The sequence below is a fragment of the Neodiprion virginianus genome, chromosome 4 (assembly GCF_021901495.1).
Source record: "Neodiprion virginianus isolate iyNeoVirg1 chromosome 4, iyNeoVirg1.1, whole genome shotgun sequence".
Lineage (NCBI taxonomy): Eukaryota > Metazoa > Arthropoda > Insecta > Hymenoptera > Diprionidae > Neodiprion > Neodiprion virginianus.
This window is the reverse complement of record NC_060880.1, coordinates 24,003,271-24,064,218: the sequence shown is the minus strand read 5'-3', so window position 1 is coordinate 24,064,218 and position 60,948 is coordinate 24,003,271. Positions and strand designations below refer to the sequence as shown.

General features: G+C 38.7%; 2 protein-coding genes across 5 annotated transcripts; one reads left to right on the top strand and one right to left on the bottom strand.

Moving 5' to 3' along the window:
* Nucleotides 1-13,607: 13,607 nt before the first annotated feature.
* Nucleotides 13,608-23,347, top strand: LOC124302861 (uncharacterized). The gene is made up of 12 exons (XM_046759430.1): nucleotides 13,608-13,688; nucleotides 13,732-13,819; nucleotides 14,561-14,620; nucleotides 17,086-17,221; nucleotides 17,554-17,699; nucleotides 18,827-18,953; nucleotides 20,655-20,766; nucleotides 21,628-21,674; nucleotides 21,906-22,016; nucleotides 22,239-22,382; nucleotides 22,483-22,569; nucleotides 23,149-23,347. The coding sequence occupies exons 1-12, from the start codon at nucleotides 13,608-13,610 to the stop codon at nucleotides 23,345-23,347; spliced, it is 1,338 nt and encodes a 445-aa protein (XP_046615386.1).
* Nucleotides 23,348-23,813: 466 nt separating this feature from the next.
* LOC124302494 (cuticlin-4) lies at nucleotides 23,814-47,856 on the bottom strand. Of its 4 annotated transcripts, none has more exons than XM_046758726.1 (6): nucleotides 47,634-47,856; nucleotides 37,015-37,095; nucleotides 27,367-28,148; nucleotides 26,701-27,027; nucleotides 26,254-26,575; nucleotides 23,814-25,384 (listed from the first exon to the last, which is right to left on the bottom strand). In XM_046758726.1, exons 2-6 carry the CDS (start codon nucleotides 37,078-37,080, stop codon nucleotides 24,989-24,991), a joined length of 1,893 nt encoding a protein of 630 aa, XP_046614682.1. In that variant the 5' UTR covers nucleotides 37,081-37,095; nucleotides 47,634-47,856; the 3' UTR covers nucleotides 23,814-24,988. The 4 variants fall into 4 exon arrangements, with proteins under 4 accessions (XP_046614682.1, XP_046614683.1, XP_046614684.1 ...); XM_046758727.1 differs by lacking the exon at nucleotides 47,634-47,856 and adding an exon at nucleotides 37,830-37,958; XM_046758728.1 differs by lacking the exon at nucleotides 47,634-47,856 and adding an exon at nucleotides 37,458-37,643.
* Between the last annotated feature and the right edge of the window lie 13,092 nt (nucleotides 47,857-60,948).

Here is a 60,948-nt window from a genome sequence, read left to right as displayed (position 1 = left end):
GTCCTTCGGCTTTAGAATGATGATAAGGATTATCCAGCCTCCGATCGATATCGATTAATCCTCAACTATTCCCAGTTGGTGAAGCTTCTGAGAGAAGAAACGGCGGAAAGCTCATTTTCCCAGAGTGCTCTGAGCCGGCGATTTGCAAGGCTGGAAAAAGGGAGGCAGGTAGTTTGATTTTATGTTTATTTTTACGGTTGCGTAAGTCTCGCCCGATTTTTCCGTAGTTAGCCAATTGCCTCGAGACGAGTATGGCCGAAGTTAGAAACGAAAATCCGAAAATGATATCTGTAAGGTGGGGGAGGGGGAAATAACGTCGGGCGAAAGTAGAAAAGCAGGGAAAATGAGCCCGCGCGGAACCGCAATGCCGCATATAACTTTATGGACTTTATTATTGACTCCATAGAATTTCTTTACGGTTCAATTTTTACAACCTCTTCGTCGCCTAGAATCACCCTGCTGCACTTACGTATCTTGACGATTCGATTCGTTTTTTTCTTTCTTTTCTTTTCTTTTTTTTCTTCTTTTTTTTATCATTCTGTGTATACTGGGTGGTCCGTTTTAATCGCCCCAGGCGAATATCTCGGAAACGGAAAGAGATACGAAACAGAGTATTACACAAGACTCGAAGGGTTTCAAGGAGGGATAAGACGATGTTGATATGGGGCGAGTTGTGAATTGTGCCGTTTTTGAGATATTTCTAAGAGAATGGTTAAGAGCTGATAAAGTTGGTTTAGTTCTGTGAATAATAATTATTTACCGAGAAAAATAATGCACGGTTAAATTTGCATCACGTAAATCATTACATGAATTTTTCGAAAGTTGAAAACTCATTCAGTGAAAAAATGCGACTCTTCGAGAGTCGCAGGCATTGAAAATCTAAAAAGTGTAAAACACTATCTTATAGAGTAAACACGATTGATTTCAAAATGATCACGCGTCTCCCTTTCGTACGCGAATTCTAGTATCTCATTTTTCCCGTCTTCGGTAAATTAAAACCTGCGAATGGGATCTTCGATTATTTCTGCTTACTACTTCACGCGACAAACTATATTATAATTAAGTCAACCGCGTACGAAATTTCCTCGTACACCGTTATTAATTGAAGGCAAATACGAGAAGAGAGATCCTTCCCAGGTTATCAGCGTTACGTTACGCTGTGCCGATGTCTGTGCAAATACATGTGCGATATTTCTGCTTACGTGTACACTCGGAGCTGTTACGCGTAAACGTGAATGCTATAGAGAGAGGGTGAGTTATCCGAGGGTTCCCTCCTTAGGGATAAAACGCCATCAATTACAGGATCAAAGGAGTCGAGATAGCCACTTTCCCTCAGAGATCAAAAGCTTTTATACATATAACGCAATGTAGGTATAAGCATTTTCGTCTTTTTTTTTTTTTTTACAATTCCTAAAAAGCACACAACGTTTCATCTTGCGAATTATGAGAATTCACGCGCCACGATTCGTAACGCTCAAACCAAAGCCACGGATTTTCTCAAGAATTTTGAGAACTGTGAATCACACTGTTGCATAACATATCTGTTAGTGTGTCAACCGCATTGAAATTTTCCACAATTTACCTTTTGACAGATTTCAGAGAACAGGCATCGATGTGTACGAAATGCAAGAGTGATCACGAAAATATTGCAATTTGATGGCAGACATTTTATCCTTGAAAATATTCAATACCCTCATGAATTACACAGGTCTGTGTTTTTTTTTCCTGTAAGTTCTTTTACCGGAGTGTTCATATTCGTGAAATCAGTCCTGAATGTTATATAAAACGGCATTGGAAAATAGGTGAAAACTATAGGTTGAACGAAATAAAACTACTTACATCTAAAGTTTTGATTACACTGGTCAACAGTGGTTTTTTTGTCTTTGATATTTGAATAGTCTTATTGTTGGTAAGATGTCAACGACCCTAGGCGTGAGCGTTATTTTTCAAAATTGGCTATAGTTATTTATTTTATCGACATTTTTATACATGACTTGAAAAAACAATATATAGATGAAACATTCAATTGTTTTTTTAATATCTAAAGTTTGTCAGAAAAATATTACACACAATTTTTTTTTTTTTTTTTTTGACACAGCACATCGATTTACAGTAGGTTATGCTTTGAAACTTTCATGAAGTGTGGAAAAAATTTTAATTTCAAACTCTCGATCAATCTTGAATCTTATATCCGTATTAGCCATTCATCCGTTAGACGCTATACGTAGGAACGGTTAGCGTCTTACGTTGTCTGAAAGTCTATAAATCCAGCCAATGATCGTGAGTCGCATTCCAATATTCTCGCAAAGTTAGAATCGAAGGATACTTAAGGTTTCTTAGCTCTCCACATTCCAAAATCTACGACAGATTTTCGTGAAACTTTCCTTTTTTGTCATTTATGCTTTACGTACGTATTATGTGGAGCATTTTACATGGACTGAGCCACTTTTGAGTCAAAAGTATCGTGTAGTATTGCAGTGAGATGTAGTTTTTTTATGGTAACTTTTTTCGCCTAGAAACATCTCGAAATTAATGAAATGGGGTAAAAAATTTTTACTTCTTAACGCCAGTGAATTTTATTAAAAGAACATTTATAAATAAATCGCCTCTACCATTTCACTGTAAGAAAATAGTTTTCCACGTTCAAAGTTAATTTTTCTATTAAATTACTGGACTATGAAAAATTTCGGATCTTCATTTTTTTTTTTTTTTTTTTTAACGTACTACTTTTATTTGTAGATAGAAATATTCTGTACTTATGAATAAATGAATTTCAAAATAAAATTTTTTTTAATAGTCGTCGGATCGATTTTGAATCATGGAAGCTCTGGAAGAATGAAATTTCAAATCCATCAAAATTAAATGAAAGTTTCATTTCTCAGTTCCGTGTTTTCAGATTACATTCATTACATGTAATATTTTCTCCTTAGAAATTCGGTCAGGAGATTGAGAATTCCAAATGTTCTTCAAGTCAATTTATTCTAATTTTAAATTTCAACAAAAATTGAATATGTGAAACTTCAAGGTGCTAAAAAATTAGATTCAATAGGTCGTTTCTCTCTTTTCGTTCGGTTCGTCAACTCGGTGATAAATGACCCAAAAACAAAATACAGTAGCAAAGAACAATAACGGATTAGTTACTTGTAAATCTTTCTACGAAGAGAAAAAATGTCTGCGGCAAAAATGACAAAATTATTCTAATTTTCAAGTGATCCCTAATAACGGTGGCAGGATTCAAAATGGAAGTCAGCAATGCTTGGCATATATTACAACCCGTACCCCGAACATATCACGGCACGTAATAATTATCATACGAAAGACTTTGTGCATGGAAAATTCTTCCGCGTTCCTCTCCTATAGAAGCAATATTAATAATCCGGGCTGTGAAATTCCTTGCCGCAAAACAGCGGCCCACAAATCCGCGTCGAAAATTTAGCGCAAGAATTTCACCCGAATATTGGAGTGAATAAAATTGATATCGTTTTGCGCAAAGTATAACCTGAAGAATAAAAATCTAACGTAAAGTAATTGAAAGGAATAAGTAAACAAATAAATTAAATAAGGATCGAAACAAGGAGAAAGATGCCAAGGAGGGCAGAAAAAAGCTCGTAATTTGGGCAAAGTAAGAAAAATTGAGAGAGCCAGGAGAATCTCTGCGGCGGGAAGTTTTGGCCGCGTGAATACCGTGTGCACATGATGGATTTTGGCCATCAGTTATCATATCTCGGTGACGTGCCGTCAGGGCATCTTGCAGGTCGGTTTTTTCTCCTTTGAGACCCCTTGGAGTATCTCTCGAGTGTCTTTTCGTCCTTAATGCCTAATTTACTTTGAATCTTGAAGTGGATGAACCGTTGGGACTTTTATCAGTGAAACAAAAGTCAAATAAACGGATAAAAAAAGAGGATCGCCTTTATTGCACTTGTCATAGACCTAAAGAAGATTTCAAAACATCGTAGCGAAATAAAATTCAAAAAGCTTTCCGTGGAACATCGTACTTTGGTGTAAAGCTAAAAGCATGGGAAAAATGGGGACGAAAATTGAAAAGGGTTGGGCCGAAATGGCGGGGAACGCCCCATACATGCATATGTATGTTTTCTAAACTATAATACCTATGAGTTTCCCGGTGAAATTGGATGGTGGTCTGGCAGTTTCTGCATACAAGGCGAGTGCGAGACGCGAGATGGGAGAAGTTTTTTTCCGACGATTTACGTGGCTGTATATGCTGATTTTCCTATTTTCGACTTACTACTCCCCCTTTTACGAGCGGCGGTCCCCCGCGATATTCAAATGAATATTGCAGTTATAGAGGGAAGAGTCGTATAAAGTGGAAGGAACTGGTAAGAAGTTGGATGAATTATATCTTATTGAGGCGAGGAACGCTGCAAATAAATCCAGTCGTACGCGTTGCTAATACTATTTTCTCTATTTTCATTTGTGGTTCAATTCGCTATTCCTCAACACAACTGAAGTTTTTACTTATAACCTTTGAAGGAGGTTGGTTCGCCAAACGTGAATACTTTTTATAAAGTTAATAAACTTTATTACGAGATTGTCGTAAATTGAATGTTCATCGAGTTATTGTATTCCTAACTCACGAATCAACTATGTAAAGAATAAAAAATACTGAAATTATAAACAGACATTTAGATTTTGATGCGTTATTTCAAATCGCATTAAAATTTCTTAAAATCTTGTATATTCATTCGATTTCATCCTGAACTGGCTCATTGTCAGTATGTTCAGAATACTATTTCTACTAATTCAGCAAAGCACTTCTTTTTAATCATGTTGACACTACTAAATATTCATTTCTAGATTCAAAAATATCTGTTTCACCAACTTTGTAGAAAATAGGATTCTGAATAAAATTACTCATTGTTAAATGAAATCAAATGGACCTTATGGATACTTTAAGATTATAAAACTATTTAAAACGAATTATCGATATTGCAAGTTTTGATAATTCCTGTATGTTCTATTTTCGTATTTTCTACAAGATTTTCGTGACTCATGGATATAATAATTGATAAATACTCAACGTGTGACTATCTCGTAAAACAAATGAATAAACGGTATTGATTTTAGCCAACCAATCTTCTTAATGCGATTTGTTGTCAACAACACATCTGCTGGTTATTGCGACGTGGTTTACGAATATAATAATATCATTCTTGCCTCAGATTTCTTTCAATCCAGAAAATAGAGGATCGGTACTTTCAAAATGGATGCGTTTACTGTAATCCTTGATTACGAAAATGTGCGCAGAATTTACACATTCGATTTTTCCTCAAGTATTTGGAAATTCAAAAAAGCGAATCATAGATAATTGTATTAATTTATCGCTCAGAATTTTGAAATTTTCGTGCTAGAATCGTTTTCTGAAAATTCAAAACAAACTAACCGATACTCACATCATTTTTCAAAATATCGATCTGCCATATTAAACCCACTGTACTAAATTTTAGTCGTATTAGTTGATGATTAATTAATCCAATGAGCAGCAGATTCTCAAAAAAAAAATACCGTGTCGTTTCCAATTGCAATGAAACAAATTGCAAACAAGCCTGTCAGAACTTCGGCGATAAATGAAGCGGACATTTTTTTTCTACAATAATTATTACTCAGAGAACGTCGTGTAAAACAAATTTCTATTATCTTATGCTACTTGGACTAGACAGCGGAGTGATTTTCTCTCAAGTGGAAAAACCATCATGTCATGCAAACCAGGTGGGCAAAATCTGCTTGCGGACTCTGATTCACGAGTCTAACCAACGTCTCGTCTATGCAGATTTGAACACCCTCATAGAGGAGATAGAATGGCTGGTCAAGGATCACAGTTGGCATGGTGCACAGTGTGCGGAACGCCTGAGGTCCTGTCCGAACCCGATAACGATGTGCAAGGACGATTCTTACACGATGAAAATCACCCTCGACATATTCGTTAAGCTGCAGCAAATGCTTCACAACTATATTGGCCTGATGAAGTGAGTAGATTTTCTGAAACTGGTCGACTTTGTTCGCCTTGTACAATATGTGAAGAAGGTTGAAAAACTCGACTTGCAGTATCCAACACTACCTAATACTATGAAAAAGATTAGAGCATTTTTTTTCCTTGATCAATTTTCATACCTAAGATGACGAAGAACTTCCGCTAAAATATCTAGGGAAAATTTTGACTCCGAGAATATATTTAGAAATATATTTTTGCCGCTGGAAGAAAGGTGATCAATCCTTCTCGATTTTCTAAAGTTACTCACTGCCAAAAAAGTGGAAACTCTCATCATCTGGCGTTTAGCAATAAATTTGAATTTTACTGAGCTTATCTGACATTTGCATGAAACATTTGCATATTAGGAGAAATCTTTCGAAATATTCGAGTATTACGCATCGTTAAAACCAATGAATAGTTTCAGATTAATTGATGATTTCCTATCATCTCAAATCTCTCAGCAGTTAGTGGGAATTTTGTTTGATTTTGGTACTGCCGTGATTTCTCTTACAATTTTTCTATCCGTCAATTGTATTGCCACTTAGTGGTTCCCTGTATAAATTCTTTCCAAGTCCTCATTTTTTATTTCCTCTTGAGCATTTAGTTTTCGTGGTCCTCGACCTCGCGATTACGATGACGTAAAAATACCGCTTAACGAAGCCCTCGACGTCGCGATGAGAGCCATGATCTCTGCGATGCATTCGTCCATTCCTAAGCAACCACCTTCGACGCCGGTCTGCCTCAACTGTGCTCGTACATCCGGATGCACCGGACGTCAATTTGTCAACAGAGCCAGCAAATGCGAATACGAAAAGCTCCTAGAGATAGAAGAGGTAGAATATCCGGTCAGAGTTGCAATTTTGAGCTTATTCGTTCAGCCGCGTCTTTGATCAGAGATCTGATTCGTTTTTACAGAAACCTCTTCTACAAAGTACAATTTCTGTAGAGAATATCGTAAAATTTATTCTACATATATAAATGGCGCCTTTATAGAATTAAAATCCTGCACAGAGTGTCTCTGTGCAAAACGTTGTTGAAATTGATGACGTAATATTAAATGTGATTTCTTCTACAGAAATATTCTTCTACGTGCTCATACAGTTATACAAAACATAGATTCAATTAATAACACGTGGCTGCAAAATGATACCCTATGTAACACATTTCTACAAAATGTCATTTTTATGATAATTTTCGAGCTTTTATCTAAAAATAAATACATGTAATGATAGTTGAGAATGTTTACGGTTGCATCGATTCAGTCAAACCTCTAAACTTAAGTTCTGAACTCCATTACGGTATTATATAAGATAATTTTCTGTAGAAAAGATCTTGCACTGTATTCTCCGCAGGACTTTTACTTCGTAATACTAACTTCTACAGAACCGGTCCATTCTCATTTTATTAGCAAGAAATTAGATTCCTTAATGATGTGTCAAAGGTACAGTCCAGTCTAAATGTTGTAAAGACAGAAATATTGTATAACGAAGGTTCGAAAGTGCAACTGAAGTTAATCAAATTGAATTTAGTGGAAGCAGAATTCCCTTAAAGCAGAAAAAAATTAAGAAATCATAAATTTCAGTTATTAGAGGACAATTGTTGATGACTTTGATGAGACCTCATTACCGAACCATTTCTACAATTAAAAAATCGCATTGTTTGAGCGATTTTAATGAACTAGGGCTCATTTCGTTCGTGAATAATTTATTTCTAAAACGCAGCATCAGATTTTGCATAGCGATCGAATATTTTTTATTACTGCATTAGTTTACTATTCATCGCTTATAATAATTTCACTAACAATGTTTTTTTTTTTGATTAACGGGAAGCTAAATCGAAAATATGACTAAGTTTATTTCTAGAGAATTTATTTACGTTCGAAATGAGCCATAATTCATTAAAATTGTTTAAACGATGCGATTTCATCATTGTTTCAACTAAATTTAATTCGACGAACTTTAGTTACACTTTTAAAAACCTTCGTTGTATGATATTTTGGGAAGCTTTTTTCACAGCTCTTTGGCTGAACTGTACGTTAAGTACATCTTTAAGTGGGTCAGTGGCGGGGTAAAAATCAGGAGCCTGATCAAACTCCAGCCCAAATATCAGCACGCCTATTCCAGGTCGACAATAAACTGCAAGGGTTGAAGGAAATTACGATGGGAAGCTTCGGGGACTTGGAAATCTGCATCAAAGGGATCCTCCGTGCGATCGTGAGGCTGCCATGCACCGCTGTTGCCAGCAGACTAGAAATATTGTCGTCGGTGGTCAGAAACATGAAAAATAAATTGATGTCATGCGGTCAGCCTGGCGCAGGTTTGCGCTGTGATATAATTATTGCATAATTTCAATTGCGAATCGTGTGGTGACGGAATTCCATTTATGCACAATTCACGCTTGAGCATGGTTGCGTATTTCTTTCTGTAAATTTGGCAGCGTCTCTGATGGGTCAGCAAGTCAATCCAATTTCCCAAATCATCAGCGAGTTCATTGTCGAGTATGGACAAATTAAGTCGCAAATATTTCCCTGTCGGAAGGTCTGCAGATTTTGCGACAGTCTTGTTTGCCCCATGGATCGTCAAAGGGTGAGGAAAAGGACTAGAAACTTGAGGGTGTGCGGGACGCGCAGTTAACTCAAAATTTTGTCGAAGCAAAAACATGACTACGTAATGGTTTCAAAAGTCTGAGCAAATCTAATCGAGTTGCGTGTAACTGAAAAATTCTCTGTGATTCAGACTAGTATGAATATTGTATTGTAAGTGTTACGGTGCGAAAAGTAGGCGGTTTCCGGCCAGTGTGAAGTCTGCAGTGTGAACTTGACTCAGGTAATTCACGCTCAAAGTGCGTGAAATTGAGTTATTCGAAAGTGCGCATTCCCCAAAAAAATCCGTAGTGTGTAAAATACAGCATTTCAGTTGTGCGCGTTGCTCCAACGTTCTTTGTCCGCATTGTTCGGAAATGGACTACTTTATGTAGATTCCACAGTCTTAGAAACCTAAACTTTTCAAACATGTGCCGCAAAACATATCGTGTGTGACACTGAAGTGGCACGTGCCAACTCGTTGTAAAATTTACTATTACATGCGTCACAGAGGTGTTTTTAGTTATATAGGTATAAAAGTACTAATGCAGATAAGCTTCAGTGACGCTTTGTAAGTCTTTGTAATATTGCTGCTTTGTTTCAACGCTATGTCCCACACATCCTTAGACGGATTGCAGTTAATTTCGACTGACCATAGCGATGAACAGTTCATTGGACACGCCTTTCTCTTTATGTGCAATTAATCGAGCAGGATGTTTTCTGCTGCGAAAAAGCCAAGCAGTTGAACTTTTTGTGGAAACAGTGGATGAGGCAGAATACAGTGAAGGGTGTTGCCAAATGGGTGAGTCTGTGGTTACCTGCTAAAAACACTTGAACCATCAGCGCAGTCAAAATGATTGGTTGTACAATTTCATTTTTAAATTTTTTCTTCATGTTACATTTTTTCCCGTAATGATGTAAGGACCTTTCCAACGATAACTGACGGATTAATATAATGAATCTAATTTTTGTTTCCTTAGACTGGTTTTATAATTTTAGTTTACAATTACTACTTCATGTTATTTTACTTCGGTATTTCTAGCGTTACTAAAATACGTATAGGCAATTTCAAAATCTTGGCTAATTTTCCCCTTTCAAAACACTTGACTTACAGATCAAAAGTATGGTATTCCTTTCAAAAAATTTCACAATCAATCCGTAATCATGCACGAATGACAAGATAACCTTGACTTCATTATTTTGAATCCACGTGATACAAGATTTCGGAAAAATGAGCGATGCTTTCTAAAGTGGAATAAAAAATATCAAACAAATTTACTAAATCAGCGATATTTCGACAAATCGTGAACATTAGTTGACGAATTTGGTGTTCTACATATTCATTAATTTTATCACATAAAGGACGAAGATACCATTGCGTCTATCGTAGACTCCTTTAAGGGCGGCTCAGTAGATGGAAATAGATGCCAACCTGACGGTCCATGTGCTGATTTATGTAGAAGCAGACAACAGGGTCTGAAACCTGCAGATGACCAAGACGGTCAAGGTATATTGAGAAAAATTTTATTAGCGTCGTTACTAGAAAGGTTTATTAATAATTGCAAGAAATTATAGTACGAGAAACCGCGCTCCAAATAAATAATAGTTACACATGCTAGATTTTCCAATCACAGCTTCAAAACTCATTTTCATTTTGTACCCAGACCTATATTTTTCTGTTTTTATTTCATGATTCCATTCAGTTTTGAACAATCAAAATAGTCGAGTACCGTACGCTTACTTTAACTGTAAATCGATGTCGATGTAACTCCGATTTGTAAGCTCTGTAAATTTGCTAACTAAAAACAACATAGGCGATTCATTAGAATATCACTTTTACCGGAATCTGCGAAATTATATCCAATTATGGACGTGAAAAATAAACGAATCAAAATTGTTTTATTCTTATTCGTATATATGCAATGCACATATTCAAAATGAAAAAAAGAAATGCACAAAATATTTCACACTTATTCCAAATTGCTAACAAACTACAGCTTTCAGAGAATAGCGGAGGATTTTTCAAAAATTTGAGATGTACGAGGAGCAAAATATTGTGGAATAACAACGAAACATTCATCCAAAATTTTTCTAACCTATGCGCTAAAAGTCTTCGAAATTTATATGCTAATTAGTCTATCACATCGCTCTGTAAACTTTATTTCAGTATATTTTCAACATTTGACCAATTATAAATACAGTCATCAGGGAGTTTCCTGACAGTGTCCAACTTATTTATATTCTCAATACATGTTAATTGATTTTTGACAATTTCCTGAACCTTGTCCGAAAACTTTCTGAAAATTCTCTGAGAACATCTCATGAAAGTGCGTGTATTCCATGAATAACTCACGTATTTCAAGTGGCATTTACAATGAAATACAATCAACGGAACTATTTTCATTTAAATCCACTTCGGTTTTGCTATTTCGAACGAACATCCGTGTCTTTTTGTATCAATATTCTCTACATCGAACGAATCTGTATATTGTAAAGAAGCCGGGAGACAATGGATCAAATGTCCAACGGCGCGCGGCGGTTCAATTTCATTCCACACCTGTAATTAAGAGCTATTCGTAAAAGCTGGCTCGTATGAAATTCGTAACTTTTCCCTCAGTGGCTAGGTTGGAAGGCAGTTATAATTAAGTTACATACCCCTAGAACACCCACGTGTGGACAGATTTACGGCCCGGTAGTTCGACTATACTGCCGCTCTTTTCTATCCTCTGAACTAAAAGTTATTCGAGTCATTTATTAATCTAAACTTTCAGATCTGGCTGAGCCAATCCTGTACAGCCCAGCGTGATGAAACGTGGAGGTTATTCGTTACGGGGTAGTTTTTACTGATTAAATTGTCGGCAGTTCAGGAGTTACGCACGCATATCGTCTAGTCAACTCTCTGAATCGGTTCAAATTAAAACAATTAAGAGAAAAATAAGTCGTCTGAAATATTTGGGATCTTTGAAATTACACGAATCCACTAAAATATTCTGAAAACTTTCGAAGTCGTTAAAGATCCTGCGAAATCTTCTGAAACTGTCCAAAAGAATCTAAAATTTTTGGAACCACGCGAAATGTCATTAAATTATTTGTAATCAACTGAAATCTTTTGGAATAATATGAAATCCTGTAAAGTCTTACGAAATCATCAACTGAAATTCTCTGAAATCTCTGAAATTATGAAATTCGCGGGAAATTCCTGAAACGGTAAAAAATGTTTGAAACCCTTTAAAATCCTCTAAAATATTACAAAAAAAATTTTAATTCTTGGAAATCCTTTGAAATTTTGTAAAATCTTGTGAAATCCAATGAAGGCGTGTGAAAGAACTTTAATTCTTGGAAATATTATAAATTATTTGTAATTCTATTGAAATTGTTTGATCTGGAAATTTCTAAACACGAATCAGTTTAAATTGAAGCAACAAAAAAAAAATCCTATAACCTGTCCTCAGGCAACGCTGAGAAAATTCTACGCGGAAACGTCGAGTGCGGTCAAAATAGAAGTAAAACCTTAGCTGATTCAGTTCAAATCGGAAATAACCGCCGGGAGGTTGACAGCGGCCCTCGGGGTCGCAGATCGCGAGTCGACGAAAGTCGGACGAAGGTGGGTGGAGGACGAGATAGCAAGGATCGTTTTGAACACGGCCGAACCAGAGACAGAAAAGGACGAGAACTCCGTCGGCACAGTCTAACCAGTCGAAATGACGGCGCGAAACTCGGCGCCGGTGAATCATCTGATGTAGATAAGAAAAAGCGGAAAAAGGGAACGAAAAAAGGTGCGGCTGTTTTCAGGAATTCACCTAAAATACGAAGTGTGGTTTTTATTTCTTTTTTTTTTCTTCACGCATAGAGAGATATGATTTTATCGAGATTGATGCGCGGTGGTGACAATTTTTCCAGAAAATAGTTTATTTTTCAAAAATATTTATTGTCGGATAAATGTGATTATTCAAAATTTTCTCTCAGAACTAATCTTTTGAGAATATTTTAACTGATTTTGAACTAATTTAAACTAATAGTGACACGTACATATTTCTTCGGTGAAACGAAATATCATGATGTTTTGATAAGTAATTGATCAATATGTTCCGGATAGCATAAAAAAATCTCATAGAAAAGTCCTTGATCAATTTGACCATGAATTAGATCCACAGATCGTGGAAACTCGGTTGACTGAATAGTTTTTTTTTTTTTCATTGCTATGCGTGTAACAGAACTCTGACGGAAAAATCGTGACTACGGATCTGTAGTTACGCAATTATACACACTTTCACTGCAATGTTCAGCGGTCTCTCATTTTCTATTCAATTATACGTAACAGCGTAAAAAAAAAAACAAAAAAAAAATGTGACTCAGGTGGAGCTGAAGGAGATTTGAGCATCGAGGACGAGAGCCAGGGAATCGAGGGTCGCAAGAAAGGGACGAAGAAAAACGAAAGCGGAGGGTCAGGTACCGCGGCTGATCCCCGGGTATAATTCAATACATACAAACTTGAAATTGATACTTATCGATATTAATTCAAGATCGCGAAAGGGCGGAAGGTGACGACCCGGTGGATAAGCGGCGGGGAAAGTCCTACCGAAAAAAGGATGGTAGGAATGATCACGGTAATCCGATGTGCAAGGTGATACCGGCGGATTGCTAGCCGTCCGTATAATAAGTCGTTATACTTATGGTAAATTCCATGCCGAATCGGACAAGAAGTGATCTCGTATTTTTTTAATCGAACTAGACTTTTTTTTCCACAAAGCATGTGTAAAAAGAGAAGACACCTTATATTTTTTTGTGCGTGTTTTTACGTATTCAATTTGATTCTTATACTTACAGAATACACAATTTAGTTGAAGGGTGATCACTCCGGACAATTTAATATGTTTTTTGAAGGTCTTCGATACCTGGTTACTTTCGGAAGAATAATATTTTAAACAAATTTAAAAATGTCTGAGAAATATGAGGTCAATACTTTAAAACCCATTCGGTTTAACGTGGGATTGTGTCTATAGAAGTGAATGCATACCTGTGTCTTTCCTCAAGGGGATGCCGTTGACGACAGTGGCGATGGCGAAACCGGAAGCGGAGATAAGCCCGGTGATCCGGAATCCGGTAGGAAGAGACGGGGTGAGAAACCCTTCGAATAACTCCGAAAAAAAAGTTACAAAAGAATTGTCTCATTTTTGCAGAGGGAAAAAACGCCAAGCACCGTCAGAAGCTGGATGATGACGCTGCGAGCTCCTCTTGCAATCGGAAAGGTTCGAATGAAACGGCCGTCCCTACTTTTTGTATGCATAGTTCAACTCGCCTAAGAATATCGGGCATGAATAATGCATATTTTCGTTGATGAAAAGTGGGCTGGAAGACCTTTTTTAGGTTGAAAATTTTTGCCGCAGCTAAACTTTATCGATGAATATATCGATACCTCTGAATAAAAAGTTTGGAAAAGAGAGAATGATCGTTTCAAAAATATACAGCAATGTGTTTTGAGCCAATGATGGTAAACAATGATGAAACGACATTCGTACTGTGTAATGGAAATGAATAGCTAAGCAAATTCGAACAGCACATAGTGAGATTTTAACTATTTCAAAAAGGTTTTATAATCAGCTCATGTTTAGAATGGCTAAACTCTGATGGCTCGGTCTCACCGTCGCATTGGCTCAAATAACATTGCTGGAGATTTTTTTAACGGTATTTTCTTATTTCCTAACTATTCGTGCATCCTTAAGTTGGTATAAATCGCAAATTCGGTATATTCTATGTTTTAGAAATAATAAAAGGAAACATTCGGTAAAACACACTAATAACCGATTTTAAAATGTTCGAACACTTTTGTTCAACGACGAGACAGAAAAATTATTTAAACTCTACGAGTTAACCTTGAAATTTCCAAATTTACGGTCATGAACTGGCTCATTTTGTTTGATATGCAAAATTAGCCTCACTAGCACCACTATATTTGACACGAACAATTATTGATCTCTTTGATGAATCAGGTGATCAAACCGGCTCGGAAGGCGGTGGATCCAAAGGAGGACGGTCTGGCAAAACGGAGGGTGAGTCTAATGCGCATTATAGTCACTAATAAATGGCGACATTACACGCGCTGGCTATCGGAGGACGATAAGTTTTCTCAAAGAACAAGTCTTTGCTTGGTTCAAAGTTGGATATCGTAAGCGCGGAAAATAATCGTGAATTATTTACTGAACAGGATTTGGGAAATAGAGGTGCAACATTTGAACAACAACAAACAAAAAATCACGAAAGGGATTTAACAAAATTTTTAAAACTGTTACCGATGTCGGTCCAGTTGAATTTCGTTGATGACATATCTCGTTGGCACAGAAACAAACGTAAAAATTATGAGCGGATTGCAACTGAAAGCAAGTCCATTCGTAATCAGTTTAAGTGATTAAGTTGTAGTCCCATTTTTTCGTTAACCAAAACCTACTGTTTTACTAATTTTAATGAATAATGTTTCATTTATCTGCAAGATTTGCGACATCGGTATTCTGTCTCAGCTGATTAATTACTCATTATGCAACAATGTTGTCGGAAAACCATTAAAAATGATTTATACAATTAATAAAGTAACGTAAAATTTATTCGTACACGAGTCAGTTTATTGATTCATCAAAATTGGCCAAGCAATACAATCTTCCCGTTAAAAGAATGGAACAATAATTTAATCCAGATCTTTTTTCTGGACTTTAACTAGCTGCGCTTTTCAATATCTCTGTGATGTTAGGAATAGTTTTTTTAACGAGTAATAATTTGACTAATTTTATGGTTTTATTATTTGAATTCTAATTCCATAGTTTTATTTCCGTTTATTCTTATTCTTATTAGTATTTTTCAATCTGACGTAAGAGTCTGCTCTCGTTATTCGTCGCGAAATCGGTCTCAAGGGAGTCTTGCCAGTCACAATCTGCGGGAACTCGAAAAATAAAATAAGCGAGTACGTCAGAGTGCGAGAAAAAAAATGAAAAATTGAACATTCTCTTACATATGAAAACTCGCGAGAAGTGCGCCCGCGATGTTGACGAGAAACGTGGGTCTGTGGGAGGAGGGAAAGAAACGAAATCTGGATGCGGGACTCGCGAGGGTGACTCCTTGGGGATATTACAACGCCTCGTTCACTCGCGTATGCCCATTAAGCTAGAATTATTAGTCACTCTGGGGAAAAACTGCGGTGAAAATATTTTTACGCCATCCTCTCCGGATACCGGGATCTGTTATACAAGCACTCGAAACGGTTCATTCACCGCAGGATGAACGGAACAATTGCAATAACGAATCAAATTTTAATAAAATTCTGAAATTTTTTTTCGAAATGCAAAGAAGCCGGCAGAAACTTTGTAGATATTGCGTTTCGGTCAGAGCGAAAGGTTGGCCACTCGTGAAATCTCACGAATTCTTGTGAAATCCTGTGAAATCATTTCAAGCGCAGAAATTTTTCGAAAAATCGGTTGAAATTGTGTGAAGCCTTTCGAAGTAATGTGAAATGTTGTGAAACTACCTTAAATATTTTAAATCGCATAATATCTCTGAAATACTATGCAATCTTTCGAAATACTTTGAAATTTCGTGAAACCAGCTGAAATTCTATGAATTCTTTGAAATCTTTAGAGTCTGAAATCGCTTGAAATCTTTTCAAACCATCCAAAACCCTGTGCTATGAAATCTTTGAAATCACATAAATTTTCCGGCTGAAATTCATCCAAATTTTTTTGAAACAATCTGAAATCATTTACTACTCCTGTGAAATCCCTTCAAAATCTTTTGAAAGCCATATCCTGCCTCCATGAAATTTTATGTGAAGTCATTCGGTTTCTTTGAAATATTGAAATCTGGAGTACATACGTGAAAACTGATGAGTGGTCAAACCTTCTGGTCAAAGTGACCAATTGATGTGACCAAAACATTACTATAATCGTTAATTTGAAAGTATTCAATTTGAAGTATCACCAAATCATGTGTAAAACATATTTCTAAATACTTTGCAAAATTTCATATCCAGAGTATTTCGACATGAACGAATTATGTGTAATATTGTGATTGTTGGTTTCGTACATATATATATATATATATATGTGTGTGTACGAAAAGTAATCTCTATTGTATACAAGGACGATGTGTCGAACCTGTACAGTTTACGTGTTTATGTTACGCTCTCATGTGTCCAGAGCGACAGGTACGAATGAATGATTGAATCTTGTTCGGCGCCTCGGTTCGTCAGTCGTGTCGAATACCTCAGTGAGGGAAGACGTAGTAAAATTTGGTGAATACGATCTCAATTTAATAACCCATTCTTTATGGTGACGAGTGAAATATGGTACTTGTGAAAAAGTGTAACAAAATGAGCCTGTTTCAGTGCGTCGTCGCTTTTCTTTCCTCCGTATAAAATAAACCGCATTATTATCTTTCAAACATCCTCACTAAGCTCTACGAAAAATCAATCTATCGGTCATTCAAAAAGGCTAAAAAATTCCAATTAAGTGAAATTTATATTGATCAACAGACGGTGAAAATATAATCGAGTATCGCCGGTCGAACAAGTTGTTCATCGAGCTTGGATGGACGATACTTCCGAAGGATACGGTAATGCGAAGGGTTGTGGAATTCGAGACTGAGCCAGCAAAGCCTCGCATGAATTGGTGAGTCGCAATAAGAACTTTTATTACATTTCACACGGACTCCATAGTAAAAAAAGTTTTTAAAAATTTGCGCGTCAGTGGCAGGTGAGAGTTTTTCATATGTTTCATAATGTATCCCAATAACAACTGCAGCACGAGTTGCTTTACAAAATACGCCATTTGTGTTAAGGAATATCTGATTTTCTGAAAAAAAAAAAAAATAAATAAATAAAACGGAAATTGGTTAGACGACATCAGAACTTCTTCTGCGGCAGAGGAAAAATTGATCCGTACGATCTGCGGTAAATTGTTCCGATAAAGTAAATAACAGCAGTTGTCCGAATCGTGCACAGGTTTAAAAACAACCGAATGTACGGCAAGCAATACTATGCTGACGGAAATACGGTATTTCTCAACTTCCTCGAGGATGGTACGGGTCACGTTTACTATCCCGACGGAAAAATCGCGATTGCGGCACACATTTCTAAGGAGGAAACTCGTGAGTAAGCCAATTATTTTCAATTTGCCTTCTCGTTTCGTCTGTAATATCAAGCCATTCGATTATCGCCCATCTCTGGCATTCGCGTTTGCAGTAAAATTCTTAGAGAAAACGTAGTTTGCACAGGGCGGTAAATTTATCACTTCCTCCCTATCTTCCCTCATTTTTACAGCCGCGAAGTACGAAACAGTCTGTATATTGATAAAAGCACAAGTTATTTGCGATCGGCCGCAAATCTCGTAAAGAGCCGATATACCATTTTGGGAAACGGGCTTGTTATATCATCCCGTGAGTCAATATATATCCCAAACGCGTCCTAATAGGCGAACGTGAGGTGAATGTCCAGGCGGTTAAGTAGTCGGAATCTATAAACCCGAAGACCGATCAGTCCCTAAGTGCCGCAAAAGACACGTATCGATACAGCGATTGTTATGCCGCGGAAATCGTGTTGCGCGGTACTCCGGATTTATGGGCACACAGTCCAATTAACTCCGGCTGCAATCCGTCGGTAACTGCAGCAGACAAGGGCCCTTGGAAATACCATAAAGCATGATGATAAAAATGAATCAACTTGTGCAATTATTTTGTTTCGCTTGAGATACGAAGAAACACCCGGCAATTATTTATTTCTACCCCACATAGGTGATAAATATTTACGGCAGGGTAGAATCGGTATTCAATAAATTTTTATTAATCACGCACGATGTCGAAAATGTGAGAAACTGAACTACCGAGATCAAGCTTTATTCCACTGTTTTACTTTTAGAATTTTTCCGTAAATATAATCCGCAAACGCATTTCAATATCCGTGAATATCGAAAGAAGTCGTGGGATTTTTCTAGAATGATTTATCGCTTACAATTACCTGGGTTAAGGGGTACACCTAGTGTAAAACGTTTTGACAAAACCTGCGCCTTTAAGGTAGTAAGTCGACTCCGAGTATAATGGAGTACACGTGGCCCAGCCCCTTCTCCATAGCCTGCCAAACTTTCCTTCTCAATTATTTCGCCTGTGCGTTGAACCGGTGTACCAAGAATAAATATACCCACCTAACTTATACCCGAAGCAAGGGTCGTACATCGTTTGTAGATTCAACGTGAAAATACTCTGAGCATATATAATTAAAGACGAGACCTACAAGGTGTACTCCGAAGGAGGCAGAGACCTTATGGGGGTTGTTCGAGCCCCTTGGCTGATGGGGGTATTCGACTCCATGGGCAACGGCGTCGTCTACGATGAGAACTGCAAAGTACGGTAATTATCAGCAGCGCTCCGATGTTATTCATAAACTCATTTGCTTCGAATTTTCAAGCGTTGAACCGGCCTCTTAAGGCTCTGGATTTACAGCGTACAGTCAGGTCAAAAAATTGTGTGACACTGATACCTGATGCAACGAAGGATCGGAACGTCAGTCACTGTTGCTGATCTAGTTGCATAAGTAACTAAAAAAGTTATGGTAAAACGGAACGGAATTTTACCGTGCTGCATTTTGAACGCAAATTTTAAGATCACTTTAACGTTGAAAACTTCGGGAAAATTTAAATTGTTTGTTCGATTCTGTTTAGCAATAGGCAATTTCATTCGTGACTGAATTCTTCAGCATATATCGTCAAGAGTTAATTTTTGGGTTAGTACAAAGTATTTTAGGCTGCATCGCAAGTATATCACTTGTAAATTATAATGATTTTACATATTGGATTTGTTTAATCATTCGACGCGATCAAGGAAAAAAAACCTGTCTCGTACGACTCGTATAGTGTATACGTTGATAAAACAAGTAGGCGATTATTCTTTAGAATTGGTTAACTATACCGATTTTTCTGTAAAAAAATAGTAGACCAATATGATTTCTTTAACGTTTTTGATGTCAGTGTGTTAGGATCGAAATTTTTTTGAAATACAGTAAACTTGTCAAGGTTTACTTATAATTTTGGGCCTTTCTGTAATCAAGTTTTCGGGTCGGCACATTTTTGAGCTGACTGTACGTTCCACCCTTGAACTGGCACATTAATTACTTATAACCAAAATGTCGAGTTGGCTGAGCATGATACCACACAGAATAATAAGCGATAAAGTACATATTTTTTGGCATCGAAACAGAGTCCAACTGCTAGCTGTTTCTTCGATTAGTATACGTTGTATATATAGTAAAATATCGACAGCACCAAAATACAAATATATATACGTATAAAATATACTGTGACTTATTGAAGAAATACTCCAGCTACGATAGGTTTTCAATACTCAATGGCTATAGTATGTGTAACTATCTTGGGCGTGTACAGATAGTTTTATTACCTTTCTCATTCGCCGAGGGATCAATTTTTTTCTGTTCCACAAATTTTTCACGATGTAGTTGAGAAAAAAAAGTAGACTTGAACGATCAATTTCCCCAAATAATTTTTTTTCTTATCATCTTAAGTAAAGTAAAATACTCATTCAAAGTTCAAAATGTAATACTTATTGGCAAGAAGTTGATCTGAGGATGAAAGGGTTAGAAAATATGGATAACGGCACTGTTTTACTACTTCGTTGTGAAATTCCGAATCTGAAGATGAATGGAGAATAATTTCATTGCCGAGTACAGGAACACAAGCATACAGCTTGCAGATGCTTCTCAATGTGTTCACGTAATTTGTAATGTTATGGAAATTGATATTATTTCGGTTTTGCAGACACAGATGCGTATTGTATGTGTAACGCTTTAATTGGCTTTAATGAAAATTAGCACGCCTCACTCGAACGCATTATACGTGGATAGATGAACGCATTAAGCGCTTGCATACCTACATAATTCCGAATTTGCAATATAAATTGCGGAATGTCACGGCGGAAACATTGTTGCAGGCCGTAAACAAGTTTAATTGTTTCCAACTCCGAGCCGAGGAGGTGCTCATTATTAACTGTAATTATGTGCCCTAGTGAATCTCTAATTGTTAGCAACGGGTATTTCAGGTTAAGCTACAACCAGAACGGCGGCGTTTTCCCCGAAAATCCATCCAAAGTTCCCTTCTCCTGGAATTGGAACAACTTTCAGGCTCCCCCAATCGACCAAGTCGTACGCGAGGTTCGTTCGTATTTACTTACCGCGTTGTTTCGACCGAATCCCGGTGGTCGCCAGTTCAGTTCCCAACTTCCAATCCCCGAATGCATGAGCCGATCCACCAACTTTTGGCCAGCATTTTCAAGTCAAAAGTTTGATCTGGCTACAATTCAGCTATACCACGGTGAACACTGAGATATGAAAATTATACAGTTTTATCTCGTTTACGAATTAAACCTTTGTCTTTGAATGTTCGCCACTTCCTGCCGTATGAATCAAAACATATTATCATATGTTTTATGCGTAAAAGAATCTGATCTTTCCGAATACTGTTGAAAAAACAGCCTATTTCTAACTTTTTCAGTCTCGTATCTGCAGTAAAAAAGTAGTCATGTTGGAGTATGTCCTGAAATTTTTAGAGTGAGGTCGTAATTAAATCGGTATAAAAATTCCAGGTGCCCAGAATTTTCTAAATATGTTCTAATGTACACTTGAGGGTTGATCCGAACAACGCTTCGCCGGCAGATAGGCAACCGAAGTTGCATCTTATATGCATTGAATGCCATAGATGTAACGTAAGTTGCCTATCTGCTGGCGACGCGTTCGCGTCGTGCTTGACTGAAGAATATATTTGTTTTACTGTATATATATACTTTTCGTAAACGGTAAGCTTGAAGGCCTGAAAATTCTAAGATTTTCGTATCTCAGTGCACACTCCAAACGTCAAAATTGTAGCCACACTGAGTTTGAAAAAAAAGTTACTCGGCAGTTGATAGGTAATAGAAAAAATAATACGCAATAGCTTCGTGAAAAATACATGCGTCAATTCTTCCTTATTCTCCATACATTGCGGGGCACCACTAAAATCTGAACATAAAATTGCAGGAACCTCCAACAGTCCGATTGCCCCCGGAATTCGTTTCAGCAAAAGAGTGAGTTCTTAAATCAATAGCTGAAAAATATTCTTGTATACTGATTTTGGTAGCCTGCGGAATCGATACGACATCACAAGCCTAAAAGTCGAACTAAACATTTTCAAATGCTTCTGCACAAATTCCTATTTCAAAATTCTTAAAAATTAAGTCTATAAAATCAATCAAATCGTTTAGAATTTCGAATAGCTCCCCATACCTATGCGAGTCTACATATTCGGTATTTGACAGGCCAACTAACAGCGGTAGCAAAAGTTCGAAGAGATCAAAATCATCGAAGGTTACGAGCTGCTGGAAGCTGAGTGAAAGCGGAAACATGGCATTAAATCAAAAGTCGGAAACGTGAGTTTTTCGAATTGTAACTGGCCTTGAAAAGTTCACCATAATTTATTGTCCGCGCCTGTTTTCTTTCTTTTTTTATTTTTGCTGTTTCTTGCAACTCCGTTTTTCAGCACTATCCTTACTAGAATAGCAACGTTATACTTTATTCAACACTTTCGGAAATGAATAATTGCACTACCAACTTGAAGACGTACCAATTTCAAATTGTCGTCTTCTGTTAAGGATCGAACCGAGCAATGTGATAGAGCGCAAAGTGATCGCGCCGCTGAAGCCAATATGTCTGAAAATGAACAAATATCTGAGTCTCCGAATACTCGACCGGAAGAATATAAACCTTCAATTCTTTGCCGGGCCGAAGAGTATACGGTAATAAGAAAATATTTAGGCCGCGTTTGATCGAGACCGAGTCGTGACTGATCTGGTATTATAACTGCCTCGCTACACTTTCGGCGCCTTTCTTTTCCAGAATCGAATTGGGAACAGAGGTAAATCCGAACGTTCAGATCAACTCGGAGCTAGTAGACCGCAACGACTGGACCGCGAAAATGACGAAGTAAATTACGATCTTCCGTATTGCACAAAAAAGTGAAAATTTACGTACCGTCATTCCAACAAATGTGGGCAAATGGGTTTGAAGTCCAACAACTCAGGTGAAAAAAGTGCTAAGGAATTGACCGCGGAACCGTATGAATGATTAAATACTTCTGCGTTCAATTAGCCACTGTTCATTGCTCTACGAAATTAGGAATCAAAATTTTTAGCAATTATGCGTTGAAAAGCGTATAAACGAAGGTCGGCCATCTAACTATATATAACTGCTCGCAGTAACGATGATTTTTAACGAACTTCAATTTTTTAAATTTTTAGCAAAGTTCCTAACGAAACTGAGTTGAATTGAACATGAGTTATGGGAAAAAATTACGTTGCATTTCGCAACGCATAACAGCCAATAACTCTGATTCCGAATGTTGTAGAAGACTGAAAGAACGCTGTTATCAAATGCAGTAGACTACTGTTTCAAACTCTACCTCAGTCAATGATCTAGAATTTTTTCCGCCTAGTTATTGGGCTGAAACTAGTTACATCAGAGAATATAATCAAATTTTTGTAGATAATGTAGGATAGCGTAAAGTTGGTTAACTTGCATGAATTATGATTTTCTAAGGAGTAAGTACGACGTGGATTCGAATCTGGCAAAGGTTGATCCGTCCAAAGTAGAAGACAGTCTCGTCGAAATAGCCAAAGAAATTGAACGCGTGAAAACTGAAGCGAATTCAAGGCGACTTATGATCGCCAAATACAGACCTCACTTGATTGACAAGTCTTCGTGATACAACGTTGATGTGAAATCACACGAGACCTGGAATTTTGTGCTTCATACGAAACTATTTCACTGGAAAACATAATCATCAATGTGCACACCTACAATAAAATTGCAGGAGTTTGCATCGATTGAAATCGTGATTTTGTAAAAACTATTGGTTCGATTCATCGGTTATGAGAGATCGAATGCAGTAATTCTCGTCAATATGTAGCGAAACAAAGACAACAAAATCGAATTTGAAACATAGTCGCAGTTTTTCGGCACTTTTTTGCATGAAATGAGATTAATTAATTAATCGTATCCTACCAATGAAAATATGCCTTTGAAAATCAACCCGTCATTTTGGCGTTGCCCTTTACGCTTGCCAACCCAAGTTGCAGCACTGTGTCTCGGTAGAATAAATGAACAGGAGCAAAACTTCAAGGGTAAGGGTGAGGTTACGGATGTAAGAAAAAATCAACAAGACGAAAGAGTTATATAAATAAAATTACCGTATAATTAATTAATGATTATCAAACATAATATTAATTATGTATATAAGACAATTTTTGTGTGCTCAAGACACGTACGTAATACATATTCCCGTGTGGAACGGAAATGGTTTTTTTTTTTTGCGCCATTTTTTCATTTGCTTCATTCTTTTCCATATACTTATATCGTATTTGTGTATATACTTAAAATTAATATACAGGGTAAAGTTACATACATGTATAGAGACGAAGAAGAAAATCCACAGTTTTGATTGTTTTTCTTCGTTATTTTTTTCACGGATAAATAAGTTAGGGTTAGAGCTTGCTACTTGTTTAAAGTAACAAGTGAAAAGAATGATCGCGTAAAATTTTATATTTAGTATACATACCGACAGAGTACGTATGGAAAGTAAAATAAATATGTAATATTATCATAAATATAATTATCTTGGTCAGACTGCTGCGGTGACACACCCGCTCGTCTTGCTTGCCAAAGTTTCTCTTACATTAATCTAGCCAGCTATTGACTATATAAGTATACGACAACTTGACAAGGAAAACACGGGCGTAAATAAATGAGGTACGAATGATGACGTAATGTGGATAAGCGTTCAGCTTGAAGAGTAAAGAAAGGAGTGAGCTCACGGTGATCGTCACGAAAGGAAAGGAGGAAAAATATCAAAAGAAGACGTCGGCTGTCATCTCAGAGGGCGTACGACATGTCACGTGTGTATCATTGTCACGCACGATTGTGCATTTTATGTATATGTACAACTCGCCCCTCGAGACGACAGCGAGCACCGTAACGCGAAGTGTGAATTTATAATATATAAATATATACATCTTTATATCGAGCCCCAAATATCACTTATAACTCTCTCCTCATTCGGCCGATCCAACGCGCGTAGCAGCCTCTCGTTAAGAGCCCAATTCCGGCCGGTTTCCTCCCCTACAGCCCCTACGGCGGACACTTATCGAGAGGCTACCGATTTCAAGCACAAATACAGATTCTTACGCTAATTTAACGTCGACGCAACGATGTTCTCATGATACGAAAACTAACAATGGCCGAGAGCCAGTGTCGTTCGAGAGCGCAGTGGATGGTTTTCGGGGCCCGAAGGGATTCGTTGATCGCTAATCGTTCAATCTTGTGATCGTTTCGTTTTCGCGGCGGATCCTCAGTTCGCGACCTTGACGAATTCCGGGTTGACGTTGCAGTTATCTGCGAATGCTGGATGCACGAAACCGGGCGACGCGTTTCCGTTCTTCCGGTCCACGGCGCGCACTCTAACGAAGAGGAAGGCTGCCACCAGGGAAGCGACCACCACGACCAATAACAGCATCACCAAGCCGGCAACGAAGCCTGGCAGCGACATGCAGATCGTTTCCGAATCGGTGGTACTCGCGTTCTGTATCACCACCGTCGAGTCGTTGCCCGCGTTCGTTCCAAGCGCAAAGTTCACGTCTCCGGGTGCGACCACCTGGATTATCCTGGATGTGTTAACGTCCGTCATTTCCTGGGCAGCACGTTTGTACACGTGGGAAACACCCAAGTTCACCGTCTGGTAGATGTCCTGAAACATAGCGTCAACGATTTTTCTTACTCGTGGGAATTTCGCAAACGAACCGTTCTAAATTCCGACGTTCCGCAACATTTTGTAAGAGAATTCTTCGAGAGTAACTGACGGCGTTAAAACCGATTCTATCGTTTAGATATCATCGTGACAGCTAAACGTACGGTTTACTTATTCGCCAAATTGAAGCAAGATAGTGAAAATGAAGCTCAACGTACCGTATGAGCTTGTATTAAATTATTTAGATTCCGGATTTTGAGTTATATGAGACTGATGCTCAGCTTTAAGCGCGTAGCGAAAATGCGGCAAGAGTTACTATATATAACAATTTCACTCAGGACAGTTTAAATAACCCGTAACTTGTTCAAACTTCTAGAGTTACGAGGCTCCGCCCGAAATGCGTGCATCTGTCTAAAGTGCTCAAGTTTCACTGATTTAGTTTCAAACCGGGAAGATTCCTGCACGTTTTTACGCTTCGTTGCGTGATTTTCAAACTTTGGCGGCAATGCTATGTTATTCACGTTTCTGGTTTTGAAAATTAGTCTAATTTTTCCCAAAATTCTGACCATAATCAAGTCGAATACAAGATTCGACTTATTATTCAAATTTATATTATCGAAATATTTTTATGAATCGACAAATCCTTTTTCACCGTGTATCAAGAATCTCACGTTTAATTCGTTAACTTCTTGATAATCTAGATGAAAATGAGAAGAATTGTATCTTTCATAAAGATAACTGAATGCGAAACCGTACTTCATCTTATCTAGACGATTTTGTACGTAGGAATAACCTTCTAATCTTCACCTCTAACTAATAATAGTCATTAGTTTATGTAACACTGACCATAAAACAAGCGATAAACTTACAGAGAAATCATCCACATTGGCGTACACATCTCGTCGCCTCCGGGCTCCTCTGAGCTCAGCGGGAAGTCCTTCAACGGACCTCGGGCGACCTCCAAGAGTGGCAAGATTGCCCTCGAGTTCGTCGGGGCCGACGGTTCCTTTCCTCTTGACAGTCTGGTAGGCAGCTGCAGGGTGTCCTGGTAGCGGAGGTGGCGGAAGGTGGATGCGGTCATCCTGCGAATTCTGGGGTGCGCTGCTCGCCGTAGAATCTCCGGGCGTTGAGCTCGGGGACGAAGACGAGGCCTGGGCCTGCGGTGCGGGTACGACGTCGGGACTTGGCTCGCTGCGATCAAAAGATACGAAACGTGAAAAAGAATTCAGCCAAGTAATTTTCTCTTCTCATCATCGATTCTCCACAGGTTCCACTGCCAGAACGCGACCGATGAAAGGCGGCAATGCTTGTCTCACCTGAACGCTCCTGCAGGGCCACTGGGATGCCTCGGGTCTGGATAGGCCGGAGGAACGCCATACTCCGGCACCGGAGGCACTCCATAATCGGAGTTGATCTGGCCTAGACTCTGGGGACCGACAGGCACGCCATATTCCTGGGTGAGGCCGGCTGGTGCTCCGTACTCAAGACCAGGATGACCGCACTTGGGCTCCGGGCAGTTGTACCGGCAGACTTGAATCACGCACTGGAAATGGACGTTCATGCTGTCCGGGAACTTGAACGCTTGGAAGTAGGCGAAACTGACCACGGATGCACTCGGCCCGAAGTTCTTTATCTTTTGGAACCTGGAGATGAATGGTTGTGTACACACTCGTGTCGCGTCGCAACTTTTTTCAACCAGTCTCGTAAGTAATTGTAAGTACGAATGTCTGGCAAACAATCATATTACGATGGTATGTCTGTTCTTTACTCTGATCCCTGTTTTCTTAAGAAGTGTCGTTTTTATTGTTTCACTGTGTAAACGCGAGAGGTTACAAAGTAATGCGTGAGAATTTTTGTTCTTCATATCTGAACCCTTACTCCGAAAATTGTCGTTTCTACTGTCTCGCAGTGAGCCCGATTTGTCGTTATACTTTAATGAATTGCTAGACCGTGACGGAGAATGTTACGAAAGATGCTCTTACCTGGACATAATCTTGGGTCGAACAACGCATCCATACTGATCAACGAGTTGAATCGGAGCCCTCTTGCCGTCGTGAGCCACGCAGTTTCTTACAAGCATGTCGAACTTATTCTCATCATCCTTGATAGCTAGGACCATGGTCATGGTCTGTCCGATCTTGACGATTCCAGATACTTCAGAGGCCCAGGGTCCCTTGCCTACCTGGATCTGCATCCAGCACTGAAGATTGTCGCCGAGGAAGTTGGCCGTGACGGCGTGGAGCATGTCGACTTGGAAGGGCCTGAAGGTGACGGCCTTCTCGTAGAAGTCGTACCACGTGCAGCGGAGCTTGCGGGCCTGATCCCAGACCTCCTGGACGTAGTGATCGTACTGGATGATTATCGTGTTCTCGACGTAGCTGCCCGAGGGCGTCGGCGCTCCGTAGGCGGCGACGTTGTGATTGGCGGACGAGCTCATGCCGCAGGATTTCAGGTATATCTCGAAGGTCGCGCTGAGGTGACCCGTGCCAGGTTTCAGGTGCACGCACCGAGGGTCCGAGTAGAAGCCCTTGCTGAATATCATCCCGTAGAACGGCCTGTCGAACTCGATGTTGACCCGCATGTGCGTCTTCTCGCACTGTACCTGGAGGTGCTTTATCTGCGGCGTGTCCGGCGACGCCAGGGGCCAGTTCTCTTCCGCCGCGTGGGACTGCGGGGGCCCATATTGCGCCGGGGGACCATAAACCGATCTGTGCTCAAGGGGAAGAGCGCTGCTATCGACGAGGGGTGCTTCGCACCTCACGCTCTGGAAAACAAACATATCCACGTCTTGAAAATACACCCTAACTTTGGTTCACGTGAATTTTTTCGCGTCAAAGTACTTGAGGAAATGCTTTTTTCCGCTAAAGAACAAATTCTTTTTTTTTTTTTCTTTTATCACCACAGTTTTTCATTTCTCGACCTTACAGGGACCGATGTAATAACTCTCCAAATTTACCAGGCGCACATCCGGTGCTGTGGAAATACCTCGCAAGTACCGAGTACTCGGACATGCCTATCTTTCTAGGTGAGGCATGAGGACAAGCTTGAGCAACACGTGTTTGTATCGCGGTGGCGAAACGAACCCGGCGTAACGGACGCACGCGTTATGACCAAGTGTCTTCTGGTTGACCTGTTCGAGTCTTGCCGCACCGAGTCCGAGCTTCGGTCAAACGTTATACCTTAGAATCGTTCTTCTTTCTTTTTTCGTTATTTTCTTTTTTCTTTCTTACTTTGTCTTCGTCAAAATAGCCGCTTCAAAAGCAGACCCAACGCAACGGTACCGCGCAGAGCCGGTATTACGAGAAATACAATGAACGAATGAATTCCTCCGATAATAAAAAACGAAACGTCAAGTTCACTGTACATAAGCGGCAGTTTAAGATACTAAATCTGTTTTTTCGCTGATTTGTCACGAAGAAATCTACAGAAGCTAGACTTAAAATTGGCACGGAAGATTCGCATCGATACTTGTAGTGAAAAACGATTATTTGTTTGAACTCATGTCATTTCAACACTTGTGTTTATAAATCCTCAGCTAAACCGATGAACCTAATTACTTTTCTGATTCAATGCATGGCTAAGGACGAACCTATCTTGACAATTCAATATTCCGTCGTCGGTAAAAGCAAAAAAGGGGGAGTTAGTACAGTAAGGATTGAGACGTCGCTGTACAGCGCGCATACTGAATGCTAGATGGATGGATAACTTCAGAGTTATCTGTTACGTTAACCCAGAATGCGGTTTATAGCCTAGGGCGATAGGCGCGCGAGTCACGAAGAAGCCCCATGAAGACCGTCCGACTAGACGCCGGCAGTGTTTTCCTATACACGGGGCCGTCCGATTATCTCAATTCGGTATAGTAATTTTTTTGCCCGAGGTAACTCTCAAATTAATCTAATTCATCGATTCTAACCGAACTTTATAATTCGGTTGAAACGGTTTTCTGCCTGTAATTCGAAGCGACTTCTCCGTAATAAAAATTTATTCACAAATGGTTGTAGTTTTAGTGTCCGTGTCTTTGACGAAAAATAATTAATTATAAAAGAAAAAAAAAATTGTAAAAATATTTTCTTGTCTATGAACTCTCTTTGGGTTTTTAACGAAATTTCGATCAGTATTTGCTGTGCCAATTTTTTATGAGAAACTGATGAGACATGCAGGTTTGATTCGAAGTTCCTGCTTTATGAATCGGATTTTCAAGATCGATCGTTCAATTCGTTAAACGTGTCAAATCGAATTGGATGTTCCAATATAGCCGGTAGCGCATAAATTTGGAAACCGAAGTGGTCGACGAGTGACGAAAGTTTCGCGGTGAGCGGCGCTTACTGGCGCAACTGGAAAGATCGTTTATAATCTCAACTGCGAGAGATTAGAGCGAGCGTATCCACCTGCCTGCGGCGTCGCAAACTATTGAATACATATTCATAAATTGCGTGTGTTCGTTAATTTCAAGAGACGACTGGTAACGCAGTATTAACTGTTTCTTACACCTGTTTTACTGTAAGATAGATCCGAGTGTTCGTTACGCTGCAGCAATGACCTTCTTATCGTACACGTTTGATTTTTCAAAACGTTGTTTGAATCTGTGACACACGACCAAAAGTCCGGTAATGAAAAACGGCAGCTTGATTACGGGATTTATAAAGTCGTAAATTGAACCTTGAACCGCGAATGGAAATGATTCTTGATACAATGTCTTGCCAATCGGTAGTCTCCGGATAAAATTCCTTAGGATAAAAAGACACGTAATTAGAGAGTAAAAAACTGTTTTCCGAATACTCATGAGCGACCAGACCCCTCAACTGTACGGATATCGGCATCCTCGTGGATCTGACCATTCGCACAATGAATTATCGCGAGAGAGGATATAATTTCGGATAATTAACATAATCGGTTCGGAACGCGCGAGGCGAGGATCAACGACGAGAGATGTACAGCTAGGCGAAACCGTTCGCATCCGATCTCCGATCCTTATCCGAAATGTTATTGCAAATCGGTTGTAAGATCGGATCGAGAGAAACGGGAGTCGGCGAGCGAGCGAGTTGACTGTCAAAAGTAGTAAAGTAAACAAGGTGCGATCACGCGCTATGAGCATAACTGTACTCAATTACTTTTGGGCATCGTTTTAAAACCTGGTCCGGCCACTTCTCGTCTTTTTAACACCACACACGTCGTTCGTCACTCCGACTCGCCGGCATGTTCATCGTGGATTATACACGCACCAGTTATTAGAAATACACCTTCTCCGGTCGGGCACGCTTTTGCTCCCCCGGTCAGAACCTCTGCCCCCTCCGAATTTCTCGCGCTTATCGGGGGTCGTTTGCATCTCGAACTCGCCACGGACTCCGTAATTCTCGAAACCACTTCCCGCGATACGCGGATTGCTCCAAAACACGATACTTGTTATGCCGCTTTTTCATGTGAAATTAATTCCAACCGGTGTGGTTGAAATTTTGCTCGCCGTAAACCGCGATGAAGGATAGAACTTCTAGCTTTTCCGACATTCGAATTGTTATTGATTGTTCCAACTCGGTACGTTTTGAAGAATTTTCAAGAAAATTTTCAAGATTTATGTTTCTTACAATTTTTTACCAATCCGAGGAACCAAGTCAGAAAAGATAATTGTGACGTAACTGAATCGGTATATCTATTCTGTCAAAATTAGTCTTATGTATTTACCTTGATTTATTCAAAACGCATGTCTTTTTATAGGATTACTTCTAGTTTGTCAGACAATTTTGAGTTCAATAATATCAGGAATTATAAAACTGAAATTTTTGTTGTTCGTGTATAGGCATTTTCTTTTAGTACAAAAGTTGGTTCTCTTTTTTTTTACATCGCTGCTTTAACTCTGAAACGCATCGACATTTTTGAAATAACATTTTTTCTCAGGTTGTTACTCATTTGCCAATTTTTTTTAAGCTTGAAAAACGTCCATTTCGAATATTCACATTTCGGAAAAATGTTTCAACAGTTCTGTGTTAAACAACGATAAAATCCATATCAAATCTTTTATACAAATGCTGTCAATTTTTTGATTTGCTGAACCAATTGAAGTACATTTCATTCAATAAATAGAGCAAAACTAATCCATCCCGCAATTTTAGAAATACCTGTGAGTTTTTTTGAATAATGTTTTCAAAAGAAAGTGGTATAAAAAATTGTGCCACCAAACGGGAAAAAAATTATTCACGAATAATTTGAAATTGACGATATGAATTTGAGATCGACTATTGAAGTAATCAGGTGAATTAATTGCTCCGACCAACTCCTTGCAAGAATACTAATTATATAGTTATATTTCATCACTGTGTGAAAAATATTCGAATTCATTGTAATTATTTTAAATTAAACTTGATTGTAATTGAAGTATTTTACTAAACAAAACAATTCTCAAAACCGAATATGCAGATCAATACGCAACTAAATTATTTTTTCCTTCAAAAACGCTTTAAAATTATTTTCATCCGACATAAAATTCTTCCATTATAGTACTCAGCAAAGCCAATTAAAGCATTCAGGTTTCAAACTGATATAACAGCGTTCGAGTCGGCAAAACGTGTAAAACAAAAAGGCAAATTTTTTCCACGGTGCATGTCACGGCGCTTATGCATCACCGAGAACGCGCGAAGAGGACGGGAATTAGAAAATACGGCGCAAGCAAATCGATGTACCGGGTGGGTAGAAGCAGAACAAATTGCCACACCGCCAGGGACAATGGAAATCGTCAGAGTGTTTGGGCCAGCCTTAGCTCCGGTTTGATTTCACTTTTCCATTGTCGCTTATCCCGTGACCGGCAAACCGAGGCGGGCAACGAACACGCGGACACTTTCACTCACTCGGTGACGATTCCGGAGACACCTCTTCACCAGTTGTACAGTAATTGTTCTCGGTAAAAGCGCGCGATAATACGGGCTGATAAGGCCCTCTTGGCCCCCCGTCACTTCGTCTCGCGGTTAGAAAGCGAGCCGCCTCGCATCCGGCTCGACGACCGTTCGGGTTAAATTTTAGAAAATCCTGGCGAGAAATTTTATCATAATTTTTTGTACGACCGGTTTTTATAATGTGCTTTTTTCCTTAATCGTTATTTCGGGAGTTTTCGGTGAAAATCACCGATCAGCGTCGGCTGATAGGCAACTGAAATGGCAGAACATACGTAAGATTTAGCTCCGATGTTATCTAAGATTTCTTCGAGGTTTGTTATCTCAGTGAACTCGAAGAAAAAAAAATAATTTTTTTCTTTCGTCTACAAAATTTATTAATTCCTCTGTCTTCACACCAGTGATGTCCAGAGTGTTACACGAAACACGTCACTCGGTGTTCAAGAAATTAAAGATCTTATGAGTGACTTAGTAGCGAATTTCGTATTGAATCACAATGCAATCCGGAAGGAAATTCTGATAAACTGTTACCATAGTGAAAGAATTTTTTAAATTTACAGAAAAATTCTACGAGTCTCGAGATAATAGACTTGAATAGTACTGCTGTTGGTCAGATTTTGCGAGCAGAGGTTATTAACAGAAATCTATATTCTCAATTGACTGTTTTTGAATAACTGCTCTAGTTGATCAGAACGTTGCATGTGATTTTCTGAAGATTTTCACACCTAACGAAGTGCAGAATTTATTGAACAGAAACCATTCTATAATCGGAAAAAAACGCAAGACTTGGCAAAATTCAAAATTCTGTGTAATCGAAACGTTGGAAAACCAAATATGCTGAAATCAAGTTCCAGAAAAATTGGCGAAAGACATGGCTGAGTTGAATTTCAACACAATTTCAAAGATTCTATTTTCAAAAATTGGGTTACTTGCTAAAAACAAAACAAAAAAAAAAAATGATTGAACAGTCATATGAAAATTTAATAACTGGACGTTCTTTTTCAATTGATTTATAGTAAAAAGCAAAAAAAAAAAAATCAACAAATGACAAGGCTGTTCCAATTCGGCTGCATCTCGCATATATGCCACTCGTTTCAAATGTACGATGAAGGTAATTGCTCATTTGTCGGGGCAAAGAACGCGTGACGGCATTAAGTAGAACGCGTTTCATGAATGTAGGAAGTAAAGTTTCACGAAGGAACTCTTGAGCGCCTGTAACGTCAATTCTACTTCTCTCACAAAAATATTTTATACTATCTAATTTTTTTTTCGCCGTCTGGCTTACTGCAGCTTATTATGAGGTGCGTTTTGATGGGAATATTAATGGATACGCTTCAAACCAACTATGAATAATTAACAATGGGAATTGTTGGTTTAGTTTGACGGTTTAGCAAATTCACGTCCCGCCGTGATTTCTGATTTGATCCACATTTTTTTATAATTTTTTCCCAACTCCGAAACCCGCACATATTCCATTCCATTTTTTTTTTTTTTATTTGTCCAAGCATTATGTGTTCATAAATGATTTAGGTACATCAAGATGAAAATTCTATATCAGTTAATAATATTGCAGGGCTTTTTTGAAAAACTGATCAAATTTTTTTCTCGTTATTATTGCAGCAAATTAAACCAGCGAAAGAAATTAATAAACGAAGTATATCAAACGATTTTTAGTTATGATCCGTAATTTTTATAATAAATTAAACCAAATTTTAACCGATTTCTCTCAGAAATACTTACATCAACAATTAGTGAATGTCTAAAAAATCGTCAAATCCAAGTTACTGCAATGTTCAATTGAATAAATTTGTCGAAATTGACTGTATAAATGAATGAAACAAAGAATTCTGAATTATCATTACTTAGTACAGGATTGTTTCTAAAGACCAGCCTAGATTTACGTTAGCCTCGAAAATAATTGCGAATGAAAAAAATCCGTAACAAAACATTGACGGACTTTTCGGGAAAGTTTCAACTGTGACACAAATGATCAGGGGTTAAATCCGAGACAGCCAAACTTGAACAAAACTCGGGTGCTCTGAAATGGCCTATATATTCTAAACGCAAATTTCTGTAACGGAACAAAACACAGAGGATACTGCAAACGGTATATTGGCGTTTTGAATCGAGCCTCTGCACGGTGCGTAATTAAATCGAAGTATATACGTGTAATAATTGAGCTGAGACCAACGAGGTTCCATTCAGCAACTCGTTATACATGTTGCCTGAAGTCGAGTCTAAGATGAGTCGTGAGAATTAGGCTGGGAATAAATCCGGTAACCTCGCCAAGTACGCTACGGCTATGGAATCGTGCCCACCTCAACTGGCAGGGCGCGTTCTAGACTCACTTATTGTGGGTTACGGCTAACTATCCGCCTTTTAATTCACCATTGAACTAGTTTGCCGGTTTATTTATACACCTGGCAATGAGCAAGACTCCCCAGTCCAAAACAGCGACCCAAAAATCCATTCAACGCGCAGCGGTTGACAATTTTTTGAATTTGTTTCATCAATAATTTTCAAATTCCTGCAAGTCTCGATGGATGAATGAATTAAAAATTTTTTTTTTTTTTTGACTGTTCTATTAAGGAGCCTGTTTGGCCAAAAATTTATACTTTTCAATAATTTTTTCACGACATAGTTGAAGATTTAGTATTTATCAACTTATTATATCAGTAAGCTACGAAGATCTCTTTACAGATATCGATGCTTCGTTTTACATCGCTTCACAATTGTTAAAAATTAAGGAGAATGATTTTATTTCGTTTTAAAATGGCTCATTTTATTTAAAAGACAAAACTAAATTTACAAATTGTAAAGCTTAACGTTTCAGTATATTTTCGTTTTTTTTTTTTTGAAGAAATTTCGGAGCTTACAAATATAATAATTTAAATAATACTCTACGCACGACTGTCTCTTAATAAAATTAATAAGAATTATGAATTTTTGGTCAAACAAGCCTCCGCAAGAAAAATGAAACAAGATGCAGCTGAGATAGATGACTGAGTGACTGAACTACCAGCGGGTTCTTTTTAAAAACGGTTTTCCGAATCCCACCTTGTTGCCCGGAAGCCGGAGATTAGGATCGGAAGAAAATGTGAGGTGGAGACCAGCTGTGACTCGAATGTGAGAAAAAACTTGAAGAATATCCCCATCGGTCAGAAAAAGATGAAAGAGCGAAAAGAATCGGGGCTACAGGTGTTTCTTTCTTTTTCCGCTCTTCTTGCGATGTTCCGGGAAAACGATTCTCGAAAAGCATCTGTTGTTTTCCAATTTTCATAATCGCTCGGGGACGCGAAAAAAGTTTCCCGAAGTCCCTTCGCCTCGAGGAGAGAAACTCAAACCCTCCGGCAAACTCGACACTCGCAGGATCTCAGCGCGTGACTTGACTCCGAAACACTATCGGCTTAAATCAAATCCAAATCGCCTAATGGACCGTGTAAGAATTCTCCTGAATAATTTTCTCGCATTACATTATCAGCCGATTTGGTAATTCTCTTAGTAAGAACAAAAAAAAAAGAATTGAAACCGTTTATTTAAAAATTATTCTAAGTATAGTATCACGATTTTCAGAGAATGTTTACATTTTATGACATCTTACGTATGACTTTCTGTGTAATGCTCGAGAGTTGTCAAGTTACTAAAGAAATTTTCTCTGTGCCTTGGAAAACGCCGTATTTTTTCAAATTCTTCCAGTGGAACATATTGAACCCGATTCTTATCACACGAATGTTTGAATGTCTCTGGAACTTTTTACAGTTTTACTTTTCGTCATTACCTTCCAATTTAATCCTTTAATTCAATTTCTACGTTATGTCAGAAATGTATAATCGATTTCGAGTCTAACCCACACAGGAATCTAGCGTAAAGTTCAATTGAAAGTGGTTAAAGATATTTTTCCGAGCAGTAAATTTTTCTAATCTTGTATGTTGCATATTATTCTTGCGTTCAAGTTGTCGTTATCTTAAAGTACAGGATAACCGAAAACTGTTGCGACATATAAATATAAAAACTCGTGTCATGTCTGAAAAAACATTTGAAACAAAGCCGAACCATGTCTATAGACTAAAAATGTTACGAGAAAAATGCATGGCCAATTAAAGAGGCTCGAAAAATTGACACAAAGAACTCAGACTCCCGATAACTTTCCGCCTTCAAGGGATCCAAGCTTTTGGAACTTGCATAGCGATCTTCAAGTAAAAAAGTATCGTATGACAGGAGGTAGTCGAAGCGAGAAGTTACGGAGATTCGATGAAAATTGCCTGAACGGCGAGAAGAGCGAACTAGTGAGCGAGATTCTTCGTCGATCATCAGGGCGATGAACAAGGCGTGATTATCCGGATAAAGCAAAGCCAAGTCAGAACCGGCGTAAATTTCTCGGGAAAGAAAGCTACACCGGTGATCGAGAAACACGCGATCGTCGCCGGGATCGCAAGTTCGACTAGTCCCCACGTCAAGGCGCGGGTTCTCATTCATTCGGACGGTTCCGTCCGTGCCGGGCAAAGCCTGGAATCAGGCCCCGACTTGAAAGTGCATAGAGCAAAGCCGAAGGAGGGCGCTGCTGCGTCCGGCGTGGCGGTCTGACCTACAATCTTCGCTGCGTCGAGTGGAGGCGACGTACGGCGGGCATCGGGGTACGAATTTTAATCGCGGCTAGGTAACGAAGTCGGATATTACGGCAAAGAGGCGCCAAGTCCCGGAGGAAAAGGGCCCCGCGGGACGGCCGTATTTTCAAGTCATCATACTTACAGCAAACAGAAGTGGCAGAAGAAGAGACAGTGCTGTCTTCCGTATGGACCGCCGCGTCCTGTCCATCGTGTACACGTCTGTCTATAACGAGAAAATAAATGATAAAAACTTAAAAAATTGAGTCGTTACGGTTGGCTTGGTGTAAGGTTTTGAATATTAACTAAAATCAATCAACGATTCGTTCATGCATTCGTGTTTTTCATTCGGCAAACTTGAGGTGAAACAGATCGCCGAGAGACTTGCGATTCGTTGACAGCAACGATTTATGAATTCGAAAGTACGTATCAAAAATCGTCCGTTCCTCTGCGTATGAGTTCTTCGTAAAACGGTATTTTTTAAACGCTTCGGAATTCCCGAATTAATTAATCTGAACAGCGTTGGGTGATATTTGAACGATGGAAATGACGAGTGACGAGCGAATAATGAGAGTAATTTTCACAAACTGTCTGGATAAATATGGTCCACTTGGAAACGAACTTCCGTCCAAAGTCGAACGTATCTTCGTCCGTAGTCCGTCGTCTGTGCGTGCAGTCAATGTGTCCACTCACTGCGATGCGGGGGTTACAGAGAAGGAAAAGGGGTGGCGGAAGGAAGCCGGTTAAAATTATTCCAAAATACAAAAGACCAAAACAAAAACCAAAACAAAAAAAAAAAAAGAAAAAAAAAAAAATTAGACGAGATATTCGTGCTGATTGTTTTATTTATTTGTATATAGATTTTTTTTTTTTGTTTTTTCACTGAACTGTATTAACGTGCGTGTGTTGTTAATTTACATAAGACAATGAAGTTTACTGTATTTTGAACACGATACTTGCACTTTTGATAGATACGTATCACTAATTTTTAGCGTTCATCGAGTCAAGCGCGCGTTGATTCAGGGCCCAGAAGGGGACTAAGGCCCAAAGTGGCTTTCTTGACCGCCGGGAAGTGACTGAACGGCGAAGAGGCGCGAAGTGCAGCTTCGAGGCATGTCCCAGTGACCTACTGTCGGGCCCCTTCCTCTCCCCCCCCCCCCCCCCCCCCCTCTATCGCCTCGTGTATACCTGTGCCATCGCCGCGCGCGTCTCGCGATGCTACAGGTGAAAGACGTCGCGGGCCCGCGATCAAGCGGGCCCGTCTTTCTCCGGGTAATGAGAGGTGCGCCACCTAGCGCGTGTTATACCCATCATAATGAGGTTGCCGATCGTGAGCCAAAAATCAACACCTTTTTCTCATTTTATAAAGATATAACCGCGCGTTGAGGATTTGTTAAATTATTGTGGTGGTAAATCGTGAAGACATCTTCAAAAACGCAAACATAGAACGTACTAGAATTGTAGTTGTTATATCGATAGGTATTTCATTTCAAACCACTTGAAGATTGTTTTAAAAAATATAGTAGATTTGTTCAATTTTATTCTACCACGGCTTATTTCGTTCAGTAGACTAATTGGTACAATTCGTTCGAACACTTTCTGCTCATCAATTCGGCATGGTTAAATATTGAATGTTACAACGTTGCACCGATGTGGATTATGATTAATAAGTGGCGATGTTGAATTGAATACTGAGAAAAAATCGAAAATATGTTTCAGTGACTTTGTAGAAAATAGTATACCGAATGAAATGAGCTACTATAGAGTGAAATTGAACAAATCTATGTACACTTTTTTTTTACCGTTTCGACGCGATTTGAAATGAGGCATCGATATCTAATCCAACGAGTGTTTGTTTTATTCCTGTACATCCGCCTGTTGAATATATATGTATATATATACTTGACACTGTGAATACTTATTTTGGTTTCGGCTCATCACGACTGGGTGAATACCATTCCTATTTCAATCTGTGCCTCGAGTCACTTTCGGGTCTCGAAGCACGGTATAATGCACCTACTTGCAGGCTCTCAGAAAATCCGTTTGATACGTCTCTAGCTGAATCTACTAGGTCGAGTATAAGCAGATATCTCTCAAAGGACAGATGCGGGTAACATAGAAAACGGGTGCTTGGTGTTTTATTCGAACGTTTTCTTTATATCCTGTCTGAAAAGTCCTTTTGACGCTTGTCAACTTTCTTCAATTATCAGATTAAGCGGAATCAGTTTGTGCGGAAATTTGGTGATAGAAATACCGGCATTCCGATAAGACACACACATTTTTCGCTAAATCCGTTTCACTTTATTTTCTCAGGTCGAATTGCATGGTGTAAAATCATTGAGGTTATTCGAAATAAATATAAGAAAATGATTTTTCATTCGTTATAGTAGAATATTGATAAAAAGTCTGTTTATTTCATTTGAATAAATGCGTTAGTACGTATTCTTTCGAATCACGTGCTTACGTTGTGTCAAAGGATCTACACATTTTGTTATACCCTAGGTGTTCTACTGAATAATTCAAGGTTTTGAAAATTTCATGAAATCGTAAGACATTTCTCAGAAATATTGTTACGTAATAAGCTTGCGCAACGCGTACAGTGCAGAATGCATAAATGCAAGTACTTATCGTGGGTGAAAACGAACTGACCCACATTCTCACCCGCATATGTGCGACCATATCGCGCAATTATTGAACCCACTAACCGACCCAATGACCACCCAAGGCGGAAGCAGAGCTTTTACGCAGAGAGCTTATGCTCAGATAACGTTAAAAATGTGGAACGTGAAAGTGTCTAGAAACAGATTTCAGACGGCGAAATGAATAACGGCGGTCTGAATCCTGACTCGAGTTATCAGGGGAATATTTATGCCTCGTTGTGTCAACATTGCTAATTTTATTTAACATTTTTGCCGCGAATTTCGATCGGTTAATATTTTGACAAGAAACAATAGCCGATTTTCAAACAACTTTATAGGATCTCAGAAAATAGAGGAGTGTATTTTCGAAAAATCGAAATTAATACTGACGTTCTCGAGGCTTGAAATTTTTAACAAATAAGGCAATCGGTACACTTTCTCATCTACAGCTGCTTGAATATCGAGTGCCTAAATCCGAAGTTACGGTCCGTAAAAAACCGTCAAAACAGGCCAATTCAGACATGTGCCCTCAAGGTATGACTGGCTTCAACGGCTCTTATATCTTCGCGGTAAATCATTAATGCGAACAAGTTTCTTAATGTGACAAGTTGGTTTTTTTCTTCCACGCTGCGTGTATATTTCTTTTCTTTTCTTCCTCGTCATTATTTACACGTCGTGTGTTCCGTTCGGTATTCTTGTAACTATTTTTCCTGCATTCGTATTACGTCTACGTTTTTACAGAATTTATACAAGTTAAGAATGGCGGTTTTATATCCAAGTCAAGCGTTTGAAAAATTTTGGGTGTTGAAATTTTTTTTAAATCCTGCAGCGGGGCGAAGGCCGATCGGCCAGCGATACAAGGGTGGCGTCTGGGAATGCCAGCGTAATCCTTTTTATCCGTTTTTACCTGACCGAGAGAACAGCCGCCCCCGTAGCGCACCCTTATGCCCCCGTCTTTAACTGCGGCCCAAATCTAAACCGGCCCAAAAAAATTGCCCCTGTCCTCTCTCTCTCTCTCTCTCTCCCTCTCTCTCTCTCTCTTTCTCATCGGCATTCCGGATCCCCGACCTGCCCCGCAGTCTCTCACGAGATGAACCAGCAGCGGACAGGATTCGGGCAAATAAAATACCGGGACCTAAGAGGGGCGAAAGTGGGCCCAAGGCCCAGTCGTCGGCTCCAGGTGGTGGTCCGGGTTTTATCCGAAACGGTGAGACTCCTTTGAAGAAAATCCTGGGCCCTGGTTAAATTCAGGATTACGTGAGATTTTTCACGGGGTCCGATTCCCCCGAAGTTTCGGGCCCAAAGCGACGGAAATTCTCGCGGCGTTATTTGCGAGAGCACTTTGCGGTAGGACAAATATTTCCGCTGGACGCGGAAGTCCCGCTTGTCGGGTCAAACTTGCAGATCCGAGATTAAGGAACTAGTCGAGGAGCGGCGGGGAGGAGGGGAGGAAATCACCGACAGCGAGGGGGTAAAGTAAATATAAAAATTCAGCCAGAATTACTCCGCAAAAAGACGCGTAATCAGGCCCAGCGATCGGGTAGCTGGATCTGCCGACAACCTTGCATTTTTATTCGAATATTCGCGACTCGTCCGACCAGCTGAGTCGCAAACGGCGTTGACCCGCCAAATGGATCAGCCTTTTTCATATATCGCGAGAATTGAGTAACGCGTCGACTCGCGCTTACCGGTTATTTAACACGTTACGTCTTGAAAAAATTCTGCATTTTCTTTTGCTTTTTTCGATGCGTTGTTATTTTTCGTCGTAAAAAACGAAATTACCGTCGATTGAGAGTGAAAGAATTTATTTGATAAAAATATGCATATTTTAACAAACGTATACGTAATTGTTTCACTTGAGAAATTTCAAAATCACTAGAAAGCAAAAATTCCCTGACCTTCACATTGGTAAATCAAATTTCAGTTGCGCTCCTAAGCCACGTGAAGATATTTACATTTGTTATGTAGTTTAAGCCTGAATTCAGTCCAAATATATAGTCCAAGTCGTCGCGAACTTATTCTCGGGATCTCTCCCGCAGGATACCTTCGATTAACAATTCAAATCCCTCCGACGCCTGCAGCCGAGGGACCATTGCGCAACGGAATTGAGACGTTGACCCTTTTAAATCTCTTTTCTACTTGTCACCGCTGTTAGAAAAAGGCGCTTAATCATCGAACGCCACGGGCGAAATTCTCACGGGAAGAAGGCTCGCGAATGGAGAGTTCATTCATGGTAATTATGCCGAAATTGGCACCGAAGGCGCTTTAATTAAATTAGCCAAAATGGGAACAATATAAAAAAGAAAGATGTGGTCAAGTAGCTTTGCCGTCATTTACAAGACGGAAATAAGAAACGGTGAATTTGTAGATGGTAGAATATTGCATCAGAAATATTTTCGAAATATCTGATTAATTCTTGCGTCAATATTAAGAACTTGAAAAATGGCGTTAGGGATTTTTTTGATGACGATCTTAGTGCTAAATATGTCTTAGATTTTTGATCGCAAACCTGAAGAAAAAATACTCATCGGTAAATTGTTTGAACAAATTTCGAATCTTTCGATAAGTAATCATCCATTTTGTTTATGCTTTAATTTTTCATGGAAATTGAGTCAGGTTTAGGAATTAGACTATTTTTATTTCCTACAAGATATTATTCCGCATGAAAACGTTATAATTTTATCTTGCCAATATCCGCGATCCTCTAAAAATGATTAATCGGTAATTTTTTCACACACAAAAAAAATTTGTAATCGAAATGTGAATCCCAAAATTTTCGAGAAAGATATCATAAGATTAGTAAAATGATAAGAACGGACGGAATTTCATACTTTTTTGCAAAACGTAGAGTATTTTACAATGCCAAAAAACAAAGCAAAGAACATTCGTCCAGCATACGGTAGTAAGATTGTTCTCATTTTCGTGATAGGTATCATCGCGCCTGAGTTGCCGTCCAGCAACAAGTTGTTCCTTTTCGCCCTCCGGCAGGATTACAAAGTATGCGTACAAAGATCGGTTCAATATAATCTCCATATCGAGTTGGCGCCATGCCCTAATCGCGACTGTCCGTCGAGCAGTTGGGCAATAATTAAAACGGCATATAGCCGATGCGTAATGTACAATCCATAAAAGCGTGGAGCTCACGAGCAGCTCGCACTCGTCGAGATATCTGGGCCGGATTCGATCGTTAAATATGGTGAGGAAACGAGAATGAGGATCAACGAGAAGGCGCTGAAGAAATGACCGGGAGAAAGCGTACCGAAATCCTCCTCGTGCATCGGGTTTCGGATCGGCTTCGAGTACGCAGAGTCACGCACTAATCGAGGCTGGGACCGTCGGGCCCAAATCTGACGAATGTGTGAACGTTACGGGCGGCTAATCGTACAAGCTGTGGATGCAGGTATCTAAGCTCGGCAAGTCGAAGACTGAATTTTTCTTGCTACCAGCTCGTGGATAACTTTCGAAAGCATCGCCGACATGTCGGGTTTCTGTGTCGGTTTCGCTCCCCCCGTTTAAAACCAACGACACGGATTACACGCCGTGTCTGCATTGTGTGCCGCGTTCGATGCAGCTCGAAAGGACATTGTTACATTATTGAAATTTTCCTAAAAGTTGGCCACGAAGTTTAAATGGAACGAAGTTCTTGAAGAATTAATTGGGTTTGCATACATTGGGCTGTTTCAGATGGGGGCAATTTTTTTTTTTTTCTTACGGATTGGGGCATACGCCAATTGTTGCCTAATTAAAAAGGTGACTCATGTACTACATTACTTTTTCCCATTCAAATAACTTGTTAGGATTTATACTTGTTCCAGCTTTTGCACAAAATTTTTGGAAATAACTCCCATATAATACGGTTTGACAATTGGACTGGCTTCGTTCTCAATGTGAATAATAACATGTTTGATTTCATGGATGTTGGAAGGTCGAGTTCGGTCCACCATTTTGAACGAAACTAAAAAGAGTCATTATCGTTCTTGAAGATAGTTTAATCATTTAGACGGTCGTATACGTCTTATAAATGAGAAAAAGTAAAAAGTGATACCCAAGACTGAGAATTTTGAATTGAATTGCATTTTCAGTCTTCAAGAATTATCGAAAGGTCAGTATCGTTTTGGCACGCCGTTCAAGTCTGATTTGATTTGATACCCTAGTCGAAAATTCTTTGTTAAAGTTTTTTTTAAGTTGTATTTTTCAACATTCTTCGCGTATAGGAAAAATCATATGACTATGCTATAGTTATAAAATAATCTTGGATACGGATTTGATAGAAAAAGAGTAAAAATTTTCATGAAGTAATATTAAATATGTATACTTCCAAGAAATCGATTCAGCAACTGTATAAAATGAACGGATCTTGTTATCTTTAAAAAGAAAAACGACATATCAGGTTCCTCAAAATCTTTACACTGGATTCATTTGAGAACAGGAGAGTAAAAAATGATCTCAATTTCACATCTTTATCGTTTGAATTTTTCGTTCTTCGTTCGCCTTTTATTTATCCCGATTAAAAAGGCGTCGGACTTGTAGATTTCGGATGTCCAAGCTTTGCGTAATATTACATATCCAGAACAGTTTTCTCAACGTCAGATTAAATTCCAAACGTTACACGTGCAGTTTGCGAAATCAATCGTTAGATAGGATCAAACAACCAGGGACTCTCTTTGCGAATCCGTCTATACAGGGCACGCAGTCATGTAGTCAGCCCGTTATATCTCACCTTGCTGCAAATAAAATCCGTTTCTTCCGTGTAGGAAGCCCAAGACTCCCCCATTCAGCCCTTTGTACCTACTTGGGACAGGTGCATCGTATGACGTGAGGGCACAAAGTCCCGTTAGACTAGCAGCCATATGTCGCATGAAACCCCAAAAAAGATGCACCGTGCCTCGTGCGTCAAGGTGGACGCGTACGGACGCGTGACTTCTTCATTACAACCAGTTGAGTAATGAATATGAGGAAAATAAAGAACATAAAAGAAAGAGAGACGAAGACGTGGAAAGAAATAGGCGTAAGTGTAGGATCAGGCACCGCACGTAACGCCCATTATTCTGAAACCTGTACAGAGAGAGAGAATGTTAGACGATGGTGTCTAGGATGGTTTTTACCGCCATCCATGAGACTCGCGTGCGCGAACAATGCTCGTCGGCTACCAGTTTTTGCTGAACGTAATTTCTAGACTGTTTCAAATCAGGGCAATACTTCTGTTCATTTTGCTCGAACAATGTCTCGGAACGTTGGGTTTTGAGGGAGAAGCACATGGGAAGCACTTCGGGAGAATTATTTGTTGTTCGAAAAAAAGTAACGTTGACACCTCTTTCCATTAATTGAATACACGACATCGCCCTAATCTGAAACAGTTGCGTGAACCCAAAAGCGTAAAGTACTAATGAATTCCTCCGTAATACCATTTTGGTTTAGAATGATGAAACTAAGAATCCGCGCAGCAGCCTGGGAAATTGGCCACGTCTAATTTAACTCCGCAACTATACGATCGGCGGAACTTTCTCGCGGACTACATTACGATTCGCATCCACGATATGTGTGTACGGCAGTCGGAGGAAGTTGGAGTTTTTAAAAAAACTCGGCAATATGCTGTTCGCAGTCGGCGTGTACGTAGAATCCATGTTTAATGTAAGGGATATACGCGAAGACCGTAAACGCATAACTCGTCGGCCGGTACGCGTTACAACCGGTTTAGCGTAAGATTCAGAGGCTCGTGACTTCTCTTTGAAATTACTTGGGTATACGAGCTTCATTGAAGCGGTGGTGACGCTGAAGAATAACGGAAAAAGTTACCGCATGGCGTTATTTCGATTGAAAATCACCCGCGCAGGCATTTTCAGCATTGTCTTTTGCCGCCTGGGATCAATCTTATTTCGTAAAAGCTTGTTAATTGCTCAGAAATACGTAATACGAAATCAACGGTGTAACGCTGATTTCCTCAAATCTGATCTCAAAAATGCTGTTCTCGTCTGTAAACAAAATCGATCACCAAAATCAAATGTTGATCAGATCCGATTTTTACTCGGGAGTGAATTTCACGAGCTATTCGTGCAGTTTTCGGCCGCAACAATTGTACGACGAATCGAGAAAACAGGTATAAGACAGGTGTTGGATTTTATTTTAACGCGGTGAAGAGCGTTACTAATTAGAGAAAAAATGGGAGTCACCAGAAGCTGGCTGCAGCCCCCAATTAACGTTGGGACGTGGGATTATCATTTTCAGGTCAAAGTTATATCCGCGCTCGGAGCCGTGAAATGAGTATAATGCCGAGAAGAAGCGGTGAAACTTAGCAGATTGAGCATTCTATTGCGCATGACCGAGCTTGGCGGATTTTCAAACTGACGCGGCTTGTGGAGGTTACGTGGGTAGGTTATGCGAATCTTTTTAGGTTAAAAATATCTGAAATAGTTTACCTATTGATTCGGTTAGGCTAAGCAAACTGTTATTGCCAACAGACTGACGACTGATCACTGCTACGAGCCATTCAAACTACATAATTTGAAATACGTCGCTCGAATCGGAAAAGTTTGAGAACTCACGCCCCGTTTTGAGTAAGTTGGCACCCCTGCTTTGCAGACGAAATAATGGCCGGGGTTCGATCTCGTCGACCAATAGAGTTCAATTATTTTGCTTATGCGCAGTCGGTCGCTGAGCCTGTTAAGTTTCACCCAATTCTCTCGGTGTAAGCAGAATTCAATTCCCCTGGACAAGGTGTAAAATTAACAGTCGACCGACTCATGCGACTGACAGTCGAGAAAAAATAAAAAAACTAAGTCGTTACGATAAGGGCGAATCTTTCACCGAATAGGCCTTAGAGAAAAGTTGCAGTTTGCCCGGAACTTGGAAATTACGATTTCTGCCTCTCTCTTTGTGTTTCTCCCTCCTCCAGCCGCCTACTGTTTTCTTTTCAGCGCTGCTGTATTCCGGGCACAAGGCGAGCGTAAGGAGAGGAGAGAGAGAGAGAGAGGAGAAAGGGAGAGAGAAAGAGAACAGACGCTGCTGACACACTGACTCGCTACCCCACATATCAGCTCGGCACTTGACTGCCGTCGAGGGAGAAGGGAGATAACATCCACAATCACGAGTGCAATTTAGCACTCCGATATTACGAAGCCATAAATACCCGTGTATGCACTTTTATTGCTTCGTCGCAATTGATTTTTATCGTCCGGTTAGTTTCGCTAGCCTCATAAATGATCTGCATTACCCGATGAAATTCAGCATTTTCAGCATATTTGGGGTTTTAATTTGGTATCGGTATGAAAAAATTTCATTGCCTAGGTATGTGTGTTAATTCATATCTCTGTTTGATGAAAATTTTTTTCATTTTTGAATGACAAACTCTTCATAAATTGCGGCGGGAGTTAATAACGATGAAAGCCGCAGGTAATAAGAAGTGGATTCTTTTCGCGAGGGAAAAATTTTTGTGTGATAGCTAATTACGCGAGTCAAAAGTTGATTCTTTTTTTTTTTTTTTTTTTTGTAGTTTTATATTTAAATAAATGAATTTTGATTCCATGCATCGAATAATAACCAAAATTTCAATTTATTTCTTACGAAGTTGACTTTTTTCTTTTTTACGTTGATGAGTAAGTCCTCCAAGTTTTTGGTTGATAGCTAATATAGGTGGCAGTACAGAGTGAGCACGATGGGGGATTATGCTTGGGGTTTGATACAAGAAGTCCGTACGAACACATACAAGAGGTACGAAAAATGTTCAGTTTTTAACTTTGTTTATCAATTCTTTTACCTTCTTAGTTTATTATTAATTATCATTTTTGAACAAAAGTGATTTAAATGCGTAATTGAAGTTTGATTAATTGTTACTCACAATAAGTGTTTCAGAAATAATATAATTTTTCTTGAAATTCGAAATATCGATCTAGTTTTTACAAAAGCAAACTTTATCTAGTAAAACTATTTTTTCGTTTACCAGTTTCGTAGAAGAAATCAAAATTTGAAATCTATAACCCAGACTCAAATTTCGCGTTGACCGGTGTTATTTTTATCTAGTCTCATCACTTTTATCACATTCGTAACACAAAATCCACCGCCAATTTGATGTTAGTAGAAATATCGACGAGATTATGTGATGTTATAAACTTGGAGTAAATTCACGAACCTTTTTTGGAACGGTAGAATAATCCTATGGCACTTGCACACTGTCACTTCAAATAAATATATTTTATATTTTCGGTTTGGAACTTGGTAATCTAGTTTAGGAAAGTATCGCACATACAACGAATTCTCGTTTGGCGAGTTAAAAATATGATATAAATAAATAAATAAATAAATATGTACTATATTATGTTAATGGTAATACAAGTCGCTTGATGCTACTTTGGAGATGGTGGTCGTTGTGAAGCCAAGAGACTACACCGCAGTCTATATACCTTCCCCTCCCACACCAACAGCTTTCACCAAAAACACGGCAAAGTCGAAGTAGAATTGTCCGTCTGAGTCGGACTCGAATTGTCATCCGCGTCCAATATCCGTGATTCGATGAAAAAGAGACTTGACGTAATCTCAAAAAATTACCTCAGTTCGCAAGAAAGGACAGCAGAAATTGATGAAAGAACGCAGAAATTATCCTGGGACTTGTTAATCCTGTCAGGGTAGTCGGTCAATATTTTGCCCACTGAGAGAAAAATTAACTTTCTTTTTTTATTAATCAACCTGGCCAAGCCTGAACGTAAACAGAGCGGGTTGAGTCATTTTTGTCCACCTCGGGTTTTTGCCAAGTCTGTTTCCGGTATTGGACCGGAAATATCACGTACGACGCGGTGCAGCCAGTGAAAGTTGCCCGACTGTGACGTTCCTATATGTATAATATCTTGTGCGGTTTGAACCGCGTTACGATATCGTCCAAAATCTAGAAATGCAGTCGTTTGGACTCGCAAGTTTGCCTACAGACATCGACTGGGTCTTTGAAAATTGAATTTCTCCTTCATGATTGCAGAACGTTTCCAGTTACACGGAAAGTTGTTGTAACCCAAATTTTACTTTCTTTCGCGATCACTTGAATTCATGGCGGTGACGAGAGTTCATTCCGTGGGTGTCGCAAACCGTATTTCTCAACATGGAATTGATGGACATTTTCGAGCTTGAAGTACTGTTGTTAATTTGTATTTTTTTTTTTTTTTTTATTCGACATTTCACTGGTCCTGGATAACCACCTGTTGTTTTTTTTTTTTACTTTCATGAATCGGGCAAAAATTGTTCGCACAAAAGAAACAGATTTCTACGGAGTAAAAACATGGCCAGTGCGCAATTCAAAATTTTCCTATCGGTCTGTTTCAGCAAAAAGAGTCATTCTCAAATACGCTTTGTGACCTTTATATTTTCTTGAATAGTATCTGCATAATTTCTCAGGATGTGAAACATTATTTTTAAACGTAAATTGTAGACATTGGATAAAACCGGTCAACACGAATTTCGAGTCTGGGTTGTAGATTTCAAATTTTGATTTCTTCCACCTAACTGATGAAAAAAAAACAGTTTCATTATGATAGTTTTTTTTTTTTTAACACTAGAACAATATTTAGGATTTTAAGAAAAATGACCTATTTTCGCAAACGTTTATTTTAAATAACAACTAATCAAATTTCACCGTCACGCTTAAATCTTTTTTATTCAAAAATAATAATTAATAATAAACTACGAATGTAAAAGAATTGACAAACAAAGTTCAAAAACGAATAGTTTTCGTATTTGTTGTATGTTCGGAAGAACTTTTTTTGTATCAAACCCCAAACGTAATTTCCCATCATGCTCTCACTGTACTGCCTCTGATAACATCGTCCAAAGTTCATCCCATCTTGGTGAAAACGTTTATCTTGTCCTTCTGAATTCTGGTACCCATATTAGCTATCTACCAAAAACTTGAAGACTCATTTATCAATGTAAAAACGACAAACGCAAACTTTATATATGATAAATGAAGATTTTGATTATTATTCGACGTATAGAAACAAAATTTATTTATTTAAATATTGACTTGAACAAAACAATTTTTTTCTGGAACCTGTGTTGTAATTTTGCAAAATTTAATCTTAATGCGTTAAAGAATAATATAGTCACAGTGCGTAATTACACGTGATTTCGTTTTCTTTCTTACATTCTACAAAAAGAACACAAAAGGGGCTGTCAGTAACAATAAATACATTTGAACAATTTCATTTGTATTAGAAGGGCTGTGAAGAAAAACGCTTCTCAATTTTCACACGATAATATATTCAATTTATTTTCATCGTAGGTCAAATATTGAAAAAAAATTGTTTGCGTGTTCTCGAAGATTCATGCCAAAAATTTACGTCCACACAACATGCTTGTCTGAAATGACCGTTTCACTAACAAAATAAAAAGGAATGATTGAAAACGAATGAATATAATCCGTTTTTACAATAAGGCCTAACAATGGTACCATAACTTTGAAAATTAACACTTTCACCTAGAATTTTTTCTACAGTTTTGGATGCGTGAGAAGTCACGAATAGATCAGAGAACTTGCAAAAATAATAGTTCGAACGGAATCAGCCTGAGAAATTAGAATTCAGGGTTGAAAGCGGTCTCGCAATATCGATCTCGATGCAATAAATAAAGGTGAAAAACAGTCTAGATCGACATTGAATGAAACGCGGGAGACTGTGAAAGAAAAACGTATAAAAAGAATGGGTAAAAAACTAGTTCACCATAAATTCCGCGTCACGCTTGATGTAGCGGAATGTGTGTACCAGACCAGACCATGTGCAAATTGAGAGTCGAGATATCGGGGGTAAGAAAACGGATTGTAATCGAAGAAAGCGCATAGCGGATATACCCGACTTCCGGTCTCGGCGTAAATCGAACCGGCGGTGGACCGCCGACGTTCGATGCATGGAATGTCGGGGAGGAAAAATGTCTAATTACAATGCAGCCGCATACCCTGTCCATACATTATTCCCCCGCACCTCGAGGCTTGACGTCACCACGGGCCATTCATGCGCCTAAAGAAACCGACTTTCTCGCGGATCTTGCGTGATGCGGCAGGCATTGTACATCCGGCGTGACACCTTCCTCGACTCGATTGCCCCGCAAGACGCAAGGTTACGCAACACCGAACCACCTAGGCGATCCGACGTCCTCCTGTATCCGGATATATTAGCCGGGTTATACAAGACGTGAAGAACGTAAAAGTGCCGGGTCGAAGAAGTCGGTGAAAGAATAACGCGATGACGAAGAGGCCGAGCTTTTCGCTTACAAAGCCTGAAAGTAGAAAGAATGCTTTTTGGCAAGGGATCGTAGAGTGGGTCAAAACAATTGACACGTATTTGTTTGTTTTTTTGGAATCTCATTTTTAAGGGGTGAAAGTCACCGTCGAGATATTAATTTTTTTGATTAGTAACATTCGATTTCTCACGATCATATTATACTTTGTCGTGAAAAGTACGAAAACTTTGGCTTTTGAAGCGGTTTTATAACTAACACCGTTAGTCAGTTGCAATCGATATACCAAACAAATTTCAATTGTCGAGGATGAATTTCATCCCCTCCAAAGATTTAAATGTTGATACTTATTATACGTTCCTGTAAACATACTGACGCCCTTCGCTTGCATCTACGTAGCTATTGTAATTCAATATGAATTCGTAGAGTGAAATCGAACGAATCTGCTAGATTTTTAACAATTTGAAGCGATTTAAAAGTGAGCATCGATATCTAATCTTTTGTTTATCATTTTAGTTGAAATTGTCAATTTTTTTATCTATGAAAAGATTTTGATTTGATGTATACTTAGTAACGACTTTATAAATAAATAAAATACGCGATGCACGACTATCTTTCAATTAAATTAATAAAATGTACAGATTTTTGGCCAACAGCCTCGACGATGTGCAAGCGCCATTTTCCTCCAGGTAATTCGGAGAACTTCACAGCCAATGGTGAAACTCGACAGAAGTACTCAAACTCCGATTCAATTCCTATAAAGGAAAACGACGATTAATTATCTAGGCCGCTATGCACGGAATGGGCTATATGCTTGTACATACGTTACAGGCGTTTGTAATCAGGGCCAGCATACGGAACGATTTCATTTCAAATCAATGTATTTGGAATTCGAAGTCTCATTGTGCGTTTTCTATTTCCTAAACATGCTTCTAACCAAATATTGTTACCTTGTATTTTGAATCAAAGAAAGGATCGATAATCTACGATCTTATAATATGATCAATTATATTGAACGGTCATTTCATTCACTCGGAAATTTTCTGGGCGATATTTTGGAAACGATTGCAACACGTCTTTCAAAGAGAAAATTCATTTGCTCAATATAAGGCAGAGCATGCATGAACTTTCTCTAGATTTTCATAAAATTGGAAAACCTGTTATGGCGACAATTATTGAACATTACAAAGAGGTTTCTAAGAATCGTAAAAGTATCGATAATTCTGCTAGTCTGGTAAAAGTCGTCTGATACTTTTTCACATACTGCTATCAAACATATTATTCAGCAAAATTCTTTGCTGATATACTGGAAAACTATTCCAAATTTATTTTAGATGTCAAAAAAAAAAAATCAACACTAATTTACATACTTATAAAATATTATTTACACCCCTCGAAAATTTTTTTTGAGAAACAGTAAAACTATTTTTAACTCAAAAGTATCTTGGAAAGTTTATGAAACATGAATTTCACGAATTAAATTTTGTATTCAGCGTTGAAAGTTGCTTTTCGAACAGTATGATTATGTTTTGTCGTTGGTTCAAGCAATTATCATCAGCGGAAGAGTTTGCGTCCTTTATTCACTATCAATTCGTTGAATTATTGAAACACCGGTGACATTTTTTGTACGGGTACAAATTTCTTTCAACCTAAGAATTCGCGACTATGAACTCGATTTCAGCGATTACGGGAGACTTAATGTAGTTTCTCTCTCTCTCTCTCTCTCTCTCCCTCTTTTTCACGACTCAAATTTAAATACGCAAGTGTGATGAGAAAGAAAACCTCGGTCATGCATGTATAAAAAAACGCGTGTAAAAGTAACACGGCGACGTATTTGCGCTGCGTAACGCCTTTCCCAAGGTAAAATCAAGTCCATAGCCAATGCAGTGAAAATTGTGTGACACAGATCGGTCTTTTTATTTTTATGCTTCTCATACGTATGTATTTCGCCATATACCAGGCAGTACTGTACATGCAATAACCGAGGCGTATATAATAACGAAATCTCGGATACAAAGAAGAGTCGAGAGCCAGTCGGGCACGCCGAAGAATTTGTTTTGACAATAAAAAGAAAAAAAAAAGAAAACGAAAAAAACGGTACCCACCTGCAGCTCCCGAACGAATTCTAAACAGCTTAAAAGATGGTACGGAAGACGCATAGGAATTCTATCGGCGTCGATCCGATCGCTGACAGAAGATGACATACTTTTTTTCAATTTTAAAACCGTTCCGCACCCACCAAATTACAATAACAAATTATAAGTATACGTATACACCGCATGCTGTGGCCGTTGGGCAGGTAGCACATTTTCATCGGGTGCGTTATTATTCATTTGTTGCGAATGACAATACAGGCGTGGGCGTCGGCTACGAGTCATCTGTCACGCCTGTATCGTCGTTCTGCTTCTTTTTGTTTTTCGTTCTTTTCAGGTCAATCAATTCATAGTAACTATCCATCGCGCAAGCAGCCCAATTCGAATATGAAAGAAAGTTTAAAAAAAAAACGCGTGGAAACGCATCATCTTATTCGTTGTGTTAAATTATAAACATGCCAAACTTTGTCTAGTCAAAAATATAAAGATTCGATAATTTGTTCGATTCGGATTTATTTAAATTGACGTCGATTCAAACAACGCTGCAACGTGACATTTTTTGATCGAATGAATATTTTTTCCAGTCCATTGAATATTTCATATATTTATTACGGTGAAGAGAATTAGTGAGTAGGTTAAGTAAATCATGCGAATCGTGTAACTGGTCTGAATTTAGTCGGATAAAAATTCGATTTTTAAATTTGAGAGCAGTGCAAGCTTTATTTGAGTCAAACGTTGCTTAATTGAATGAATCGAGTTAAACGTAATATTGTCTGTTGAGAATTTTTAACATATGAGCTGGGAATAAGAAACGAATATAGTGAGTCTGGTTCATTTTATAAAACAACTAAATGCGGTCGTCGGATGATAAAAACAATAAACGCAGATAAACGAATGAACGTCTCTTCGACCTTGGTTGAGTTTCTCCCGGAACGGATAATCTCAAGTTGTGCATCGTTGATTCCTATCTTCTGGAAACTCACTGGCTCATCTTCAACGTCGTTATAGAGAATAAACTATCCTTTCGACTCCTACAAGAGAAATGGCATCGACGTTCCAGATCTTACGTGACACATTATAAAAGTACGTAAAATACTATTTATAATGTATACGTATATATTGTTACATTCATGGACTTGTGTGAGGAAAATCTGGGAAAATTCGAGCACGTTTTAACCAGCATTCGAAACAGGCCAACAAACCTACTTGTGTCAAGTGACATTCTCACTACGGAATGTGGAGAATTTACTTTGAGCAAAAAAAATAAATAAAATCCCAAAGGCGGTTTACGGTCTACTGGAAGCGATTGAAACTCGCGAATAACTTAACGGGTCAAACTAGGTCGGAAATTTATAGATGCGTTAATTTCAAAACAAACGTCGATGGATGCCGGCCATGCTATAAAATAATAATTGAATCAGGCATTTTAATGGTCTAAATTGTGCAAGTCAATGCAAAGTTTCCATTTTTCTTCTCTGGTAAATGCAAAGATTTGTAATTATTATTTGTCAAGTATTCATATTATCAACGTCAAAATTATTTTTCGAGGTCGAAACAGTTTTTGTTATATTTTTAGCGAGGAGTTGGTGATTAAAAGTCTGATTATTTAACATAGGTCGATTGTAAACTAAACCAAGAAGTCAAAAATCTCCAACACGATATCGGACTTGTTAACTTGACCTAAACACCGTTGCAAGACCAACATGGCCGCCATTGCGTCACTAGCGATTTTATTTCTGCTGTACGGAAATTTCCAACATTCACGGATCATCGCGCACCGTTTGACGGGGAAAAAAATTATGGCAAGAATATTTTGGTCATGATTTCACCTTCGACGAAAGCCTGAAAATTGAGAATTTAACCTGTGAAATCCGGTTCGGTTAGTACCGTGTGAAGTTGCAGCACCAACGGTGTCTCCTTTCTGTTTCTCGTTCCAATTTGTGTTCCGCTGTAAAATTCGCGTACGTAAGCCTGGATCGTTTTCTTCTTCTTCTACAAAGAACATTATATCCCATGAATAATTTCAAATGAGCGTATAACAACTTTGGCTGCCCAGCTTCTTCGGAATTTGCAAAAGAACCCGCACGCCGCAAGCGGCGTAACTGTTTTTAGTAAAGTAAATCCTAATGTCGAATGATTACAGTCGTAATGAAGGTCAGTTGGGTGACAGCACGCGGTGACAGAGGGACGGTCGAAAATATAGTGTCAAGAAAAAGAAAAAAAAAAAAAAAGAGGCAGGGGGTATCGATTGGTGATCTTAGTGTGTCAGTGTGCCTATATGCTAATCAGCTGTGATGAACGCGTCAGCGTTCGCAAATTGGCGTATCTACTAGCCATGGCAGTGTGAGACTGGCCCGAAGATCCGCGAAGCTACGCTGCGTATCCGCACACCTAGGCTAACGGTAAAAGGCGATCGCCGATCGTGAGTATAGAAAGTAGTTTGATATTTTGGGTGTATCTGCCTTCGGCGTATAGGTATACGAATGCCCCATAACGGACAACGTAGCGACCGCGGAACCGACTGTATTTCGTAGTTTCTTGTACCTTTATACGCCAGGGTCAAGAACGCCACGAATTCCTTACCGGGCAAGGCCTTCGAAGGTATCGGTCAATAAAACGTCCCACGTGCTATTCCGCGTAGAAAGTGCGCTGAGGTCTCGTTCCGATCGCGGAATTATCCAATAGATGGACGGAGACGAAATTTTAGACCTCGTTCGGACCTTGGGAAAATCTCAGTTTTCTAGACTTACGTGAATTCTGAATAAAAAATTTCCCATTTAACGAGAACCGAAATTGAGATTCATTCGATCTTCAGAAGTCTGAAGTTTCAGTACTCCAGATAGTTTTAGAGGTCGATAATAGCTTGAAGTTTTCTCTTCAAGAGTTTCGCATATTCGAGGATCTATTGAGTAAAACTGAGTTACGAGAATCTGGAAGCTATAAATGAGACCTAAATTCGAGTCGGCATAGCTGAGCTAAAAAAGAATAAAGGGTTAGAAAGTTCAAACGAGTTTTAGAATTTCAATTCGGATATTTTTTACTCTTTTCGTATATAGAGAAATGAAGTGTCGTGAGCAATTAAATCGTTCAATTACAAGTGAGCCTACTGTTATAGAAATTGTATCTATTATACACAAATATTGTTTACTTGAATCATTGAAATTTTTTCAATCTTAGAAATTTGTGTTCATTGGACCACTTTAGTTAAATTTACCTACAAGAAAAGGTTTGTTGCGATTGTGTTAAATTTTTTTTCTGTCACGAAACTTTTAGTGGGTTCATACAGATGTGACTTAAATTTCAGTTGCCTCAAGCATTCTTCTAGGTGCTATGTATGGAACATTCTGCCGGCAGCACAGTGTAAATAGAAATTTTTCATACTAATTCTCAGTATATTTATTATACAAGCTTTAGCTTACTAGATGCAGGATGATGGGAAAATTTGAATTTCAGATTTACCATGGCGAGTGAAAACAGCTTTGCAGGATCTGTGGAAAGGAGAGGAAAAAGTACGCCAGCAAATGCAGCGTTGCGGTAATCTGTACGTAAATTTGAATAACTATTTTTACAAGCAAAAGATGTAACCTTCTGAAACGCGAAATAAAAATACGACAATTTGGCATATTCTTTTGAGACTCTATGAATTTGTGTTAAGCAAATCAAAGATCTAATTTTAGGAATTAGCCACTTTAATAATTTTCAAACAAAGTAAAATCCAAAGTCAAGCAAATTGACACGCCTTATTCTCGTTTGTCATTCGACTAGGCAAAAAAAAATCATTCTGTCTATTAGATATTTTTGTCCAAAAAACAAATTTTTATGGCATTGAAAAATATGATCCATAACTAATCTCGAGAAGTACAGAAAATCTAACCCTTAACAAAATCGGATCCGAATAAATAAATGATTATTGTCTTAATGTACAAGAATGAAATGAAAAAACGCGGACTGCAGGCAAAAAAAAAAACTTTCGTCGGAAAATTTTGTACGTTGTGGGCAAAAGTCATCCCTTATTTTACTCCTTGTGAGATTCTTTAATTTAAAGTAGAACCTTGTCATTTTCGATATACTCCAAACGATCGTTTACCGTGTGTCTCATACTTGAAATAATCAGCAAATGTACGCTCAGTTCCGACAGACCCGTCCATGTGCCAATGCTGCCATTAAAGATGAGTAGACTCATTAATAATAAAGCTCTGTAGGTAGAACTCGAAACGATGATCCAGCAGCTGAAAGCCCTGCAGCCATTGTATCGCGCAGGTATTATCTTGACTATCACAGGATAATGATCCTGACTGTATATACATGTATCCTGCGCACACAGACAGAATGCCAGCCATACATTTTCGCCACTCAAACATCTCGCAGAAAATTAACGACGAGGAGAACCTCGAACTTCCAACGTATCATTCTCCCAGACTCGAACCGGCTGCCACTTTGATGTATGTATGTGTTGTATTGTACATACTTGGCGTTAATTGGTGGACATACCGTCGTTGGTGCGATCGTCTCGATCTGGGCCACGTCGCAATGTAGGTATACGTTGGGTACGTTGTATTTATATGCCCTCGCGTGCGGATTAACAGCGTCATTGTAAATGTAGATCCATGATGCTCGAGGAACCCGCGACACGCTTGAACACTTTGAAAATGATTTTTAAAGAGGTTGATTGGCCGAGTATCGCCACTTTTATTTATTTTGCTTGCACGAGATGGTCTCATTTATTGTCAGTGTTTATCAATTTATTATAATCGTTGACTACAAAAGCTTGTCTGATAACACTGTAATAGGAAACACTGGAATAATAAATTCCATTTAAAATCGCTTCAAAATTATTGAAAATCTAGTAGATTCGTACAACTTCATTCTACGATGACTAATTTTATTCAGAAGACTTCACCACTTCTCTTTAATACTTTTTTGTCGTCAGGTTGGCATATTTGAGTGTCCAATTTAATCAAATTACACCTATATGGTTTATTATCGATGAATCACAATTTTGAATTCACTACTGAAAAAGACGAAAATCTGTTTGTAGAACTCTGTTGAACAGTGTTGCGGCAAATCTACTGGTTTTTCAAACGTGTAAGCGATTATTTGTTATTCCATTATTTTGTGTATACGAATTAGCCAACAGAGTTTCTAGCTTACAAAAGTAATGAATTGAAAAATACTCGATGCGCGTTAGGGTGGTCCTTATTTAGGGTGTTTTCGAAAATTTCTGAGGACAAGGCGGAAAACGTTTGCAAAAAAATCAGAAAAAAAAATTTACGCAAAACTTGAAGCCTGTAGGTGAACTCTAAGAACTGCCTCCAAGGCAGTGAAATTTCCCATTTAAATAACATGGGAATTCGAGCTCATTGCATTCTTTTTTTATTCCCCGCCTTAATAGTGCTTCGAAAAATTTGAAATTTGATTTACGTCTTCCCTGTGGTCATAGGTATTTAAAAAAAAATTAGCCGATTTCCTTCAAAGTTTCCATCGAAACTACATTGTTCTGAAAATTTTATGCCAATCAAAAAAATCGGAAGTATCGAAGCAAATATATAAAAGGTATGGATGTATTTCAAAGGAAGGATCGTTTTGAATAGTTTTTCAAAAACATCATAAATTGCGGAACCCGGATTTCGCTAAAACGCCGATGAACGATCACCTAAGGAAATTTCTTTTAAATATATCGTTTCGGTTTTACGGAATCTCGTAACGCAAATTTTCTTCTCCTCCCCAGGAACTCAGCCTGTGACAAGTCTGAAACAGTTGAATCTATGCCGAAACAGAATTTCTCTCGAGGACGTTAATAAAAATTGTTCGCGCAGTCTCGAAGTGCCCCATTACACGTGTCGAGACGTGCGAATTCCTTGTTGACTGCGGTTTCGTTCCATTTACAGAGAATCCAGCGCAATCCACTTGCAGCGAGTTCAAGAAAGAAAAATAAGAGAGCACCCGGAGGAGGTTCTTTTTTCAAACTAATCAATGTTCATTTAATTCTACAACTATACTATGTGGAATGAAGAAAAAAGTAACGACGATTCAACGAATTTGACTTCTCTTTTTCCCTCTCAATTGAACAGGTCATATTTTTTCTCAATTTACTAAAAAAATTGCTGTTCGGTGGTAAGTTGGAAATTTATCCGTAAACAATAGATTGAAAATTTGATAATAATTCATTTTCATCAAAAGGTGAAAGATGAAAGCGAGCAATGCAGTTGAAACTGCAGGCGTTGGCTCAAGGGGGCTAAGAATAGATTCTAATCAGGGTCCCCCGAGTTGATTCAAGCGTAAAAACAAAGGGTCGACGACCAATCCGGATCCTTACAATGCAGAGGTGAAAGTGAGTGACTCAAACGCCCGGAATTAAGGCTGCCTTGGCTCTCGAGTGACCCTGAGCTTCTTTCAGAGCCGACGGAGTTCTCGGGCAGTTGGTACACGGAGACTTCCCGTGGCTACCTGGCATGGCGAACCTACTCGTACACTCCTATTCCCCGGCAGCATAAAGTGTATCCTTGCCGCTGACACGCGTGGGAGGTGAAAGTGAGAAGTCGAGCGTGACCGCTCGCCTTGTGCACCGTGACTCTTTGCGTTTATAGCGGGTGCCGGATACGGGTAGACGGAAAAGAAATTGGAAGCTTTGGGAATGAATCGGCCGGACGGTCTGACAATGAATCGAAAGTTGGGAAGCGGAGAGAAGCAAACGCTTAGAAAAATCTGAAGTGAGGAGAAAAGGTTTCGTAATTCGAACCTTCTAAACGATCGAGCTTTGCTGTTTTTTAACCGATCCCAATGTTTCACGGATCATTTTTATCACTGACGAATTATCCGAAGATTGCCTTGGAAAATTTTTACAAATTGTCGAGGAGAATAAATTTTTGGCAATAGGGTACAACGAATGTTTGACAACGATTACATTTGAGCTTTATAAATATACTACGATACGTTTTCTTTTCAGACAATTTGTATGTATCTTGTCAGTGAAAATAATGAGCCTAGAAATGATAGAATTGGATTTTAAAAAAAATCAGAGATTGGTTACTTCAAATGTTTCAATTATAAAATCTCAATCAGGAAAATGGTAACGTTATGGTAAGTTTGGATAGTCGTAGATGGATGCGACAGATTTGGTAGCAACAAAATTTCTTAGCATGAACAAATTTTATCGAATGCTTCGAGTATTATAAAGCACTTTATCTTTGTACATATTATGTGAAGCATTATGAGTGTCATTTGTCGAGGAAATAGTGAAGACCACTTTTTTTCAATTATAAACTGAAACCGTGATGGAACGGATTTCAAATATCGCACTTTGGATGTTGAGTAGTTAAAGGAAACCGATTGTGAGTGAACTTTGACATCAGCATCTTCAGCTTTTGAATGTTTTCAAATGTCCCAGTATCTGAAAAACCAAACCTGAAGTAGGAGATTGAATTAATAAGAATACGATGCAAAATAGAGCATTTTTTCATTTTGTTGTAATGCACTATACTTTTTTTTTTTCTCTTATTTTGATATTCCTCTTCGCTTTACGCGATTTTTATAATCTGACACAAGCAAACTAATAAAATAGGTATTCAAAATATCGAGAACACTAATTTTTATATATGGAGCGATGTAAGAAAAAGTCGAGGAAGTTCGATGCATGTTGACGAAGAAATGAATATTTCAGGAAATCGAAATATTTTTTCACACTGTGTTAATACTCGATTACGGTGAAACCGCAAGATTCTGTCTGAAACGGTTTCATTCCGGCGTTTATACCGATCGTGATGTAGTAGACTCGTCTGGATTTCGAATTTCACAACTAGCAACGTGCCAAATATTTGCGGACGGATGACGCGCTTCAGCTTGAATCGGACATAAAATTCTCGCCGGAATAATGTTGGACAATTTTCACCAAAAACCAGCCTCTGGGCCCGTCAACAGTCTTCCGGGGAACTCGTATTCGGTTTTTTGAAACCAGTCACCGGAACGTCCCAAATACGTCGGGGCGTGTGTATCTATCCCTTTTTCATATCGTAAGCCGCGCGGAATTTCTCAGTAAATCATTCACGATGATGGTAAATTGGAAGGCAACGTAGGTACAACAATGGAGTCCAAATTGCTTGATGATTGCTCTCACGAGAATTGAATCTGTCGCGTTGCTTC

Excerpts from the sequence above, each read along its gene's own strand:
- LOC124302861 (XM_046759430.1), top strand. The coding sequence starts at position 13,608 with ATGCCGTTGACGACAGTGGCGATGGCGAAACCGGAAGCGGAGATAAGC. Across the intron at positions 20,767-21,627 it reads TCGACCAAGTCGTACGCGAG|GAACCTCCAACAGTCCGATT; the intron begins GTTCGTTCGTAT and ends ATAAAATTGCAG. Across the intron at positions 22,383-22,482 it reads GCCGGGCCGAAGAGTATACG|AATCGAATTGGGAACAGAGG; the intron begins GTAATAAGAAAA and ends TTTCTTTTCCAG.
- LOC124302494 (XM_046758726.1), bottom strand. The coding sequence starts at position 37,080 with ATGGACAGGACGCGGCGGTCCATACGGAAGACAGCACTGTCTCTTCTT. Across the intron at positions 28,149-37,014 it reads TTCTGCCACTTCTGTTTGCT|AGCGTGAGGTGCGAAGCACC; the intron begins GTAAGTATGATG and ends TTTGTTTTCCAG. Across the intron at positions 25,385-26,253 it reads CCAATGTGGATGATTTCTCT|GACATCTACCAGACGGTGAA; the intron begins GTAAGTTTATCG and ends GCTATGTTTCAG.